Source organism: Sarcophilus harrisii, chromosome 5 (assembly GCF_902635505.1).
Source record: "Sarcophilus harrisii chromosome 5, mSarHar1.11, whole genome shotgun sequence".
Lineage (NCBI taxonomy): Eukaryota > Metazoa > Chordata > Mammalia > Dasyuromorphia > Dasyuridae > Sarcophilus > Sarcophilus harrisii.
The window spans coordinates 205,504,286-205,576,374 of NC_045430.1; the positions used below are offsets into that span (position 1 = coordinate 205,504,286).

Here is a 72,089-nt window from a genome sequence, read left to right on the forward strand (position 1 = left end):
CACCACCTCTCCCCACTGGCTCCAAGATGCCCAGTGGCTGCGCCCCGTGGGAGTCTCACCAGACTGGCTAAACAAGGTCGAGGGTAACGCGGAAGCCTCAGACCTGCTGCTGGTGGGGGTGGGGGGTGTCTGCCCCAAACACCTGACCGCACCTGGCGGGACGGGCCCCTGAAAGCGCTTGGCTCCCGGAGAGCAGGCTGCGGCGCTTGGCGACGCCAAGGTCTCGCGCTGTTGTCCCGCCGCTGGCCTGCGACGGCTCCGGAAGGGGGAGAGACCCTACCTGACTTAGTCCCAGTCCACAAGCAGATCAAGACGTGGGTCCTCTCCCAGAAGGAAGGACCCCGCCCCCGTCCGGTCCTTCGAGCAGCGGGAACGCACAACTTCAAGGGAAGGGACCTCAGGGAACAGGCAATGCCGCGGGTGTTCTCTCCCAAACATTTTTTGATCCGATTAGCCCAGGTTTAAATAATGATCGTGGCGATGATACAGGTGAAAGGGGCCGCCTCTCCCCGGTTAGACACTGCCAGGAGCACCGCCGCGGAGGAGGGCGCAGCTAGAGCGCGCAGCAGGTAGAGCAAGGGCCTGGAGTCAGGAAAACCCGAGTTCAGATCCAGCCGCAGACACTGTGTGACTATGGGCAAGTCCTTTAACTCCTACTGGCCTCAGTTCCTCGTCTATAAAATGGGAGCACGCTGGACAAGGAGATGAACTCCACAGAGGGGCTGTACGGCAAGACGGCCCTGAGGCTGCAGGGGCCGCACCCCGTTCAAGTTTTCCCAGGTTTTACCTTTCAGGCCCAGGGGAGCTACTTCAACCTTTAGCCTTCTTTCTGACTTCTGGAGGAGTTCTATTCTTTCCTATGTAAGCCACAGAACTATCCCTCGGGCTTCTGGTAGAAATCCCACTTTCACTTCTGGCTGCCAACTCCCCCATTCACCGAGAAAGAGAGGATTTCCTAGGATCAGAGCCAGATAAAAAACAGCTCTCTCTTCTCTGACTGGCGTCAAAGGCCATTTTCTCTCCGTTTAAAGCATCCTAATATTGACTATTCTCAACTCTCTGAGACTGACCCCTGGGCCTTCTTCTCCCCATGTCCCATCCTAGCTTTAGCAAGGCCAATTTCTTTTTCCCTCCATTTTTATTCCATCTTTTATTCCACCCATTCTTTCTCCAGCCTTCTTATCACCCTCCCTACACTTCTGCCAAGCTGGAGGTTCACAGCTCTCTATTTTTTCTGTTGCTCATCACTATCATCATCCTAAATATTTATATAGCACTCTGTGCCAAGCATTGTACAGTATTATCTCATCTATTCTCACAACCATCCTGGAGAGTAAATATTATTCCCATTTCACAGATGAGGAAATTGAGGCTGGCGGATCTTGGATGATTTTCCCAGGGTCACGCAGCTAGTAAATATCTGAGGCAGGATTTCAACTTAAATCTTACTCACTTAGCCCAGCGCACTCTTTTCCCCGTTCCACCCAGTTACTATTGGCTACTATTCATATGCTGCCCTCCCTACCAAAGACTTCTCCTAGAAGCCGGATAGCAGAGAATCTTCCCAACATATCAGTCCTGGGACTTCCCCCAACCAGATCCATCCTCACCAAGGGCAGTCATCAGCTCCCCTCCTAAGCACACAAGTAACACTGATTTACAAAATGAGGGAAACAGAGCCCACTTCCGAGCCTCATGACTCAAACTTCACACGGCAACATCCGTTAAAGGGGACAACCGGCACCTCCCTGTGCCACACAGGCAGATCTCTCTCCAGCTTCATCTGGTTCGTGATGAATCATTACCATCTGTGTCCTCTCAGCTGTCCTACCTAGTCCAGGCTAGTCAACTTTAAGTCCACTTCGCAGAATATAAAAAGGAGGAAGGTCAGCACCAAACTATCCCAGGATTGAGGAAAAGAGAGGTTTCTATTTTCTGTTGTGACCCCATTCCTTTATAATCTTAAGGCTTTGGAACGTTTCTGGCTGGCAAACTTGGATGAATAAAGGAGAGGACCTTCGGTACCCAAGGTAGGGACAAAAGTTTCCAGCTGCGGTTACAAGCAGTAACCGTTTATCTCGTCTCTTCAACTATAGCATCACTGGATGCTGGATCATGGACAGCCTCTGGATTCAGCAGACTGAGACTGGCCTGCAAACAGTCAGCCGGAGGGGCCTGTCGGAAAGTGTGTCAGGAAACAGAATCAAGGCCAAGGAGTCAGTGGGCAAGGAGGGGAGTGTATGAGGAGCGTGAGGGCAGCATTCAGGGCCACATCCAGAGCCCGAGAGCTCCATGGCAACATGAAAGCAAATGGGAGGGAATAAAGGGAGCAAGGAGGCCCAAGTTGGCTTCAGGAGAGCCCCGCTCAGCCAGGAAAAGCAACAAGAAAAAACAAAATCCAAAAGAGCAAAAATCCAAAGGCTCAATCCAAGGGAGAAGAAGAGCTCGGCACCCAAGCCACGCTGGGGCTCTGTCTGGGGCTGCTGGCCCAGCCTGGGCCCTCGTCAGATAGTCACAGGTGGGAGCAGACAGGAGCAGCCGTTTGGCAGGAGAAGCCGCTCTGGCTACAGCAGGGGCAGCGAGAGAAGCCCTGGCCCTCTCCTCTTGTTGGCAGAAGGAGGCACGCTGAATCCAAGGCTGGGACAAACTGTCCAGGAAGTCAGTTCTACTGCACTCTCTTGGAATGGCCAGAAGGGCTGGGAGTCAAGAGATCTGGGATCCAATCTCAGCTTGATCTCTACTAGCTTTGAATCATTCCCTTTCCTGGCCTACAAAATGACAAGTCTGGAGAAGAGTCTGGACCGAGATTTTATCTAGCCCTAAATTTCAAACTGAGCTGCTGAAGTCTTTTGAGACTATTTATAATTATCTCCACATTTCCCATAATCATGCTCTGGAGGAAGACCCTGTAAACCAGGAGTTCTTAACCTTTTGGGCAGTCATCCTGGATCCCTTGACACTCTGGTTAAAGCCTATGGACTCTTCAGAATAATGTTTTTGTGTGTATAAAAATAAAATCTATGGGATTACAAAGGAAAATAAAGGTTAGGAAGAGTAAAGATATATATTTTTCCCATTCAAAATATGGGAAACATTCATTTTAATTAATTTTTTTTAAGTATATACAAAAAATTCAAGACTAATTCAAGTATATATAAAGAAAATTCAAGATAAAGCAAATTTTTAAAAAAACCAATTGTTCATAATGGGGAGGGGGGAAGCAAGAAGGAGCTCCTTGGAATAGAATTTAAACTTATAAACAGTTATTTAAATCAGCCCTAGTAAATGTAACTGGGATGACTTGGATGTGACTTCATTAGGTCAAGTTATCCCAGCTGGGAAACAAAACCAAACCTCCTGAAATCTAACCATGGACCCTATATCAAATTTTTTTGATTTAAACCAAAGCCAAAGTAGAATCATTTCATGCATGGGTCTATTGAGCATTTGGGGTGGATCTGTTTTGTGGATCACTTCACCAAAATCCCTGAGCTCAGCCAGGTTTAACACGGACCAAAGGTCAGGGATTTCATGTGTGGGGTGGGGGAAAGCCAAATAAACAGGCCATGACACACTCAAAGATGAGTCAGTCTTGGATTGGGAAAATAATAACCAGTCTTCCCAGACTAAATAGTCTCTCTCTCTCTCCTCTCTGTTTCTCTGTCTCTCTGTCTCTATCTCTCTGTCTCTGTCTCTCTCTCTTTCCCTCTGTCTCTATCTCTGTCTCTCTCTCTTACACACACACACACACACACACACACACACCACACACATCCTTTGCCTTTAGTTCCTGTTTCCATTGGTTTCGTTGTATCTTGGGCCAAAAGGAGACAAGTCCCAGACAAGTTGTGAGGCAGAAGAGACTACTTTGTTTAGAATCTGGATAAACTGGATTTGGCTCAAAGGGCCACACTCAGAAACTACACACTGGCCCTACTCAGTTCAGGGAAGTCAAAATAAAGTGTTTTGTTTAACAAAATCAACATTTCATTTTTCAGGAAGATAAACATAGAGGACTTTCATGATTTCATCCCAAGAAAGGCCAAAGTCAGCAAACAGATGGGCATAGAGGGGAAGGAAAAAATCCTCTTCCGCATTTTGGTTTCAGTGATTGACTCTCAGGTTACAATGACCTTATTCCATCCTTACCCTGATGAAATCAGTTGTTCCCACCTCAGGGCCTGCCATCCATCAGTGCTAGGAGAAAAGTACACAAATCTGGCAATCTCTCTTAAGCAAGTTATCTTCTATATAAGCTCCCAACGTCCAGCATTCTTTTCAAGACACCTCTAAGAAAGGGTGGCCTTGTGCCTAGCTAGCAACTTGCTCCAGAGAATAGGTTTTCCTGCTCTTTTTTACCCTCTAGAAACCTACTGCTTAAGTTATCAGCCAACGGTATAAGATACCTTCAAAGCTGATGGAACAGCTAACTTTATTAATCCCTGCTGGCTGATCCATAAACCAGGAAAATGTCCTTTTATTATTATTTCTATTTTTCAGTCTTGCATTTCTCTCTGTCTCTCTGTCTCACTCTTTCTGTCTCTGTCTCTTTGTCTCTCCTTCTCTCTGTCTCTCTCCTTTTCTCTCTGTCTCTGTCTCTGATACTCTCTCTTTCCCTCTCCCTCTCCCTTTCCTTCTCTCTGTCTCTGTCTCTGTCTCTGTCTCTCTCTCTGTTTCTCTCTCTGCCTCTTTGTCTCTCTCTCTCTCAAAGCAACATTAGCTTCAGGGTTGAAGGAAGACTCTGCATTTGGTCTCCTCTGTAAATGCCATACCTACATGTCATTAGCAATATTCCTGCCTAACTCCCAAGTGAACAACTCCCAGTCATATGAGAATTTGTTTTGTTTTGTTTCCCAGCTAGGATGATAACTTAACCTAATGAAGTCACATCCAAGTCATCCCAGTTACATTTACTAGGGCTAATTTAAATAACTCTACTTCTAAGCTTAAATTCTATTGCAAGGAGCTCCTTCTCACCTCCCTCCCCCCCCCCCATTATGTACAATTGTTTTTTTTAAATCGCTTAATCTTGAATTTTCTTTATATGCTTGAATTAGTTTTCTCATTTAAAAAAAATTAATTAATAAGCACCTTTTCTCCCCTCCCATCTCCTGACTATTTTTTCTTTAAGTCACAGAATTGCAAAATTAGTAGAGATCCCAGATACAAAGCATAAAATATCCTTTCAACTAAAAAGAAAAATGCAATGGTAAAAAAAAGAGAAGGGGGAAGAAATATTTTCCAAGAGATCTCCAAGGCAAACAAGGCAAGAAGCATATCTATCTCTAAAAGTCATTCTTCTAATCTCCTTTTGAAAGAAGGGGTCATGGGAGGGAGGGGACAATGTCGACAGCAGTTAGAGATAAAAGAGTATATACATAATTTCCTTCTTTGATTCTCATAATCAAGGAGGGTGCCTTAAATTGGGAGCTAAAGATATGAATAGAAGGAGAGGGAGAACAGGTTCCCTAGGAGCTTTCTCTGTATAGTGCTGCTTGGTACTTGGCAAGGAAAAGTGGAGGAGTATTTTACCATGATGCCATAGGGCTAATGGTTAGAATTGAGGAATGCAGATATCCTATCTTTATATTGTTTATACTGATCACACAATATTTGGCTACATGTGACAACTCAACTACTGTCTCCTCTTCTCAGTGTTTCTCCAGGAGATTTACTTGATCATAGGATTCTGGATTTAGATTTGGAAAAGATAATAGAAGTCATTCAATCCAGGGGTTCTTAAACTTTTTTGCCAGAGAAATTTTTATGCAACCCTGGGTATAAATAAATAAACAAATCAAGTATTTACTGATAATAAATCATAGTTTTGTGATTTCTCCACCCCCCCCCCATTCAGTTATAAGACTCACAGTTTAAGAAGTTTTGATAATTCAGTGGTATCAAATAGAAATGGGGTTACTAAACTACATAAGAAGCTCTGCAGATGCCATAACTTTTAAAAATGATATATTAGCATTATATATGTTCTAATCTATTTGTTTTATCAGCTATTTCCCAATTACATTTTCCTCTCATTTGGTCCACTCAGGATACCTCTGATCTAATCTAATTTCATCATTTTAGAGCTCAGGAAACCAAGGGCCTAGAGATATGTGATGGCACAGTGAGTGGAATGCTGGACTTGAAGTCAGGAAGCCCTGAGTTCAAGTCCTACCTCAGATACTTACTAGCTATATGAATCTGAGCAAATCATTTCATACTGTTTTCTTCATCTGTAAAATGAGCTAGAGATAGACTTCAGTAACTTTGCAAAAGAAAACCCCAAATAGGGTCATGAAAAATCAGAATTGTACACAACTGAAACGACTGAACAAATTATTATTGTTGTTACTATTGTTGTTATTGTTGTTGATATTACTGTCTGAGAAAAAGGGAAGAAACTGTTGCTAGATAAAGACATAAAGAAAAGATCTTTGCTTCCTTTTTCATTACTTTTCGAGACTTTTTGTTTGTTTGTTTTTTGCAGAGATGGACAGAGAATATAGATATGGTCTAAATAGATAAAAGATAAACCTCAGAGTCAGAAAGTCCTAGAAACAAGTCCTATCAATGATATATGCTAGCCCTCTGACCATAAGTAAGGCATTTTATGTGGTCACATAATCTCCCAACTCCTACCCATTTTCACTTGCTGTCCTGCAAGCTTAGAATGCACTCCACAGTCATCTCCAGCTCCTGGTTTCCTTGACTTCCTTCAAGTCTCAATGAAGATCCCACTTTCTACAAGGCAATTTCCCATTCCCACTTAATAGGATTATCTCCAATTTATCTTACTTGTATCTTATTTGTAAATAGGTATTTGCATAATACTTGTTATGTTGTTGTTGTTGTTTATTTTTCTTTGTATCCCCTGGATGACTGATAAATATTGACTGACTTGATTTGATCTTTCAGTGATCCAGATAAATGTCTTAGGATCTAGCTGCAGCTCTGCATCATAGAAGGATGCATTTCTCATGCTGATGAAATCAACTGATTTCACAAATCATAAAAAGCTAATCATCTAATAACTGGAACCTCAATTACTTGTATTTTCCCTCCCCATTTACCCAATAAGAGAGAGACTAATGAAAATAACAAAATGCCAAACCCAAATTAATTTCAAGCTTTTATTTCTAGAAGTAGCTTCACGAGAATGTTCTAGACTTGATACACTTCAGAACCAAATTCTCACACTTTTCTACATCTCCATTCACAGTTCTGGGACAGACAGAGAAAGAGAGAGACAGAGAGACAGAGAGACACACACAGAGACAGATGGAGACAGAGACAGAGACACAGAGAAACACAAACATACACACACACACACACACACACACACAGAGAGAGACACACACAAAGACAAAGAGACAGAGAAAAGAGAAACAGATCATCATGTGATCCCAGATCCCACAAGACTCCTCATAGAAAAATTCACTTGAACTCCCTAGATCCTCCTCACTAGAGCAGGAAAGTTGATTTAGATATTTTGGAAACATTTTCAATATGAAGAGTTAAAACAAACTAAAAAAAAAAAAGATTTTTAATTCCAACACTATCATAACCAGAACTTACTTTCTCTTAGAATTCCAACTAATTAAGAATTTTCTGTGCTATTGTTCTAGTTGTCCATTTCATGATGTTTTAGAAGAATATTGAGCTGTTTTCTTTGATTTATTAATGTATGTTTTATCTTTTAAAAAATACTGAGAAAAGGAGAAGAAATACAAAGGATTTGTGTGAAAAATAGATGAGTAAATGATGAATTTCATAATCTAGATATTCCTTTAGAATGGGAACTATTATAATCTCCTATCTTGTACTCAAATTAAAGAGGCAAACTGTTTACAGATGTTAAAGACCATACTAGTCCTTACTCAGCCCCCTTCCCCCAACCCCAGCACACACAGTTCTTTTGTATTAATGGTACACAGCCCCCCATCTTGGTCCACTCATTCCCTCCCTACTTCAGCTGGTTAGGGACAAATATCATTTGAGTAGTTTCTACCCTTGCTCTGACAGAACCATTAAGGACCCATTCTGCTTGTCATTTGCAGTCAGGGTGATCAGTCATGGTCCTGCCTCAAAATGGCCAGATATCACTTCAGCCAAAGACTAAGCAAATGAAGTCAAAGAGCATTTATCAAGTGACTCACATGTGGTACTAGCATTGACAGACAAAGAAGGAGTGGGGAGGGGGGGGAGACAGACAGACAGAGACACAAAGACAAACGGGGGTGGGGGGGAGGAGAGAGAGAGAGACTCACAGAGACAGATTGAGACAGAGAAACAGAGGGGAGGGAGGGGAGAGACAGAGACAAGAGACAGAGAGAGAAACAGAGACAAAGAGAGACAGAGAGAGGGAGTGGAAGGGAGAGACACAGAGACAGACAGAGAGAGAGAGAGACAAAGATAGAGCAGAGATAAACAGACAGAGAGAGAAGGAGAGGAGAGACAGACAGACACAGAGAAAAACAGACAAGGGGGCGGGGAGACAGAGAGAGAGAGAGAGAGAGAGCCAGCGCCAGTCATTGAGGAGTATAATGCATTTTTTCCTCTGTTTTTCCCCTTGGGGGCTTCCCTTGGAAGCTAACAATGCACCAAACCTCAGTGGGCTATCAAGACCAGAGGATCTTTCCCTAAGTCCCTCTGCCAATGGCTGCGGAGGCCTGAATGGGCTCAGGGAGTGGAGAGTAATGGGATTCTCTCCACATAGACACGTTCTGTCAAATAATAAGCCGGCCGACAGCTTTATCTGCTTTCTGCAGCTGGCCTGGGAAGGGCTGTGTGTACTGCAATATTACCCCCTATAGTTCAGCTGGAGCTTGCCACTTTCTCCCTTTGCTTCCTCCCCCAACCCCTAGCAAAGACACCAGGCCTCCACCAGATTTGCATATTCAAAGCATGCCCTAATGAGCAATTACTCTAAGAAGCCCCCAAGTCAACTCGGCAGCGAGCAAACAATGATCGTTGTCAGTGGAGGAGGGCGCACCGGAAATCTGAAATGTTATCCCCGCGTTCCTGCCTAATTAGCTTTCCGGTAGCGTTGCCAGCCTCTCCCATAGCCCGTTTTTCCTTTTTCTCCCTCTTTCAGTGTCAGGAGTGACAGCCGAGGGCATCTTTTCCATGCCCTTGCTTTGACTCCCAGCCCCTTCCCTCTCTCACTGGGGCTTTCTTTCTGGTCTTCTCCCCCAGCCTTTCGCTATCAACGGTAATAATGACTGCTGGACACACACACTGGGGGGATGGGGGGGGAAGGAAGGGGGGCTGGGGAGTGAGGACGGTTGAGTTCCCTTATCGCCGAGAGCTGATGACTGCCCAATCCCTGGACACACACCGAGGGGTGCACCCCGGGGCGGGCAGCCGCATCCCGCTCTTACACAAGCCACCCAGGGCAACACCGGGGGGTTGGTAAAGCACCGACGGGCAGTGGGGTGCAGCGGGGAGCATCCTGGGACTGAAATGAACGGGGCTCGGCCCCTTCCGACCCTGGGGACACGGTCACACTGGGAAAGCAGGGCTCGGGATCTCTGAGCGTCCTTCCAGCACCGGAGTCTGCAGAGGACGAGAAACATTCAGTCTTTTAATTCCTTCTTGAAGCCTGTTCACATTTTTCGTCTCATCTGATCTGGTGCGGTGAGATAGGAAGAAAAAAATAAGCATTTCTGCGTAGATGCTATTATCATTCCCATTTTACAGTAGTGGAAACTGAGGCTAACAGAGCCTTGATCAGGCTCCCCCAGCTAGGAAGCGTCTGAGGCTGGTTTTTAGTTCGAGTTTGGCGCTCTGTGCACATGGCACTTAGCGCCTGCCAGGGCACCCGGGCCGTTCCATTGTGCCTCTGATGCCTTACTTCCACGTGCCATCAGGAGAGCGGGGCTTCTACCTAAGAGACACTAAGAGCCGGCGCTCGGAAGGCCGGCCTGGCTTTCTCCAAGGTCACAGACTCGCTTTCAGAGTTCTCGACTAGTGGTGAGAGCGCTCCCGACTCAGCTCTGCTTCTGGGCTCTGCTCCCTCCCCTGCTGATACAGACAAAGATGGGAGGCAGCGCTCACTTGGATCCTCCTCCCGCCATATTGCTTCCCTCTTGGACTCAGGAAATGGGGTTTTTGTAATCATTTTGTAGAAGCACGAGTAAAACTGCACGTTTAAACCATCCCACGGAAAAATGTCAGATTTTAACTTAGTGGTCAATTCAGGCTTGGTGAGTCCTAGAGGGATAGATGGAACTGGAGCTACCGAAGTCTGGCTTGGATCCCAGCTCGGATACTTGCTACCTGGATGACCTTGAGCAAAGCACCTCCCCTTTCTGGGCCTCAGTTTTAGCATCTGTAAAATGGGAATAGCAAGCCTGACAATTGTTGATGGGGGGAGGAGGGGAAAGCAATCAATTTACAGGAAATTCTCCCTTTCTTAGCCCTCCAGGCTTATCTTCACTGTAGGGCAGCAAACGGAAAGCTGAACAAAATGATTCTCAGCCAGAACAAGCCGGATATAGGGGTCCTCAAACTATGGCCGGCGGGACAGATACAGCAGCTGAGGACGTTTATCCCCCTCACCCAGGGCTGTGAAGTTTCTTTATTTAAAGGCCCACAAAACAAAGTTTTTGTTTTTACTATAGTCCGGCCCTCCAAAGTCTGAGGGACAGTGAACTGGCCCCTATTTAAAAGGTTTGAGGACCCCTGGCTGCAAGACAATCAACTAACCTCTAGAGCTCCAGTTGCCTCTGGAGGGGAATCTTTTTTTTTTTTTTTTTTTTTTTAAACTAGTGATTACATAACATAACTGCTGGTGGGAAGTGAGTGTTGGAACCCCCACTTTTACAGATAATAAAACAGAAGCATATTTACTTGACTCAGCTAAGAGCACGTGGTCATTTAATGGCCAAGCTGGGATTAGAACTCTGGCTGAACTGCCATCCATTTGCCTGACTCAAGCTGCAGGACCACAGGGAAGAGCTTGGAGATGAGCGCCAGATGATTCAGTTCCTCTCTTTAACACTCTTCCCCTTTCCCCCCAACTTCTGAGGAAACATCAGATCCTATACCACCAGGCTAGTTCTGAGAGAGGCCCTGGAATCCAAGTTCTTCCCCTCAGCCATGAGGTCATGAAGACCCAGAGAAGGTAAGTGGCCCTGGTCACATAGATAGTGAGAAGTGGGGCCCAGGACAGATTCAGGTCTGCCTGATAAAGTGCTAAAGTCAAAGCCAAAAATCAAACAAACAAACAAAAACCAGGGGCCAGCTATTCAGAATTAACCTTTGTTTAGCCAGTTCTTCAAAATTCAATTCAATTGAACAACCTTTTTTGGTGACTACATGAGATGCAAAGAAAAAGTAATAATCTCTACTCTACAGATTACTTTCTCCTGGAGCTGGGAGGGTGGAGGTAGAGGAGATAGGATTTATTTATAGGTAAAGATAATAAAAGATAATGAAGCAAATGAGAAATCCAGATGGAGTGCTTTAGGAATATTTGAAGCCCGGGGGTGGGGTGGGGGGGTGGGGTAGAATCCTCTCCAATGGAAGGATCAGAGTCACTGTCACCCAAGCAAAGCATTGATGAGTATATTCTGAAAGGCAGAGCTGAGGGGGACATGTACTCTAACCTGAGGAGTTGGGGGAGGAGGAGGACAGCTCCTGAGAACAAACAGAAGTAAAAGCTAGGACACATAGTTTACTAGCCCAGCAGGAGAGGAATGTGAATGAAAGTTTAAAGTTTAAAAGCAGGTAGAAACCAGCCACCAACTACCCTCTAAGGTTTATTTTACTTAAATGACAATAGGGAGCTACTAAAGGTTTCTCAGCAGGAGAGTGACATAGTATTTATTGTGTCTTAGTGAAATTATTTTGGCATCTCTGTGAAAAGTGGCTTGGAGCAGGAGAGAACTGGAAGCAGGGAGATCAATGGGGAGGTTATTATCATAGTCTACAAAGGGGTGATAATGGTTAGAAAAAGATGGTTGAAATGTTAGAGAACATAAAAGATATCTTTAAAGTAGAGGAGCCAGAACCAGTCAGTTAGTTGACTAGATATGGTTTGGGGAGCAGGGGGAGTCAGAGACCTGGGCGGTTGGGAATGTAGTGGTGCTCTCAAAAAAAACATCAGTACTTGCCAGGTAGGGGAGAGGGTGAGGGGAAGGCAGGGGAAAAATTTTGGAACACAAGATTTTGCAAGGATCTTGCTGCACAGGAAAAATCAGATCAAAAGGGGGAAAAATGAGATAGAAAATAAAAATGCAAGCAAATGACAACAAAAAGAGTGAAAATACTATGCTTTGATCCACACTCAACTCCCACAGGCCTCTCTCTGGATGTAGATGACTCTCATCATCACAAGGTCATTGGAACAGGCCTGGATCATCTCATTGTTGGAAAGAGCCACATCCCTCAGAATTGATCATAGTGTAATATTGCTGTTGCTGTGTACAATGATCTCCTGGTTCTGCTCATTTCACTTACATGCAAATGTTTTGAAAATAAAACGGCTTTAATATTAAAAATTTAAAAGAAACATCAAAATTTGAAGGAGGGCCAGGTTTTTGTTTTTTTTGGGGGGAAGAGGGAAGTAAAGAAATGACAAACTCAATTTTAGATATGTTGAAATTGAATTAGCAAAGGGCAGCTAGGTGGCGCAGTAGATAGAGCACCAACCCTGAAGTCAAGAGGACCTGAGTTCAAATATGATTTCAGACCCTTCCTAGCTGTGTGACCCTAGGCAAGTCACAGAAGGAGAAGAAGAAGGAGAAGGAGGAGAAGGAGAAGGAGAAGGAGAAGAAGGAGAAGGAGGAGAAGGAGGAAAAGGAGAAGGAGAAGGAGAAGAAGGAGGAAGAGGAGAAGAAGAAGGAAGAGGAGGAGAAGGAGAAAAACGAGAATAAGGAGAAGAAGAAGGAGAAGAAGGTGAAGGAGAAGAAGGAGAAGAAGGAGAAGGAGGAGAAGGAGAAGAAGAAATTTAATTAGCAAGCAGAAGGTGAAAAAGAGGGAGAAAGAGAAAGCAAGCTACATGAGCCATGGCAAGTCTCAGTTTCCTCATTTATAAATGGATGAGGTGGGACTCACTCAGCTTCCCAGGTCCCTATCAGCTCTAAACTTATGATCCTATGTTCCTATAAGTAAGAGATGGAGCAAGTTTCTAATGGAAAAGAGAGAGATGGGATCAAAGGCAAAAGTATAAAAGTGGACAATCCAATACATGGTCCATTACTGGAGCCCATGCTCAAATTCTTTCCAGCTTGGATCTATCAGAATTGGCATTCTGCATTCAGACTTCCAGAACGTGGTTATCCCACCATAATGATGCATCAGAACATTACTAGAGTGGGTGGCAAACCTCAACTAATATAGTGTGGAAGGGCTTATCCACTGTTCTGCATCAGTGTCTATAAAACCATGTATGCTTCAAATAAGAGAACAAAGGGACTCATCTTCTTTAGCTCAGCACCTCCTGAGGACTAGAGGGCCAGCGTTGTAGTCAGAAGGATCTACCCCTGTGTCACTAGTTGGGTGACCCTTGGCAAGTCACCTAACCTCAGGGGAGAGTTCCATATTGGAAAATCCCTACATTGATATGGGAGGTGGGGAAAGGGAACAAGAATTAATTAATCACCTACTCTGTGCTGGACACTGTGTTAAGCATTTTACAAATATTAGCCCTATTTTAGGCATTAAACAGATACTCCTTTCTAATACTTAATTCACTAATCCCTGAAAGAGAGATCCATGTTTGATGAAGATTGTCAACAAGGGCGGGTCTCCATAAGGTTTCTAGATGGCCCCAAGTTAATCCAGAAGATTCAGTTAACCAGAATTTCCTATTCCCCTTCATTATAATTAGCCAACCAAGATGTGACTATACAAAGGAAGTGGGTCATCCCTGGAAAGACTGGTGAAACTGTGACATCACTTGGAAGACTGCAGATTAATCCCAGTGCTGAGATTTGAGCGTCCACCACCCTCTATGTGATGCTTCTTCCTCATTTCTTTCAGGCACTTTGACTGTAATTTTTCTATGATTTAGTTCCTAGAGCAAAGGCATGGAAAAACAATGTCTGACATTGCTTTATTTATTTTTCCCCACTGGCCCAAGCAATCAGTCAGCCAAATCAAATCAACAAACATTTATTAAGTGCCTCTAGTGAGTCAGGCAGCACTGTTTGAGAGGCTAGGGAATGCAGGAGCATGTTAGAGATCTTGGGGAATGGGAGGGTTGGGCTAGAGCTTAAACTCTTCTTCCCCACTTGTATCCCTGGAGACACAATCTTGAGCATTCCGGCTGCATTCCCTCCCCGGCACCTTTCCTCTTTTCCCTTCCTTCTACTTCCATGTCAACCAGCCCCATGTTTTCCATAGTCAAAAATATCAGACTCAAGAAAAGGAAGAAATGAATCAACAAGCATTTATTAAGTACCTACCAAGGAGCATACACTGCACTTTGCCGAGGAATATAAATAAAAAATGACACAGTCCTTGCCCTCAAGGAGCTTACAGTTTACTGGAAGAATATATGTGTGTGAACGGGTATATACATGCAAGTAATTACAAGATATATACCAAGTAAATTTTTATATTGTGTTGGACGATGAGATCCTAATAATGAGAAATTCAAGAAAGGACTCTCCAAGGTAAAGGCCCTAGAGCTGAGCTTTGAAGGAGCCTGGGAGCTCTGAGAGGTGTAAGTAAAGAGTGAGAGCACTTCAGAGATGAGGGACAGATATTCTCATGCAAAGGGGATGGTAGCTGTAATGTCCAATTCGAGGAAGAGCTGGCCAATTAGGCCAGAATATGGAGGAGTCTGTGAGATGGAATAACACGTAATTCACCAGGAAAGACAAGCAAGAGTCAGGTTGTGCTTTAAATGCTGAACATGGGAGGCTGTCTTTTAATTTAATGATGCTGGGGATCTTGGGAAATTTCTTGAGTAGGAGAGCGAACTAGTCAGACCTACACTAGGAATATCAATTTGGAAGCTGAATGAAGGAGGTTTGCAGAGGGGAAAGGCTGGATCCAGAGAGGCCAATTAGGAAGCTATTGCAATAATCCAGGTGAAAAATATCAAAGGCCCTGGACTAGGAGAATTACGATGTGGGGACATAGAAGAGACTGAATGTGAGAGGAGACATTGAGGAGTCAGAATCCAGGAGACTTTGCAACTGACTGGATGTGGAAGCTGAGTCAAGAAGGATTTCCAGGTTTCTAATTTAGACATCTGGAAGAAAGGTGGTGTCCTTGATAGAAATAGGGAAGGAAGGACAGAGGTGGGTTCAGGGGAAAGAAAACAAGTTCTGGATAATGTGAGTCTGAGACTCATAAGGGACTTTCAGGTGAGATATCAAGCCAGCAATTGAAGACGTGGAACTGGGGAAGAGAGATGAGGGCTAGATATGCAGATTTGGGAGCTGGCTATATATTTGAAAGGGTAGTTGGATTCTTGGGAGCCGATGAAATCACAGATGAGCAAGAGAGAAGAGAAGAGTGCTCAAGATATACACACTCATAGTGGGTAAAACAAGATCCTACCAAGGACTCTGAAAAAGCAGAGTGCAATAGATCAAAAGATAATAACTATGACCAAGCACTATAATAAAAAACCCAGGCATCTACAGGGACTGAAGTAGCTCAGAAATAGGAAAGGAACATGATTAAAAACAGCCAACTGAGAACTATTGGACGCAATGGACTACAACAGAGAGGACCTTGGATTTAGATTTAGAGGACCTATGTTTAGCCTTTCACCTGGGTCCACTGGCCAGATGTAGATCAGGACAACTGGAGATGGTCCTCAAGAGGGACCAAGAGGGAGATTAGACCAGCAGAGGTCATTATCCTCTCCTTGGTCTTCTCTAGTAGTATATCACCCCTGCCTTATGTAAAATGACTCAGCCACTACCCAAGAGATTTCAAGTTACTCCCTTTTATTGGCCCAGATTTAAAGAATAAAACCTTCTTCCAAGTGCCTTCTCTTGTCACTCCCCTTCCACTATGTAATTAGGAGCCTTTATCAGTCTCCTTTCTTCTGAACCCAGGCCTACATTTTTTTTTTTTGTTGTTGAATGTAATAATGAATCTTTATTCTCTCTCTTTTTTTAATAGCTTTTTATTTGCAGGATATATACATGGGTAACTTTACAGCATTAACAATTGCCAAACCTCTTGTTCCAATTTTTCACCTCTTACCACCCCCCCAGATAGCAGGATGACCAGTAGATGTTAAGTACATTAAAATATAAATTAGATACACAATAAGTATACATGACCAAAACGTTATTTTGCTGTACAAAAAGAATCAGACTCTGAAATATTGTACAATTAGCTTGTGAAGGAAATCAAAAATGCAGGTGGGCATAAATATAGGGATTGGGAATTCAATGTAATGGTTTTTAGTCATCTCCCAGAGTTCTTTTTCTGGGTATAGCTAGTTCAGTTCATTACTGCTCCATTAGAAATGATTTGGTTGATCTCGTTGTTGAGGATGGCCAGGTCCATCAGAACTGGTCATCGTATAGTATTGTTGTTGAAGTATATAATGATCTCCTGGTCCTGCTCATTTCACTCAGCATCAGTTCGTGTAAGTCTCTTCAGGCCTTGCTGAAATCATCCTGTTGGTCATTTCTTACAGAACAATAATATTCCATAATATTCATATACCACAATTTATTCAGCCATTCTCCAACTGATGGACATCCATTCAGTTTCCAGTTTCTAGCCACTACAAAAAGGGCTGCCACAAACATTCGTGCAAATACAGGTCCCTTTCCCTTCTTTATAATCTCTTTGGGATATAATCCCAATAGTAACACTGCTGGATCAAAGGGTATGCACAGTTTGATAACTTTTTGAGCATAGTTCCAAACTACTCTCCAGAATGGTTGGATTCGTTCACAACTCCACCAACAATGCATCAATGTCCCAGTTTTCCCACATCCCCTCCAACAATCATCATTATTTTTTCCTGTCATCTTAGCCAATCTGACAGGTGTGTAGTGAAGTGACTTGGACAAGTTCACATAGAACTTAACCCATTTTCTCCCTGGTCCCTAACTCGCCCTTTTTGGCCTGAGCCCTACCAGCCACCACATCCTTGATGTCCAAACACAGAACAGCACCAGTTTGATTTCACATTGCTATGGCAATCAGCCTAATTCAATTTCTTTGAGCCCTCCCCATATCGCAGAACCTCTTTCTGTCCAGTTATTTTTCTTATGTCTCATTTCTCTATGTCTCTATGTCTCAATTCCAACACTTAGGACCAGCTCAACCACCTTCATCTCCCTCAGTGAGCTGGGTGACTCACTTAACCCTGTTTACCTCAGTTTTCTCACCCATAAAATGAACTGGAGAAGGAAATCCCAATGGAAAGGAAACAACTGAAATTAACACCCTCAGTGAACCCAGTATTTCACCAAAACAAACTACTTGTTGGGAGGGAGAAGTTAAATCACACCAGCTTACCTTATCCGCCTAGGTGAAATGGGGTGCTTTCATCACATGAAGGAATGAGGAAGTAATTTTTCTTTTTCTTTTAGGTTAAATATATGTAATTTAAACATAATTTCATTTTCCATGTTGTGAAGAAAAATCAGACCAAAAGGGAAAAAAAAAACAAGCAAACAAACAACAAAAAATGTGAAAATACTAAACTTGATCCATATTCAGTCTCCATGGTTCTCACTGGATGGGGATGGTATTTGAGGAAGTAATTTTTAAAAGGAGTGACAGAGAAACCTACAGAGCAAATGGAAAATAATCTCCTCAGTGGAACAGATCTAGTTTGGAAAGACCTCCTACAGAAGGTAGTCAGGTATGCAACAGGTAATGATGAAAAGGGAGAGCATTTCAGGCTTAGAAAGCAACCATGATGACAAATGAAGTTAGGAGCTAGAATGTCAGCTCTGAGGAACAACAAAGATCTTCATGATTAAAATATTTGGTGGAGAATGAAGAATTAAAATACTAGAAAGGTCGAAAGAGGCCAAGTTATGAAGGGCTTCAGATGTCAAGCAAAGAAGTTTATCTTGGATCTTGGAGGTAATAGGGAGGTACTCTTGGAGTTGGGAGACGGGAAGGTTGGGGAAGAGGGAAGGAGTAGGGACAGATGGGTAGCCAGATCAGCCCTTTAGGAAAAGCACTTTGTTTGGAGACACCGAAGTTAGGGAGAGGGGCCTTTGGAAAGAGAGGGACTGTGTGACTGGTGAGATCTTAAATGACCAAACTTGGCAACAATTGGATGTACTATTTCTTTTCTTTTTTGTTTCTACTTCCTCTCCTCTTGTCTAAAGAATCTTTGTAAAAAATGGCTTAGGTGGTTTTATAGATACCCTTAAAATATGTTTTATTCTTTCTTTTTTTTTTTGTTTTATGAATCATGGTGGGAGAGAAAATCAGAGCAAAATGGAAAAACCATGGGAGAGGTAAAAAAAAAAACATAAAAAAGAAGTGAATATAGCATGTGTTAATTTATATTCAGTCTCCTTAGTGCTTTTTCTGGATGCAGATGGCATTTTCTGTTCAAAGTCTATTGGGATTGCCTTGGATCACTGAACCCCTGAGAAGAACTCAGCCTTTCATAGTTGATCGTTGCACATTCTTGCTGTTATTGTGTACAATGTATTCCTGGTTTTGCTTGTTTCCCTCAGCATCAGTTCGTGTAAATCTTTCCAGATCTTTGTAAAATCAGCTTGTTCATCATTTTTATAGAACAGTAATATAGTAATAATAATATTCCATTACTTTCATATGCCACAACTTGTTCAGCCATTCCCTAGTTGATGGACATTTATTTATTTTCTAATTCTTTGTTACATGAAAAAGAGCTACTACAAATATTTCTGCATGTGGGTCCTTTTCCATTCTTTACGATTTCCTTGGGATACAGACGCAGTAATGGCACTGCGGGGTCAAAGGGTAGACACAATTTTAGAGCCCTTTGGGCAGATACCCTTAAAATATTAAAAAAAAAAAAAAGTCACTGGATTTCATGAATTTGGTTTGTACTTTACACTCTTCAAATTTCGTTTGGCCCCATCCCATGTCCCACTGCCCTGCTCCTTTTATCTCTCCATTTTGATCTTGTTTCTTAGGAAGAAAACATAAGTTTCTGTCTAGAGCATCCCCCCCAAGTTGTCTCAGCATCCTCATTACTATGGCTATAGCTCTGGTTGGTGCAGAAATCTGTCACACTCTTTCTGAAGCAGGTTTTGCCTATATCCTAGGTATAATAGATGCTATTTCTTTTAAGGATATGGTGTAGGTCTGGGCCGTTTCTGGTATCACATGTGCTGTTCCTGGAGCATTGCCCCTTCTGTTCACTTTTCAGTTATGACTGACTCTTTGTGACCCTAATTGGGGTTTTATTGGCTAAGATAATAGAGTGGCTTTCCATTTCCTTCTCTAGCTCATTTTACAGATGTGGAAACTGAGGCAAATAGGGTGAAGTGATTTGCCCAGGATCACACAGCTGGTAGGTGTCTGAGGTCAGATTTGAACTCCTGTCTTCAGACCCAGGATAAAATGCTGGGATAAAAGCACAGACAGAAGTTTATGGTTGGTCTCAATATGTTGTTTGCCTCTTAACCTTGTGATGGGACAACTGTGTCAAAGGGTACTTCCCATGGGGCAGTGAGCTGACCACTCAGACTTTAAAAGGAGAGTCAATTTCTGGTTTTATTCTCTTCTGAATGTGTGGCTTGGGACTCTCTTAGATATTCCATGACAGGGGGAGAAGGACTCCTCCACAGACCTGGCAGCTAGCAAGGCTTTTTGTACCAGTTAGTTAAAGGATGCTGGCATCTAGGGGAGCCTGAGAGCGGATCTCAGGGCCTTGGCTGTCTCCTCTTCTGTTTTGTGCTCCCCTCACCCCTACGCCAAACCCACATGACTGAACAGCAATCCTGAGATGCGTAGTTCCAGCTTGAGTGTTTGTTTTATGGACTGAGAGGTCTACAGTCTCTGACCAGGTCAGGACATGCGTCCCAAAGGTAATACAATAATTCTCAAGAGATGTTCATTTGCAAGAAGGCAACTCAAAGCCAGGTAAAATTATATGAAGAAGTTGCTTGGACAAAGCAGAGCCAAGATAGGTGAAACAGTTGCTTAGAAAAACCATAAACTGTTTCAAGTTTTGATGTATAAAATATCATCAAGTGCCTAATAGGAGTTACGGTTACTGTTTCATGTTTTAAGTCTTTGTCAGGATACTTTGCTTTTCTCTTTTGTGGGAGAGGAAATAAACAGCCGCCCTATTTCTCTACCTTGTACAATGACTGCCTTTCTAGAAGAGATCCTGATAATCTTCTGGGGAAGACCAGACACAAGCCAAGCTCAAGCCTGGTTTAAGGGATCATCCTTATCTTCTACTCCTACTCTGGGGAGGAGGATGAGGGAGCCAGACACAAAAGAGAAAGAGCCAGTCTCCTTGTGGACCCAGAGCTGGGGAAAGGAACACCTAATAACCTGTGGCCAGCATGTCCCTATTATATAGGGATGGCTGAACTGAAGGTGTAGGAAGAGTTTGTGGAAACCGAAAACTGCAAGACACAGAGGCCATAACAGACAAATTTCCAAGCACAACCCTGGGAAAGGAAATACCTTCAAGTTCGCGGTCTCATTCCTCTTAGGCTTCCCTCGTGTCCTTTAGGCCCCTCTGCCTATTTTCAGAGCTGGCTAAGTGCCATTTGGGGCAGGCCCAGGTGTTCTGGGCCCCTTCCCATTTCCTGCTTCTGTTGTTCTCACTTTGTCAGCTCTCACACCCTTCTCCTCCCCCAGTGGCCTCTTGCTGTCCACTGCTTTACTCAGATTCCCCGTGCTCAGTCTTGCCTTTGACCCAAGGGCAAAGGCTCTGGGCCAGATTCTTTCTATCATGTCTAAATCCTCTGGCAACCTAAGGGGAGGGGCTCGAACCAAAGCATTTAAAGTTTAAACCTTGGAGTGGCTAGAGCCCAAGGAGCCAGAAGAACATGACTGCTACTGTGAAGCCGCCCATCCACATTCCCAGTTGTCTATGGCGGAAGTTCCTGGCTCCTACTGACAGACCCAGGTTTAGCCACCTATCAGTTCCCCTGTTCCCTGACTTTGACTCTGTGTTCCTAGTCTTTACGCTGTCCAGATCTTGATTGTAACACCCTCTGCTGTTTACTCTCAGAGTAAAACCTGAGCTATTAGTCATGTTGATTCTCAAATCCAGGTTCTTACTTTTCCTATCAGAAACTGCAATCCTTTCTCTAGAGGTGAATCTCAAGCAATTGGGTGTTGGTAAATGTTTAGTGACCTACTGGAGGGGAATTTACTTAGATATGTTTTAATTTAATCTGAATAATTAATATCATTTCCATCGATTAAAAAAAAAACAATAAATAAACAATAAACAAGTCAAGCCCAGATTTGTGACATTTGCTGATTTCCATGCTGTAAATGCACACATTGAAAATTTAACAGTTGACTCTTGGGAATGTTTGAAAAGGCTCCAGGTGCAAGAGGTGCTCAGAAGTGAGAAAATGCACCTTTCCTGATACTTTGTGGAGATGAGGAACAATGAGTGTAGAACACTGCCTACATTTTTCAGCCTCGTTGATCCATTAGTTTTGAGCTGAATTATTTGTTTGTTTGTTTATTCATTGTTACAATGGATGGTTCTTGGGCTCAGGAACTGGAGAGAGAGATATTGGAAATGAAAATGGTGTGTAAAAGACAAAAAAAATTAATTAAAAATTTAAGGAATATTTTTGTGTTATCTATTAAAATCTACATCGCCAGTTCCTATAGATATATTTTAATGCCAAAATAAAAGCATTTCTTCTGATATTTAATGAGAGTTATCAAGGTAAATAATCAGGGATCTCCACACTCATACACCAAGAACGACTGCCATCACCTTCCCCCTTAAATCCATCCTTCCTCCAAAATTTCCTGCAGGTAAGTCTCTCTCCACTCCCATCCACACTCCACTCAGCTGTCAAAGTAATCTTCCTAAAATTGGTTGGTTGGTGATTGTCCTTCATTCTTTTTTTTTTTAATTTAATTTTATTCATTATGAACTTAAATACAAAATGACAAAAAAGCAATAGTCCTTCATTCTTGAAGAGGACCAAAATGCATCATTATGTTGGGGTCAAGTCATAGTTTCTTCTGAGCCTATTCAATTCTGCTTTGCTCATAGAACACAGCCCTTTCTGTGAGGGTACGCCTGCCATGCTGGAAGTCCTGTGCCAGTATCTCCCATGTCATACAATCAGTTCTAAAGTTCTTAAGGCAGACCTTGAGAGTGATCACCTTGTGAGTGCTCACCCTGTGTAAGTTTTCTATAAAATAATCTTTTTTGGCAAGCATACATTCTAACAATGTGACCAGCCAATGGTGTTGCTCTCTCTGCAGTGAGTTGGAACACTTGGCAATTTAGTTCTAGAAAGGACCTCAGGGTCTGCTCTCTTATCCTGCCAGGTGATCTTCAGAATCTTCCTAAGACAATTCAAAAGGAAGTGATTCAGGTTCCTGGCATGGGGCTATATCCTGTCCAGTTTTCACATATCAGCACAAGGACTCTGTAGACCTTCAGCTTGATAATCAGTCTAATACCTTTCCTCTCCTACACTTTCTTTCACAGCCTCCCAAACACTGAGCTATCTCTGATAATGCTTGGGTCGGTCTCATTATGGTCACCCTGGAAAGTATCCTGCTGAGGTAAGTGAATTTATCCACAGCTTTGAAAAAGGAACTATTTGCTGTAACTGATAGTTCCACAAATGGATGGTGTGGGACTGGCTGATGGAGGACCTGTGTTTTCTTATTGTTAATTGTTAGGTCAAAATTAGCACAAGCAGCAGAGAATTGATCCATATTTTGTTTTACCTCAGCTTCAGGAGTCTCTATTGAGTGCACAATCATCTGCAAATAAAAAATCATGCATCAATACTTCTTAAAGTACAAGTTTGATCCAATCACCTCCCTTTCCAACAAACTCCAATGACTTTATATCACCTTCAGGGCAAAATACAAAAATCTGTTTGGTATTCAAGCTTGTCCCTACCCTCATCTTTCTGGTCTTTTTAACACAAAAAAATCTCTCCCCACCTTTACCACCTCCCTCATAAGACGCTTTGTCTCCTCTCATTCCAGACATTTTTCCTCTGTGCCTCTTCTTAACTCAACCCCTGGCTTCCTTCAAAACACTGCTAAAATTCTACCTCCAGTAGGAAGCCTTTCCCAATGCCCCTTAATTCTAATGTTTTCTCTTTGTTAACCTATATCTAGCTTGTTTGTAAATACCTGCTCACATGTTGTCTCCCCTATTACAGTGTGAGTTCCTTGAGAACAGGATCTATTTTTTGCCTTTCTCTGTATCCCCAGTATTTAGCATAGTAGGAACGTAATAAATATTTGGTAAAAGACTGAATAATTAAAGTTAAATACAAAAATACTTACAGCAATGCTTTTTGTAGTAGCAGAAAAGTGGAAATGAAATACATACCTATTAATTAGAGAATAGATCAACAAAATAATGATATACACATATATGTATATAATGAAATACTTTTGTGCCCTAAGAATACAAGAACATAAGGAATTTAGAAAAAACATGGGAAGGACTTTATGTAAAAAGTAGAGCAGGGAAGTAAGCAGAAAAGTAAGCAGAAGCAGTGGGGGGAAATATATTTAAAACTCTCCTCTGAGTGTATGTATATATCTTTATCTGTCTCTCTCTCTCTGTTTTATTTATATACGTATGTATCATATATACAATAATTTGCCTTTAAGTATAAGCTTTTAAATGTATATTTAAAATAGATATTAAATTATAATTAAATTTATTGGGATAATTATTAAAATAATGTGTAAATCTATTTAAACATATATTTAAAAGCTTATACTTAAAGACAAATGAATTAATTGGTTGTATAATTTTAGGCCTGAAAAACAGATGTTGCAACATACTTCTTTTTTCTTGGTAGAGAAGGAAGAAACAAGGGATGAGGGATCTGCTCTAACCTGTTACATGAATTTACAGTTTTGGATATTTTTGCCTGTTTTTCTTCCATATAAAGGAGAGTTGACCTAAGGAGAAATGAAGGTTTAACAAGGCACTAAAAAAATCTATTTTTTTTAAATGTTAAGGCTTCTTCAATGAGATTGTAATCTCCTTGAGGGCAGAGATAACATCTTCTGTTACTCTCCTCCTCCCTCCAACAATGCTCAGCATAGAGCTCAACACATAGATCATATATCTCAATAACAATAAAAGAAATATGTGATGAATTGAATTGACTAGATCTTATCATTATTATTCTGTACACCCACAAAGTGCTTTTTAATGTGGTTTTCCAATTTGTAGGAGCTGTAACATTCAGCTACGTGCCCAAGCCTCTGGGCCTGTGTAGAGTGAGAATACTATTAGCCTGTTAGGAACATAAGGGATCCCCTGGTCTATAAGAGCCTCCCAAGCCAATCAATCAGGTCAGAGCCTGTTTGAACAGATGGGCCTATCTCTGTGGCCTGAAGGGCAACAGACTCTAACTCGAAGAATGAAGGAGAGGGAATTGGAGAGAAGAGAACTTAGTCCTTCAGAATGCCCTACAGGGCTGGAGAGTCTGTTTCTTCTTGCTCTTCGATATACTGTATTATTCCTGAAATAGCATAGCAAAAGAGTTTGTCTCCTTTTGGGTTTTATTTTCTTCATAAAACTTTCATCAGCTTCTTTTAATTGCAGATAAAAGACCAGTGTATTCCAAAAGAAAATTGTTATTATTGTTATTATTAGGGGTAGAGATAAGGATTGAAACAGTGATTTCACTGCTACAGGGAACTTCCAAATATGGGAATTTTCCCTACCAATGTTGATTGACACCTCCTCTGTAATTCATAATCTTTGAAAATTGCCTACAGCACTGAGACGTTGAGAAATTTGCTGAGATTCAGATAACTCGAATGCAAGAGGCAAGATTTGAGCTCAGTTCTTGCTGTCTTTGAGACTGACTCTCTTTCCACAATATTATTATTTTCATACTGCCACATAATAAAATAAGCAATGTAAGCTGTTTGCCCTTAATAAGAAGAAGGGAGGAGTATGGTCCAGTAGATCAAATGGTGGACAGAGAGCTTGGAAGAACAAGGGAATTCTACCTCTCAACACTCACTGGTTGAATGAACATGGTCAAGGCACCAAACCTTTTTGAGCCTCAAGTCTCTCTCTAGAGTTCTTAAGTATGGATGATTTTTATTTAACTTAGTGAAAGAGTTTGTCTCTACTTCTGCAGATGAAATTACACATCCTTAATGTTGATTTAGGATTTAATGATAACTTATATAAGTGTAATGTTTTATATACATCCAAAGCATTTCAAAAAAATATTTTATTTGATCATAGGAACTATTCTGGCAAATATGTCAGAGGATAGAAAATAAAGCATCCCTCATTTTAGCAGAGTGCTGGGGGATTATGCATACAATGAATGCTGTTTATACTGTCAAGCAAAGTCCTCTGGTAGGTTCAGTTTAAATTCTTTTTCTCTGTGACAAGGATGGATTCTAATTAGTGAGAAAGGGAAGAAAAGAATATGCAGGAGTATCTATACCGTAAAAAATAAGCAATTTTTAAAAAGGCAGATTTTATTATCCCCATTTGACAGATGTGAATATAAAGGTACATAAGATTGAAGAGACTTTGCTAATAATACACAATTTATTGTGGGTGTAGAGGGCCTGAACTCTGGAGAAACATACTTGAACCGAGGTGATAACTCAGTGGAATTGATGAGATTGGTTCTCTAATTCACATATATATTTAGTACTTATTATGGTTATGTAATGGTTCTCTAGTTCACACATATTCAGTATGCTGTAATGATATAATTGTACTAAAGTATATAAGGGCTGAGAAGGACTGGAAATGAGTCATTCCATCTTTGACCAGCCTTCATCATTTCTCCATTAAGACCAAGGACTAGGGCTGATCCTGAGGTCCTCCAGAAAGCTGGCCCAAACATTACACATGGGTAGGCTGGAACCCAGGCTTCCAGTTTCCAGATTAACACAAATTTTCTTAACTGCAATCAGGAATAACCCATGTGGACATATCCTAAAAAAAGTTTTAGAATTAGGGATAAAGTATTATTAGCAAATTATTATTATTAGTGTTCCCAATAAATAGCATTGTTTGAACTTACAATAAACATCATTCAATTATGGCATTAGGAGTTAAAAGAAACCTAAGAAGTCAGCTAGTCCAGAGCTTCTTAAACTTTTTCCACTCATGATCCCTTTTCACCTGACAAATTTTTACAAGACCTCGGGAGTATATATACATATATATATAAAACATATGCATAACATTCAATTACAAGACCCCATATAAAGTCTTAAACCACAGTTTAAGAAGCTGGGATCTAGTCCAACCTTTCACCCAATGCAAAAATCTTTGCTACAACATTTCTGCCACATGGTCATCTAATCTCTGAATAAATACCCCTACTGACAGAAAGTGCACCTATAAGGCAGTAAGCATATTACTGGATATCTCCAGGCATTAGAAAGTTCATTATTATGTTGAGCTGAAATTTGCCTTCCTGTAACTTCTATCCTTTGGTCTTGTCACTCTCATACTCAATAAAAGTAGCTCCTTTTTGTCTATGGCAGCAAATATGAAATGGTCTGCTTGCATTCAAAGCCTTTCATAACCTAGTACCCTCTAACCTTTCTGGTCTTTATTTAGATCTTACTCCCAAACATACACCCCTGGCTGTTCCACAAACAAGACACCAGACCTCTCAGCCCTAAGCATTTTCTCTGGCTGGGCACCATCCTCGCAACACTCTCCCTACTCCTCAGACTACTGACCTCCCTGATTTCTTTTACATTCCAATTAAAATTCTTGTTGCTGTTTGTCCTTCATTTTCAAAGAGTATCAGAGACATCATGAGCTGATGTCTTGGCTTATGCATGAATTGGACTTAAGTGAGACAAAACTGCCTCAATGAAATCCAGTGGCAAGAAAATAGTCAAGACTTTTTCTTTATGATAGTCACATAGAATTGTGTGAATCTTTCTTTTCTCCTTTAAGTCTCCTCTTTTCCAGGAGAGACGTGCTCATGGCTAGGTCTTCTCAAGATAGGGCATTTCAGGCCTGGATTCAGAAAACATTGAGTTTAGCTTCCTGAGTCAGCTCCAGGGGACACCAGGCAGCAGCAGTTAATGGATTTACAGAAGAACCTCTAATTCTAAAGTAGGGTGGAATTTTCCCAGGTTGATTCAGCCTCTCTGCAATCGTCTAGCTTGTTAACCCATCAAAGAGAGATGCCTTCCCTAGCTGGTGCTAGGAAAGCTTTTTCCCATGGAAACAATGTTACACTGTAGTGCTGAGGGTTGTTGTTCTGTTACACTGAGTCTATTTAATCCTTGTTCCTCACTGAGTTTCACTACTCTGGGACTTCTTGGACTTCTCCCTCCTTAGATGTGTAAGACCCTTGAAGGGAGGAACTGCTTTCCTTTTTTGTATTTGTATCCACAGGTGCTTAATAAATGTGTAACTATTGACTATTTCTGAGTTAAATATGCTTTTGAGAGCTGCCTCAATATCTTCACCATCATTTCTATTTCTCCTATAATAAGGTAACATTTATATAAGGGTACAGTTGATGTGTATGTTTAGACATAATAAAACAGTGAAAAGCATTACAAACAGGGCCTGATTAAGTTCTCAAAAAATTTATAAATGTTTCAACCAGTAGCTTTTTTTTTCCTATAAAGATCTTTTCCATTTTCAGCGAGCACTGAACTAGAGATAGGGACACTCTGATCCTTCCAGTGAAAACCATTCATAAATCTAAATGCTTCAGACATACAAATATTTGATTTCCCCCAAACTTCACAGCTAGTGACAGAAGCAGGAGTTGAAGCCAGGTTTGCTGACTCCAGCTCCACTGATTTGTCCACTAGGTCTACACACATAGCTTCATTTACCAGAAGGTTGGATCCCAGGTATAGAAAGAAAGGAAAAATCCTTTATTAAGCACCTATTTTACAAATATGATCTCATTTGAAGTTCACAACAACTTTGGGATGTAGGTGCTATTATTATCTCCATTTTATAATTAAGAAAAGCAAGGCAGTGGGTTAAGTGATTTAATCAGAAATTAAAGATCACATAGCTAACTTCTATCTACTGAGCTATTTAACTGATGAATTATACCGGATAGCAACCTTTAAGGAGGACAGCCTGATGTAAAGAGAAGTGAGCTAGTTGGAGTGAGAAGACTTGGTTCTTAATTTTAGCTATGACATATAAGCTGTATGACCATGTTGACAAGCTACTTTGCTTTTCTGAGCCTTAGCTTTGTCATCTGTAAAATGGGCATAATAATATGTATACTTGCCTACCTCACTTGGTTGCTTTAAGGAAAATGTTTCATAAACTTTAAAGCTTTATATAAATGTGAGTTTTTATTTTAAGAGATTAAAGAGGGATAAGGGGATGCTATGAATCATTCATCATTCAGTTTTGCAGAAATAAGCAGGTAAGAAAATCATATCTGGTCATGAGTAAACAACTATTTTTTTTAAAAAAGGTACAATTGTGTTTTTTAATCCTTGAGATCCAGAAAGTTCAATTACTACAGAATTGTTAAAATGCCATCTCATAGATAGATGGGTGGGGAGGATGTAATAGACTAGAGAGATCCACAGTAATTTGCTATTCATGCTCTTTCATCATTTAAAAAAGAAAAGTATTCCCTTCTACAAAAAAAAAAAAATAAATCCTATGACCTAATTATAAATCCTCACCCTTGATTAACCTGTACTTAAAGGAGTTTAGAATTCAAAGTCCTCTCTAATGATGTAGCAAATTATACAGGTGAAAAGGCCAATGATTAATCATGGCATCTTGAGGTGGTAAAGTACTTTAGAAATCACATAGTTCAAATTCCTCATTTTCCAGATGGAGAGTTTGAGGCCCAGATTTGTGAAATGACTTGCCCAGGGTCAACTAACTAGCTAGTGACAGACCTGTGTTTGGATTCTCAGTTTCACTCTTTTTTCTCTGTTCTACTTTGTTTCCTCTATTCACTTCTCTCACTACAGCAGAAGCTTGGGAGACTGCTTACAAAGAAACCTAGCGACCTAAGATGCTGAATAGGGATGTGAAGGATGAAAAAGACAGAGAGAATCAAAGATTAGACATACATATTTTTCACTCTGTCTCCTTTTATTTTCCCTCCCTCCCCCACTCCATATACACTCTCACAGATATGAGTGTGAACTTACTGAATCTTACTCTGTCCTTTGGTATCTATAAAATATTATAAAAGAAAGGTGGAGTTGCATTATATCAGAGTGGCCTATCAGCTCATTAGCCTAAGACTTTGAACTCCATGATCTTATAAATCCGAGCTTATAAATTACATATTAGTGCCTTCCTATTAATTAAAGTGAATTATCTCAACATCACATTTGTTTGGTTTGTCTTTCTTTAAGTCAAATTCTTTAGTATTATCTGTAACATGAAGAGTTTTCAAATAATAAGTGTACCTTCACTATAGTACTGTTCCAGAAAAAATTATCTGTAAATCATATCATAGCTTCATAATTAAATGAACCCTAGAAGGAAGACTCCTTCACTGTAGAAAATTACCTACTGAGCTATCTTTTTTTTAACAGAATCATAGAGATCTCCTAGTTCAACCCCTTCATTTTTAGGGATGAGAAACACGTTGTTTCCTTCCAGTTTTCAAAGAGAGGCTATGACTCATGTGGTATAATGGAGAGAGCCTGGAACTTGGAGTCACAAGTTCTAGGCTTTAGTCAAGGGCTGTCTGTTTGACTGTAAGTCATTAACCTTGGTTTCCTCATCTATAAAAGAGGATAATAATAATGTGCCTATAATGCTTTGGTTTACAAATGTGAGTAGCTACTTCCCAAGGTCACACAACTAGTTAGTAAGGTTTGTGTTAATTTAGATGTTTATATAGTACTTAGCATGAAGCTTTCTATATAAGTAGGCACTTAAACAACTTAAATGAATTTCAGGATTCCATAAAGCGAGTTACAACTGCGTTTTTCTGAATTTGCTTTCAAAGAATTGTACTGAACAGTATCTCCCAAGCAGTCTGGCAAATGTCTAGGATATAAGGGTGCCGGAGAGTTTACAGGGTTGGCAGGATACTATGGCTCTCTTCCACTGTCCTAAATAAGTACAAAATGAGCAGATTATCCAACTGGCTTCTGATCAGGTAGTCAATTAGCAATCAACAAGCATTTACTAAGTACCTTATATGTGCCAGTCAAGCCAAATGAATGGTGGAGATATAGACAACTGGCCCTCAATCAAAAGGAGCTGACATTCCACTGTGAAAGGGTAGTAGCTCTGTGAGTAGAGAATAAGACATCTATAAGACTTAGATAGGTTTGTATGAGATACATACAGAGTAGGTGACATAACTTTATAGAAGAAGGCCCTAGTGTGCTGTGTTTGTCCTTTGTTCTCAAAGAGAATCCTGACACCAGAAAGATGAGCCAGGATTGAAATGCTAAGTCACCTGAATCACTTTCTCCTTCAGAGCTATCTGGATCTAGCGGGATGATTGGAGATGGCCCTGGATGCAATGAGAGACCTTGGCTTTTTTAAGCTAAGGTCTTTAATAGGTTGAGAGAACACCCAATCCGTGATTAAGATTAGGTAATAAATGAGGCAGAAAATGGCCTCTTTTATCTAGTTTAAAAAATTATGCACATACATCTATCTATCTGTTTGTCTATTTGTCTATCTATCTATCTGTCTTTCAATTTGGGATGGGAAAGACTCTCAGGATTTCTGGTCCAAATACAAACAATTGCTATTTATTTTCATCCTGAACTAATTAGGGCCCAAACAGTGACCAGGAGGGGACCTATTGTTAATCAGTCAGTGACAGCCAGACTGATTTGGGTTTAAGGCATGGTCCTTAAGAAAAAAAGAAAAAAGCTTAGCCCAAAAATGCCAAGATACTTTGGGAGATTTCAGGGATCAAAATTTAAGTTCCTTTGGACAGAGCACCCTCAGGTAAGAGTATGATACCCTTTGTGGACTGAAGAAAGAGAAGGGAAAGAAGAAAAAAAGAGAGGAGAGATAAGAGGAACAGGAAGAAGAAGGGAGAGGAGGGAAGCAGAGAAAACTAGTGTCTACGGGGACTAGAAAAGGCCTCTTGTAGGAGAAAAACTAAGCTGAGTTTTAAAGGATGCCAGCAATGTGAAAAGATAGAGGTGAGAAGGGAGAGTATTTCAGTCAGTATGAAAGCAGAGATAGGGGATGGAGTGCCATTTGTGACTGGCAAATAACTCAGAATGACTGACTATAGAGTCCAAGAAAGAAGAGGAAAATGGAAGATTGGAAAAGAAGGAAAGGATCAGCTGGTAGATAAAATGTAATGAACTCTGGCACATAAGGCTCTTTACAACCTGGTTCCTACCTCCTTTTCTCATCTTCTTAGATGTCATTCTATGATTCAGTAACAAAGACCAACTCTCTGTCCCTCTAACACCATACTCAATTTCTCAAGAGCCTCCCTCATGCCTGGAATTTGCAGCTTCCTCACCTTTACCTCTTAGCTTCCATGTTTTCCTTCAAAACTGTTTAAAATCTATCTTCCCCAAGAGTCTTTCCCAATCTTACCAACTGTTAGTGCCTTCCCCTCTGAAATCACCTTCTATTAACTTTCTTTAGATGGTATGTACCTAGTTATTTACCTCTTTTTTTCTCCATTAGGATTTTAAATCCTTAAAGACAAAGATATTCTTGTTTTTCTTTGTAATCTCAATTCTCTAGTATCTAGCACATAGTAGGTGCTTCACAACTAACTAAAACAGCTTTCCATGCCAAAGGAACCTAGAAATAATAGTGATAGTAGGTGGTTCAGTGGATAGGACACTGGGCTTGGAATCAGAAAGACTCATCTTCAAATCTGGTTTCAGATACTTAGTAGCTGTGTGACCCTGGACATTATCTGTAAAATGAGCCAGAGAAGGAAATAACAAACTGCTCTAGTATCTTTGCCAGGAAAACCTCAAAAGGGATTACCAAGAGTCAGAAATAAGTTTAAAATGACTGAAACAATTAAAATGACTGGATTTTTTTTAAGTGGGAAGGGTGACATTGTCAGACCTGCGTTTGGGGGAAATCCCTGTGGTAGTGGGTTGAGGATAGATAGGAGAGAGAGAGACTTGAAGTAAGAAGACAAATAATCTAAGTAAAAGGTGAAAGTGAGAAGGGTTGAGGGCCTGAAATCGGGTAGTAGTTCTGTGAGTAGAGAATAAAACATCTATAAGAAATATTTTGGAGATAGACTGGTACAGTGGGAGATCTTGGGCAGCATTAGGTAACTGAGGGAATTTATTGATAACCTAGGAGGAAAAGGGAATTTGAAAATGTCAGTAGCTCATCAATTTTGCTAGAACTGACTATGTATTATGATATGTGTGAACTATAAAATCTGGATGATTCAAACTGATTTTGGTGGAGGTGGGGAGAATCAGAATTAGCTGGAAGTTTAAGTTCAAAAACTATCTTTTTTTTCTTTTCCTCTATAGTATTTTATTTTTCCAAATATATATAAAGTTTTCAACATTCTTTGTTTTAATATTCTAAAGTGAGTTCTAAATTTTTCCCCTTCCTCAGTATAGCAAGCAATCTTATATAGATATTTGTTGGAATCTTTACAAAGTGTTAACTCATTAGAGTTGATAGAGACAATAATTATCGAATTTAGCTTGGTTCAGTATGATTGATCTGATCTTACAAGGAGATGTTACGGGCCAGAACTTGAAACAAGGTACTAAGTGGAACTGATAGAAACAATGCTTGTGTTCACACCTTTAGAGAGTCATATAAGCAAGAAGCTCTTAGGGCCAAAGAGCACTTTGGGACAGACATAGAAGCACTCTGGGACAGACACAGGAGGACTCTAGGAGGAAACCCACAAGCCCACTCTCGGAGGTGGAGTCAGATTCATTCACTTCATCTCACCCCACCGTGGTGGCTGGCCTCCTGCACTTCCCCCACTGAGACCAAGGCTGGTCTAAAAGGCTCTGCAGAAAGCTATCCAGCCCCAAGTAAGAAGACAGGAGATTCATTCCATCTTCCACCTTTGTGTTGGCTGGAGGCTGAAGAAGCAGAGGCAGAAGCAAAGGACAAAGCTTCAAAGAGCAAGAAACCAAGTAGAAAGAGAGGCCTCTAAGAAAGCTAACCAGGCTTGGAAAGAGATAAGAAATAAACATTTGGATTTTATTAGCTGGTTGTATTTGAGGTGATTACTACTTTTAACTGAAACTAAGGCTGCCTCCAGAAAATCTCCCCAAGAAACCTGCTCTCCCAGAGAGAACCATTATATTTTAAAGAAGAGAACACCACAGGTATATATACAATCATTTTAAACATATTTCCATATTAGTCATATTGTGATAGGAAAAGCAAAAAAAAGGGGAAAAACATGAAGAATAAACAAATAAAAACAAAAGATGAAAACAATATGCTTTCATCCATAGTCAGTCTCCATAGTTTTCCCTCTATATGAAGATGGTATTTTTTATCCTAACTCTACTGAAATTGTCTTGGATCACTACTCTCTAAGGATTAGTTGGGGAAACTAGACAGAAGTTTTCTTATCAGAGCAAGATCCTACTGTTAAGTCTTTGAAAGACTTTTACTTGGAAGAAGAATGAGAATTAAAACAGAACTAGTAGCAGTGGGTAAAAGTTGTAGAGAGATGGAGTTTGGCTCCAGGGAAGAATAAACTTCCCACCAATTAGGATTGCCTAAGAGAAGAATGAATTAATTTCTATGAATAATGGATTCTCTGGCAGCCTTCAAGTAAATAAATTGATCAGTGATATTGTACAAAAAGGGTTCTTAACTTTTTTTGTATCATGGCCTACTTTGTTCATCTGGCAAAAGCCATGCATCTTTTCTCAGAATAATGTTTTGAGATGCATAAAATAAAAGTTTCCAAAACATTTTTTTAAAAAATCAATGGATCCCAGGTTAAGAACTCCTGCTATAGAAGGTTCAAAAGATTATAGTTTTAAAACTGGAAGTGACCTTAAAGATCATCTAGCCCAGGGCTTCTTAAACTTTTTCTACTGATGACCCCTTTTCGCCTGAGAAATTTTTGTGACTGAGTATATAGGTATCTAAAATAGATATACAAATCAAATATTTACTGATAACCCACACATTCAGTTTTGGGGTCATGCCTCACAGTTTAAAAGCTTTGATCTAACCTAACTTCCTCATTTTATAAATGAAAAAAGTGAAGCTCAGAATGACTTGGGTCATTACAGCTGAAAAGCTATGCCAGTGGAGGGCAAATGTCATCAGGTCTTACCAAGCTAGACTTATGGACCCAGTGATAGACTACAGTCCTTCCAGGAGACACTCATCTCTGGGTTGTCCACAGAGCAATGAATTTTTCAGCAATAGTAACTCATAAAGAAAAAAGTTGTCATTTAGTTGTGTCTGACTCTTTGTGACCCCATTTGGGATGTTCTTGACAAAAGATACTGGAGTGATTTGCCATTTCCTGTCATTTTACAGATGAAGAAACTGAGACAAACAAGGTGAAGTGACTTGCCCAGGGTCACACAATTAGGAAGTGTCTGAGGCCAGGTTTGAACTTGGGTCTTCCTGACTCCAGCCCCTGGAGCTCCACACATCTAACTGACTACATATTTAAGCATCTGCTATGTTGGAGAAAACTGGACTAGGTACTGATGACAAAAATAAAAGTCCTTCCCTTTCAAGAAGCTTGTATTCTATTGGTGGATATTCTAAGGGTGCAAGTTTTCTTTGTGCTACAATCATATCAGTCGGTCAAGAAACATTTATTTAGCACCTAGTATGTATAAGGCACTGTGCTAAGCACTGGGAGAGATAGAAAGAAAAGCAAAAATATTTAAGGCTTTTCAGTGTCATTTCACAGGATCACTGATTTAGAAAGAAAGACTTAGGTCATCTGGTCTTTAATTTTACAGATAAAGAAACAGGGAAAGATTTTCCTTGATACTCTTTTCTCTCTAGGTTTCTGGGACACTTGTCCATCCCAGTCCTCCGTTTCCTTTGCCAGATCTTCATGCAGATTATGTCCCTTAGCTGGGAGTGTCCCCCACAGCTCTATCTCAGGACCTCTTCTCTTTCCCCCCATACTAATTCACTCTCTCATCAGCTCCTGTGGATTCAGTTATCATCTCTAGGCTAATATTTGTCACATCCACTTTCCAGTCCTAACCCCTCTCTCCGCCCACCTGTATCTCCAACTACCCATTGAACATCTTAAACTCAACATATCCAAATATGAACTCATTATATTTCCCCCCAAACCATCTCTCCTTCCTAACTTTCCTATTTCTATGGAGGACACCCCCAAGTCACCCAGGCTCACAGACCAGGACTTCTCACTCTCTTACACACACCATCACCCCCCTCCCCAATCTGTGGCCAACAGCCATTGATTTTACCTTTTCTTGGGCTATTGCTAGGGGCTTTGTTTAGTCTTTCTACCTCGGATCTTTCACTCCTCCAGTGCATCCTCCACTCAAGCTATCAAAGAGATCTTCCCAGTGCCCAGATCTGACCAAGCCACTAGCCTATTTAAATAACCTCACTGGTTATCTATCATCTCCAGAGTCACAGATAAAACCCTGTTTGACATTCAAGGCCCTTCACAACCTGAAGTTGTATCTGACTCTTCATGAGATTATTTTGAGTTTCTTGGCCAACATCCAGGAGGGATCTGACATTTTCTTCTCCAGTGGATTAAGGGCAAACAGAGACAAAGTGACTTGGCCAGGGTCACACATCTAGTGTTTGAAGCTTAGGTCTTCTAGACTACAGGCCCAGGGCTCTCTTTACTGAGACCCTTAGCTGCTTTACCCATTCCTAAAAATTGTGTAATCCAACAACACTGGCCTCCTTGGTGTTCCTCAAACAGGATAATGTACCTTCCAAACCCACTAACTCTCCCCCAGTGCTCACCCTCCTAACTTCGCTGGCTTCCTTCAGATTCCAGCCCCAATCCTACCTGCTACAGGAAATCTTTCCCAGTTTACCCCAAAGCCAGTGTCTTCCCTCGGATGATTTCCTATTTCTCTGTATATAACTTGTTTATAAGTAGTCTTTTATATTCACAGCATTAGAGAAAGACTCCTTAAGAAGTTCCCAGCTACTACAGGCTATTAGAATCAATTGTCTGCAGATGAATACATCCAGAGTCCAATGCACAATGTCATTCAGTCTGGAGAACTGACAAGATGAGTCAGCTTAAGAAACTTCAGCACAAAGAACTGTCTGCCTGACTCACTTCAACACAAAGTCCCTCGTACAAAGCCCTGACTATGACTCAGAGGAGCACACAGCACTTACCTGCCACATCAGAGGTCAGGCCAGCCCCGAGCCCAGACAGAAGCAGGGCTGCAGTTCCATGCCCTGTGGTTCTCTCCATGGAGGCCGGGACCCAGGTCACTAACCCCCAAATCCCCATCTTAGGAACTAAAAGTTGGCTGGCCCCTAATTCCCTCATTTCACAGAAGAGCAAACAGAGAGGTCACAGAGGATTTGAAGCCTGGGCCTTGGACTCTAAAACAGACTTTGCTTCTGATCCCTAGGGGCCCCTCTTAGGGGAAAGTTCTGGGAGGAGAAAGGTCCCAGCCTTGAGGAATCCTTGGAAAGTGTGAATCCCAGGATTGGAATGATCCTTCAGGATGAAGAGGTTTCTGGGGTCATAGCAAAGGAATCTGGACTATACCTTGGTGAAGGTGATATTCAAGGAACAAGGAACTGGGAGCCAAAAGACCAGTTAGGAGGCAACTGGAGCACAAAATGTGAAGAATTACATTTGGATTATAGTGGCAGCCACGGAAATAAAAAATATAAGAGCTATTTCAAGAGAACAAATGGAAGAAAGATTGGGTGAGCCATAGTTACAAATCAATAATTTATGAGAAAAGAAGAATGACATTAATTACATTTTTTAGAATAAGAACTCCTAAATAGAATAGAAATACTAAAGTACACAAAATTTCAAGTCAGGACAGATTCAGGCCAGAGACTTTATAGAAACATGTAAGGAAAAAACAATAGAAATTTGAGTTTTCCTTTTAACTTTCCTATTTCCTACCACCAATCCTCCAAACACATAAACAAATATTTCTCCCATGATTATTACAAAAGGTGATAATATTACATGTAAGATAACAAAAAATTCATGAAAGTGTAGATAGATGGAAAGTGTAATTTAGTATTTGATTCTAATAACAACAACATGAGGGTAGGAAGTGGCTTCATATTGATATTTATACACAAAGCTGGCCTTTCCAAAATTGTGACTCAGGACAACTTTGTCTTCTGTACCTTCCTATCCCTCTTCCAGGGTCCTCTTCACTTCCAAAAAGCAAACCATCATCACCTTGAACTTGGACAACCGTAATAGCTGCTCAAGTGTCGGCTCACTCCAATCCATCCTCCATTCAGCCACCAAAGTGATATTCCTACAGCACAGGTCAGATCATGGTGCCCCCTACTCAATAACCTCCAGTGCTTCCTATTGCTTCCAGGAGCAAATACAAAATGCTCTGTTCAGCATTCAAAGCCCTTCATGGCCCAGTCCCCTCCTACTTTTCTAGTCTTATTATACTTTCCCTCCCTACCCCATCCTCTTCAGTCCAATAACATGACCCCTTTTTGATTTTCACAAACAAGACAATGCTCCATCTCAGCATTTTCTTTTGCTATCTTCCATATCTTCAATGCTTTCCCCCTTTATTCTTATTACTGATCTTTAAGTCCCAACCAAAATCTCATCTTTAACAAAAACCTTTCCTAACCCTTTTAATATTAACCAATCAATTAATCAATATTTTGTAAGTACCTAGAAAGTACCTGTCACATAAAAGGCCCTAAAAGTGGCTTCTTTATCTTAATTATTATTTCTTCTGCATATAGCTTACTCTGCTTACTAATTTGCATGTTATCTCCTTCATTAAACTGTGAGCTCCTAGAGGGCAGGGAATGTGTTTCACCTCCTTTTGTATTCCTAGCACTTGGCATGACATCTGGCAAATAGAAGGCACTTAATAAATGCTAATTAAGGATTTGTAATTATATTATTCATCTACAGAACAGCTAGGCCAACTGAATATAGAGTGCTAGGCCTGAAGTCAAGAAAACCTGAGTTCAAAGCAGACTTCAGACACTTCCCAGGTGTGTCACTCTGGGCAGTCACTTTAATCATTATTTGACTCAGTTTTTTCAACTGCATATTGCATTTACCTCCTAAGGTTGTTGTGAAGATCAAATGAGAAAATATTTATGAAACACTTAGCACAGTGTCTAGCACATAGTAGATGCTTAATTAATGCTTATTTCTTTCCTTCCTTCTAGGCTTCTGGGAAGTGGGACTTTCTGGACAAATTGCTTGGCTCTCTTGTAAATATTTGTGCTTTCACCTTCTAGGAAAGAAGGGGCAATTCTCAAACTTCAAGGGAGGTACTATAAGTATAGCACAACTGTATAGGTCCCTGAGGAAATAGGGCTCATTAGAGAAGAAAGGAGAGTTGTCCCAATAATTTATGAGATTACTGATAGGGGAGGGCAAAAGGAAAAGGGACACTACCTTTGTGTTTCTTCTTAGGTTATATAAAGCCAGTTTTAAACCTGATGCTTTTGTTAGCTCTAGCATTTACATGGGAACCAGAGGCCCCTTATCTTTATTGTAGAAACTCAGCTATAAGCTAACTTCCTTGAGTAAATCCTGAGTGGGGGATGGGAGTGGGGAAAATCTCTCTCTCTCTCTCTCTCTCTCTCTCTCTCTTTTCCCCTCCCTTCCTCCTTTCCTCTCTCCCTCTACTCCCTCTCTCTTTCTCTGTAAATTACTTTCCTCACATTTTATTGAGAAGATAGAAACCATTCACTTGTGAGTTTCCTCTTCTCCCCTATTTTATGTCTCATCTTTACATTCATTTCAGTTCTGCAGTCCCTTGAAATCATCTTCAATTTTCTCCTTGACAGTTGTCTCTGATGAAAAAGTATCACCTTGCCTTGCAAAGACCAAATCTTTATGTGTAGACTTGATTTCATTTTCTCTTCTAGCAGATGTCTGGCAATAATCTCACATTGCTCCCCACCCACTCACCCCCCAACCACCAATCTTCCTCATCCTGTGAACCTTTTACTCTTGACCTGCATGAATACCCAGTTCAAGCCCTCAATGCCTTTCACTTGTCCACTTTAGCAGCTTCCAAGTTGGTCTCCGGTCGCTTTCCTTTCACTCCATCCTCCACAAAACTGTCCAAGTGATATTCCTAAAGCACAGCTCTAACCATGTCACTCCCCTGCTCAGAAAGCACAAGTGATCCCTTATTACCTTTAGGATAAAATACAAAAAACTTTTTTTTTAATAACTCTTTGCTATTTGCTCACAACTTTCCCCTCCTTCCTAACTCCTGCCCTTATCAGAGGGGATATCAGCATACGTATTAATTCTTCCTTAAATAACCTAACCATTCAATTTCTCGATCTTCTCATTTCCCATAAGCTATTTTTCCACCCCACTCCAGCCACACATACCCATGATTTTGCCATCACACATCAATGTACCACTTTTGTGTTTGGGAATCTTGAGGTCCCATGATCCAATCATAATTTATTAGTTTTCCAACTCTCCCTCTGCCTTCCCTTACAAAATCCTACTGCTCTTCATCTATTCTATAACTTCAATTCTCAACCAGGTCATCTCCCCCACACCAACCATTCTTTTTTTATTCTCCCCATTTTGACCACTTAGAACCAATTCAACTCTACACTGTTCTCCTCTCTTGAATTCCTATCCCTCTTATCATTTCACTAATTCAACCAGCCAGCCTCAGCCTCAGCCTTAGATTGCTCCCACCATTCTTTCTTATACATGTACTGCTGAACAGAGGTAGAGAAAATCACACAATAGTTCTGACTGGGTCCAGCTCAAATTTATGACTACAACCTCAACTGAGCCTTCACTGCTGCTAGACAATCCTACCATGCTTCTCTTATCAATTCACCACCCCACTCTCTACAAAGGCTCTTCCAAACCTTTTCATCCCTTCTCAAACCTCTTACAGGTCCATCTCCCCCCACCACTTTCTCAGCTAAGATCTTTGCCTCCTATTTTACAGAAAAAATTAAGACCATTTGCCATAAACTCCCTCTTGTCTCCTTTTTCTCATTGCCTATCATTAACATTCTTCTACTGCTTCTTCCTTCACCCTTGTCTCACATGATAAAGTATCCTTATGCCTTTCAAGGTTAACTCCTCTACTTGTAAAAGAGATCCCATTCCAAGCCATTTCCTCCAAAAGATTGCTGCCGTCTCCCTCCCTCCTTGTGATCTCCACTTTTCTTTCTCTTGTTTTCAATCTCTCTCTCTCTAAGGACTCATTCTTGGGTGGTGCAGTGGATAGAGCACTAGATCTATAGTCAGAAAACTAAGTCAAATACGTTCTCAGCCATTAGCTGTGTGAATGTGGACAAGTCATTTAGCCCTCATCTATAATATAAACTGGAGAAATGGCAAAATCCTCCAAGCCCCCTTCCCTACTGCCTACAAACATGCTCATGGTATGTTCATTCTGGGGAAAAAAAAAAAAAAAAAAAACTTTACTTGATCTTTTAATCCCTGCTAATTATCAACCTTTGTTTCTTCTGCCTCTGTCACTAAACTCAAAAAAAAGTCTATCGCTTCTTCTTCTTCTTCTTTTTTAATGTTGAGGCAATTGGGATTAAGTGACTTGCCCAGGGTACAGCTAGGAAAGGTTAAATGTTCAGATTTGAACTCGGATCCTTCTGACTTCAGGGCTTGTGCTCAACCTATTTGTACCACCTAGCTGCCTCTCCCCTCATTCTTCTGAAGCCCTCACAATCCAGCTCCCAACCTTATCAAATTGCTTTCTAAAAAACATTACTAAGGATCTTTCAGTTGCCAGACTCAATGGCTTTTTCTTCTGATCTTTATTCTCCCTGATTTCTCTGTACCCTGACACTATTGAACACTCTCTCCTCCTTGATACTGTCTTTTGGGATGTTACTGCTGGTTGTCCTATATGTATCTGGCCACTCTTTGTCTCCTTTGCTGGGTCCCACTCCAGATCACACCCTCTAAACATAGGGGTCCCTCAGACTTCCTTCCTGGGTCCTCTTCTCTTCTTTTATACCCTAGCTTCTTAAACTATAGTTCCCCAAACCCTTTTAAGTCCAATGTCTTTCCTCTTATTAATTATCTCCTATTTATTCTCTATTTTTAAATTTTTATTTATTTTTAATACACATTTCTTTATGAATCATGTTGGGAGAAGGAAATCAGAGCAAAAGGCAAAAGCCATGGGAGAGATTAAAAAAAAAAACAAACAGAAAAAAGGAAGTTAACGTAGCCTGTATTGATTTACATTCAGTCTCCTTAGTTCCTCTTCTGGATGCAAATAGCATTTTCTATCCAAAGTCCATTGAGATTGTTTTGGATCATTGAACCACTAAAAACCAAGCTTTTCATAGCTGATCATCACACACTCTTGCTATTATTGTGTACAATGTATTACTGGTTCTGCTTGTTTCGCTCAGCATCAGTTCACGTAAATCTTTCCAGGCCCTTCTTAAATCACCTTGTTAGTCATTTTTTGTAGAACAATAATATTCCCCAGTTGATGGGCATCCACTCCTTTTCCAATTCTTTTTTACCACAAAAAGAGTTGCTACAAACATTTTTGCACATGTGGGTCCTTTTCCCACCTTATGATTTCCTAGGGATACCAATAATAGCACTGCTGGATCAAAGGGTATGTACAGTTTTATAGCCCTTTGAGCATAGTTTCAGATTGCCCTCCAGAATGAGTTGGATCCTTCCACAATTCCACCAACAATGCATCAGTGTCCCAGTTTTCTCACATTCACTTTGTCATTTATCATTATCTTTTCAGCTTTAGACATTATTTCTAGGCTGTCCCCCATGATTGCAATACTCTACTTCCTCCACTTCAATTACTGACCTCCCTGGTTTCCTTTAAGACTCAACTAAAATCAAACCTTCTACAAAAGCTTTCCCCAAACCCTTTTAAGTCCAATGTCTTTCTCTTATTAATTATCTCCTATTTATTCTCTAGATAAGGTTTTGTATATATTTGTTGGCATGTTTTCTTCCCCATTTAGATTGTAAACTCCTTTAGGGCAGGGGATGGTTTTTGTCTCTTTATATCCCCAGTGCTTAACACAGTACCTGGCACATAGTAGGCACTTAATAAATGTTTATTTATTGATTGATCTGGTTGTAGTCTACGTACCCAGACTTTTCCCCCCAATGTTCATGGATTCTTGAGTCCAGCCTAACTAGCCTACTTCCAGATACAATGCCCTCCTCACCCTATGCCTTTTCATAAACTGACCTCCATGCCTGGAATACACTTTTCCCTCACCTCGATCTTTTAGAATTCCTAGTTTCTTTCAATGATTAGCTCATTTGTTACTTCCTACATGAAACCTTTGCTAATCCTCACACTTAAGGCTGCACCTTATCCCCTAAAAAATTCTTTGTAATTTCTCTGTATATACATTTTGAATTTACTTGTATATTTATGTATTATTTGGATGCACCAATTAGCATCCTTCCTTACCGCATACAAGCCAGCTAGCTGAGGTCCTTTAAGACTGAACAGGATGATACATATGGTAGAAGATGACTTCTTTCCTCCAAATGAATAAAAATCTCACTGATTTGGGTCAATTTGGAAGGTCAGTTTATATTTGAGAAAAGTAGAACTAATAAAATATTTTCAGAGAGATGGAGTTCTTTTATTTTTAAATTTTATTGATTACCATGAAATGTGGCACTTTGAATATATTCTCTGAGCAAGAGAGATGGAAGCACATAAATAGCAATCATATAAGATGAATGGACAATGATGGTCTGTGACATGTACCTTTGGAGGAAGGAACTACTTCCAGGAGGTTATTAACTTGTTATTCTTTAGAGCACTGCTAAATAGAGATAGCTCTGAACCTACTTAAGTAATAGATGAGAAAGATTTATAAATTGTGGTTTTATGAATGAGAGGTATCAGTAAAATTCTTTATCTCTGGGATTACTGCCCACACTACATCATTCATGGCCCATTGTTGGCTTTTGCCAATCCAAGTGGTGTTACTTGCCAACACCAGTTAAAAGGGTTTGATAGAAGGCTTTTTTGTGCTAGAGCACAAAAATGACTTTGGGCATGAAAATAGGCTGCCTGTAGAGTTTTTAAAATATGCAAACAGAACCCAAATTTGGTGAGACAATAATTTATTAGTATATGATAAGCACTAAATTGGATGCTACCAACCAATAAAAGAGAAAAAGCAATACCAACCATCTATTCCTGGGATGCAGTTGCTTGGTACCATAAGTTCTTCACATCAAATTCTCAGAGGTTGATAGAAGAAAATTACAGTGACTTGTGACCCAGAGAGGGCAGGACCCTAACAAAAGAAACTCAATCAAGCATTTAGGACTTACTCCATAGAGTGTATCATTACTCAAGATGAATTTTGTAGCTTTGAACCAATTCATCTGATAACTGAAGTCCCAAATAAAGTAAAGTAAAGCTGTTATTCTGTGAATTCTTCCACAAATCTTTAAAGGAGGTGGCACAATAAAGGTTGATTTTCTTTATGCTAAATATAGTTAGAGGATCTATCCCTTCCTCTACCTGGGCCAAAAGAGTTCAAAAATCTGCTAACTTGAATTCAACTTAGTCCCCTCTTGAGCAGGACCTGAAACACCTCATGCAATCTAGGTAAATAATGGACTTCCATTTTTATCCCCTGCCTAATCAGTCCATTGTAGGAAATTAGGTTCTTAGGGATAGATCAGGGTCTCTGGAAATAGTTACATTTCAAAATAACCTAATAATTTTTAATGTTATAATTACTTTACCAAGTACTTGTCAAGTCATCTCATTTTATCTTCACAATCCTGCCTTAGCAACAATTGTGTACTCTCATGGGAACTGACTGTTCCAGAATACCACAAAACCTTCTCAAATATATCCATGATCACCTTTAACAATTCACATAGGAAAAAATCAAATAGATGACGAAATCTTGTATTATCCATAGGAAATCACTGAAAATGGGAAATCAGCTAGATTCAGAATTAGATAAGATGGGAGTATCGAGTGCTTTAAATGATCCAAAGCTACTCCAAGGTATGACTCATCTTTTAAAAACCAATGTTCTTCTAATTTAATTTGGCTTGTAGCCTTCTCAAGTTAAAAAATTTACCATCAGTATGGTAGCTGACTTTGATTTCATATTTCTCCTCATTGAAGATGTTTGACAACATGGCTAAAAAGCATGGAAGTAAGCCCACAGCCTTGTTTCCCTCCACTGGTGACTGGGAAAGCTCCAGAGCACTGTGCATCATCCAAGAACCCGGAAGGCCTGTCGGCATGAAGTGAACCTGTCCCGGTCAGACCTATAGATGTTGTGCGCAGACCTCTCTTCTGCTCCTGGCAATAACCCTGAAGGCTGCTTATGGACCAGGACCTGTGGTGCATCAGCTACCGAGTGCTGACGGCGCCACACTGATCAGTGATAAGGATGTGATCCTAGAGAGATGGGCTGAACACTTTCAGTCTTCTCAACAGATGGTCATCAGCTAATGCTGAAGCTATAGGCCATTTACCTCAAGTTGAAATCAATCCCTCCCTTGCTAAGGTTCCAGCTGAAGAAGGTTTTGAACGCCATTTGGCTATTTTCATGTGGTAAAACCATGCATGCCGATTCTGTTCCAGCTGATATTTACAAGGTGGAGGAGCCAATTGTTTTTATAAAAGCTGACTGAAATAATTCAGATTGTTCTGTAAGAAATGACCAGCAGGATGATTTCAGATTATATGGCAAGAGGAGATTATACCCCAGAAGTTCAAAGCTGCCTCCATTGCCCATCTTTATAAAGATAAACGGAATAGATTGTCCTATGACAATCACAAAGGGGCAGTGTCTCTCTCTCAGTCATTGCTTGCAAGATTTTTGCCAGTCCTATTTAATAGACTAACCATACACCTGGAAAAAAGGTCATCTACTTGAGAGCCAGTATGGCTTCAGAAGAGGCTGAGGAACAGTCTAATTGTGTTTGCTGCCCATCAACGTAAGGACAGATCAGTGGAGGAAGTGTGGTGTGTGATTCTTTGTTTGCAGATGATTGTGTATTCAACAGACCCTCCAAAGCTGAGATGCAACAAAGGATGGGTCAGTTCTCTGCTGCTTGTGCTAATTTTAACCTGATAATTGGCACCAAGAAAACACAGGTCCTCCATCAGCCAGAAACACATCATCCATTTGTAGAACCATCCAGTTACAGCAAATGGTGAAGTTTTCAATGCTGTGGATAAGTTCACTTACTTTGGCAAGATACTTTCTTTAAAAAAACTTTTTAAAAAACATATACACAGATAATTTTTCAACATTGACCTTGTGTTCCAAATTTTCTCCTCCTTTCCCCCATCCTCTCCCCTAGATGGCAAGCAATCCAATATATGATATACATATTAAAATATGTTAAATGCAATATATGTAAATCTATTTATACAATTATCTTGCTGCACAAGAAAAATCAGATCAAAAAGGAGAGAAAATGAGTAAGAAAACAAAATGCAAGTGAACAATAAAAAGAGTGAGAATGTTATGTTGTGATCTACATTCAGTTCCCTCAGTCTTCTCTCTGGGTGCAGATGGCTCTCATCATCACAAGATTATTGGAACTGGCCTGAATCATCTCATTGTTGAAAAGAGCCATGTCCATCAGAATTGATCATCATATAGTCTTGTTGCCATATACAATGATCTCCTGATTCTGCTCATTTCACTCAGCATCAGTTCATGTAAGTCTCTCCAAGCCTCTCTGAAATCATCCTGTTGGTCATTTCTTACAGAACAATAGTATTTCATAACATTCATATACCACAACTTATTCAGCCATTCTCCAACTGATGGGCATCCACTTGGTTTCCAGTTTCTGGCCATTATGAAAAGGTGCCACAAACATTTTTTGGCAGGATACTTTCCAGGGACGTCCACATTGACAATGAGACTGACACACACATTATCAGAGATAGCCCAGTGTCTGAGAAGCTCCAAACGAAAGTTGGGAGAGGAGGGGAATTAGACTGATTATCAAGCTAAAGGTCTAGAGAGCCCTTGTGCTGATTTCACTGCTGTGAAACACGGACAGGATATCAGCCCCATGCCAGGAACCTGAACCATTTATATCAGAATTCTCTTAGGGAGAATCTGAAGATCACCTGGAAGGATAAGAGACCAGACCCTGAGGTCCTCTCTAGAACTAAACTGCCAAGCGTTCCAGCTTACTGCAGAGAGAGCAACACTAAAGGGCTGGCCACATTGTTTTCCTTTTGTTGAAGAGGATCATAATGATATCACTACATTAGAGTCAAGTTATAGTGTGTCGGACCGTGGCTGATCGGACCATCATGAGCTTGGAATGCTCTGCCTCAGGTTAGATACAGATAGTTTCCAGGAATATTTGGGGTGGACTCTCTAACTCTGTATGTCAGGCTTCTTCTGAGCTAATTCAACTCTGCTTGGTTCATACACTACAATGCCTTCTCTGAGGAGGGCACTACCTGCTGGATGGGAACAATGGGGGACATTTTGCCCATGTTATCAGACTGTTATCAGACATCCCTCTAAGCAGTTGTAAGTGTGTAGATTAACGGGTTATTGTCTGCCCATACTTGTAATTAAGATCTTGATATTATATGGATGGTTTTATTTAACTCATTTTTTTTTCATTATCACAATGGAAAGTTCTATGAGATGATAGTTTATCAAGAAAAGATTGCAGTAATCAAGTTGAATCAAATATTTATTAGAGCTCATTACATGGCAGACAGTTCTAAGAGTTGGGAAGACAAAGCAGAAAGGACAGTCCTTATCCTTAAGGGGCTTATATTTTGACAGAGGGAGACAACACATATAAAGAAGCTGAAAAAGAATAGGGGAGTTGGAAAGGAAAGGAAAGATAATACCTATATGGAGACAACATGGCAGAGAAAGTGCTGAAAGTCAAGAAATGAATACATGACTTGGCACTTTCCTTAAAATGAAGGTTCTTAGAGGAACCAGCCAGACAAAGAAAAGGGCACAGGGATAGAGTGTTAACAAATATTAGAGTTAACTTCCAGGACAAAGTGGTTTATGTGACCTAGGGTCAGAAGCAGAGCTTGGAAAGTGATGAACAAGAGGTTGGTCCAGGCACTTTGATGATCTAGAAAACTAATGTTTCAAAAAAATTTTAGACAAAGCAAAACATTCTAAAGTTATCATTAAGAAAAAAGATATTCAGAAAAGAAAGGGAGGCAAAATGTATAAAGTACAAAAGATAACAGGTTACCCATGATACCCATGAAAAGTTAAAACTTAAAAAAAAACCTGCCAGTTCTGGGATAAGAACTCAATATTTGACAAAAATTGCTGGGAAAATTGGAAAATAGTATAGCAGAAAATAGGCATGCACCAACACCTTATACCCTATTCCAAGAGAAGATCAAAATGGGTTCATGATTTACACATAAAGGGTGATACTATATGTAAATTAGGAGAACAAGGAATAGTCTTCCTTTCAGATCTGTGGAGAAGGAAAGAATGTATAGCCAAAGAAGGTTAGAGAACACTATGAAATGCAAAATGGTAATTTTGATTATTATGTTAAAAAATTTTGTACAAACAAAACCAATGCAGCCAAGATTAGAAGAGAAGCAGAAAACTGGGGAAGTTTTTACATCCAAGGATTCTGATGAAGCCTTCATTTTTAAAATATGTAGAGAACTGACTCGAATTTAGTATTCAAGGTGTTCTCCAATTGATAAATGATCAAAGGATATGAACAATTTTCAGATGAAATTAAAACCATATGTCATATGAAAAAGTGCTCTAAATCACTATTGATTAGAGAAATGCAAATTAAGACAACTCTGAGCTACCCCTCTCAGATTGGATAAATGTTGGAGGAAATGTGGGAAAATTAGGACACTAACATATTATTGGTGCAGTTGTGAAATGTTCTAGCTATTCTGGAAAGCAATTAGAAAATATGCCCAAAGGATTATCTAACTGTACAGTGTCTCTACTGGGCCTGTATCCCAAAGAGATCATAAAAAAGGGAAAAGGACACACACGTGTGGATGTCCATCCACTCAAGAGTGGCTGAATAAGTTATGGTATATGAATGTTATGGAATATTATTGTTCTGTAAGAAATGACCAGCAGGATGATTTCAGAAAGGCCTGGAGAGACTTACATGAACTGATGCTGAGTGAAATGAATAGAACCAGGAGAACATTGTTCCCAGCAACAACAAAATTAGGTGATGATCAGTTCCTATGGACTTGATACTTATCAACAATGAGGTGATTAAGGCCAATTCCAATAAACTTGTGATGGAAAGAGCCATCTGCATCCAGAAAGAGAACTTTAGGAACTGAAAGTGGATCACAACATAGTATGTTCACTTTTTTTGTTGTTATTTGCTTGCTTTTTTTCCTTTTAGATCTGATTTTCTTGTGTAGCATGATAAATGTGGAACTATGTGTAGAAGAATTACACGTTTAACCTATGTTGGATTGCTTGCTGTCTTGGGAATAGGGGTCAGGGAAAGAGAGGGAGAAAAACTTGGAACAGAGGGTTTTGGAAGGGTGACTGTTGAAAACTATCTTTGCATGCATTTTCATAATTAAAAGCTATTATTAAATAAAAGACTGACCAGATATTATATAAAACCTTTATATATATTTCTAGGAGACATGAACAAGCATCAAAAGAGATAAGAAAACTTGGACTGGTTTTGATCTGGTCTCTTAAAGAGAGGATCACATTGATGCTATAATAATTGACATCAATATAGCACTTGAAATTTTGCAAAGTACTGCAGCATTTGCAAAGAGCTTTACATATATTATTATCTCATTTGAGAGAGTCCATATCTGCTGAAACATTGAAATAACTATCCATTAATAGCTACCAAACAAGGGAAAGCCAGGTAATGCTTTCAAAAGATATCACAGAATAGACAGACAAAAGAAAAGAAAACAGGATTCCTTTCCTCAAGCAGCTTAAGGTACCCTTAAGGAGACAAAACTAACATGAGAAGATTAGGGAACAGATGAGAACTGCTTAGAGGAGGAGTTAAAACAGATCTCACTCCCTTGGGTCAATTAGCATTCCAGCTTATATGTAAATGAGCATTTCTAAGAGGCTTGAAAGCAGGTTGCCTAGAAAATGCCCAATCTGTATAAGACCACCAATCTTGTTTCCTTCAATTGCTTAGCAAATCCCTTTTTCAAAAGTAAAGTCTAATAAAAAAACATAAATTAATGAGGCATTAGCCTATTAAGAATGATCATAAGTGATGAAAAGTATTCTGGGGACATGTATATAATATTCTAGCAGGGATTTCCTGCCCGCTTAGAATCTCCATTAAAAATTTTCTGGCCTGTCAGCCAACCTTTTCCTTTTTTGTTTTGTTTTGTTTTGTTTTGGGATACTTCACCACGTAAGTAAGAAAAACATTTTCCTCAAATAGCTTTGTATTAGAGAGACCGGAATTCCTTGACTTCCTCTGTTCAAGCTGTCTCAGAAATGTTACTATTAGATTCAAAGACTAAATCACTGTCTAATAATATTTATGTTCTTCCCAGAACTAAAAAAAAAAAGAGACAGAGATTACTGGCAATCTTTTAGTCTGCCAAGGAGACCAGCTCAGCCCCAAACTGAAGTAAAGCTCTTATTCTATAAATCCTTCCACAGCATTTTTTGGTAAAGGTTGATTCTCTTTACATTAAATATAGATAGAGGACCTATCCCTTACTCTGTTTCCCAACAGAGATCAGGAGTCTACTAGCCTGAGTTCAACTTAGTCTTTTCTTGATTGAATAATGGGCTTCTTATTTTTAACCCTGCCTAGTCACTCCATTGTAGAAAGTTAGTTCTTAGGGATAGATCAGCATTTTTGGAAATACAGCTACATTTGAAAATAACCTAATAAGTTTTTAAAATATTGTAATATCTTTACAAAATACCTGCCAAATCATCTCACTTGATCTTCACATCTATGAAGAAAGGGGGAGGCGGGCTGGAGAGAGGAGTTAACACTTTTATTCCCCTTTGACAGGAATTGATTTTTTAAAATCTACATTCTTTGAATCTAACTTTAATACAGAAGTCTATGGCTCCCGGGTTTTATACACTTTTAAAATTCTTTTACAAGATATGAACAGAAGGACAAGGTTAGATAATCTTTGACTATGAAGACTTACACTTTGCTTCACAAAAATCAACTTCTTTTTTAAAATAAATTTTCTTCTGCTGAATGAATTGTTGTTAAAGATTAATGAAAGGAAAGATATATTGTTCCCACCCAAGTTCAGGTTGCAAATCTTTGATCTAAGAATCTGCTCCTAGGGAAAGGGACTCACTCATATGTGCAAAAAATGTTTGTGGCACAAAAAGGCCAGCCCTTTTTGTAGTGGCAAGGAACTGGAGACTGAGTGGATGCCCATCAGTTGGGGAATGGCTGAATAAGTTATGGTGTATGAATGTTATGGAGTATTATTGTTCTATAAGAAATGATCATCCGGATGATTTCAGAGAGGCCTGGAGAGACTTACATGAACTGATGTTAAATAAAGTGAGTAGAACCAGGAAATCATTGTACACGGCAACAACAAGATTATATGATGATCAATATGGATCATCATATGGAGGTGGCTCTCTTCAACAATGAGATGATTCAGGCTAGTTCCAATGGTCTTGTGATGAACAGAGTATCTATAGCTAGAGAGAGGACTGTGAGAAGTGATCGTAGACAACAACATAGCATTTTTACTTTTTTGTTAAAAATATTTTCTTTTTCCCCAATTACATGTTAAAACAAAATTTAAAAGTTTTAGCTTCCAAATTCAATCCCCCATCCTCCTTCCCCCTCCCCACTTTCCTGAGATGGTAAGCAATACAAGTTATACATGTGTGATCATGTAAAACATTTCCATGTTATTCATCTTGTACAAATAGATTCAAACAAATGAACAAAAAAAATCCCAAGAAAGTGAAAAAGAATATGTTTCTTTTCTTTTTTTGCTGAGGCAATTGGGGTTAAGTGATTTGCCCAGGATCACACAGCCAGTCCCCCTCAAAAGTAGGCCGGAAAGCCAGCTCTTACTGAACTCAAGAGAGATTAGCTTTCTATCCACTATGCCATATTGTCCCTCATTTGTACGTACGTGCATATACAAAAATATTGGATAAGTTGCTTATTGAATTAAATATAGACAGTTTCAAAATAAAATTGGTTTTAACATTAGTTAGTCCTATTATTCTTATAGATTTGAGTCATTAGCTGCCATTAGCACTTGATCTACATTCCAACAGTGTCTGTGGACAAGTTCTTCTGTGATAGCAGTCTGTATAAATGGATGTTGGGGCTTGCTTCCTCCCATAATGAAGGTAAAGGTTCTTTACCAGATAATCAGACTTCCTTTCTCTCCAACAATTCAATACAGCAAGTGTTGTTTTAACTACTTATCAGGTGCACAGCACTATGTTAATACATTTTACAGTATTTAAAAGATAAGGCATGGACTCTGGCCTCTAGGAGCTTACAATCTTCTGGCAGAGATAAAAGGTATTTGAGTACCGCATTTGGAGAAGGAGGATCTGAGTTCAAATTCCATCCCACCCACCTGTGTGACTTTGGGGCCCCTCATTTAATCTTAGTGGGACCCCATTTCTTTTTTTGAAGAATGAGAGAGTCACACTAGATAGCTTCAGAAGGGCTGTCCAATTCTGGATCTATGAGCCTGAAATCTTAGCCCTCTGTGAGTTCCCCAACAACAAGGCTAAATTTTGGATTTCTTCAACAGTGTATTCCTTTCAGAATTATTTCTTTAGTGATAAAGATGATATTCTGACAATGCCCAAACAATCTATTTAAAAATGAAAATTTTAGTCAGTCAATTGACAGTTTACTCAGATCTCACTTAGCACTTTGTACCTCCCATTCACAAATAATTGTAATAAAAGGCAATACTCACACAAATGTCATGCTTCCCTAACAGACTTTAAATTCTTTGAGGCCAGGGATTCTGTCTTGTTTAAATTTTCTGCCTTCTGATATATATCCAACATTATGCTATCCCTACAGTAAGTTCTTAATAAGTGAATTAAACTGAACTTTAGGCTTGACCCTCTTAGAATATTACTGAGATCTTTTTCTTCTCATTTCCTTTCTAAATTTAAGAAATTTTTAATTGATATATTACATTTTTATAGACCCTTCATTTTGCAAATAAAATGTTCCTTTGTTACTGAGCCTTGTAACAAAGAATAGGACTGAGTCTGACAGTCTACATCTACTGATATTACCACCTCTGCATGATGGCAGGAAGGTGTTTTTTCTCATTTATTCCCCAGGTCCAACACCCCCAAGACCTTATACTATCAACATAATATTACACAATGCACACAGGTTATAAGGACAAAGAAAAGCACCTGGCACAACACACACACCTGGGAACCCCGTAAATATTTGGTGATGGCAAAGTGTTATGAGTCATCAGCAGCATCCACCTGTGCTGAGCGCTGTGCAGTTGATGAGCCAACATCATAGATACCTATCATTCACCTAGGAGCAGGGAGCAGGTGCCGACCAGTCTCTCCAGTCCCCCAAAGTCTGCAAGTTGAGCCTTTGATGTTCTGATAGCTGCCACAGTTATAATTACTGCTGTTTAAGCTTGACTATTCACCCACAGAATTCCATATACATGCCCATCATCAATCACACAAAATATGGTACTAAGAAGTAGGAAGTAAAGGAGCAGAACGAGAAACTTCCTCAAAAATTTTACACTTTTTATACTTTTTGCAGTGGATATCACTCTCTTACATGGCCTGGTATAGCTGGCACTTTTTGTAAATTACCCAAGGGCCTTTAGTTGCAGGAAGTGCATGAAGGATCTCAGTTTAATTTAATCTCATCTAAAACACAGCCATGGAATGACCTCTATAAGGAGGTATCCTATATAGAAGGGCTCCAGGATAGTTATACTTGGTTATCACAGTGTTTTGCATATAGTAGGTGTCCCATAAATGTTTGCTGAATCAGAATACCTTTTAAATGCCTGAGATAGTTTTCCTGGAAAAAGCAACTGACAAAACAGTTTAGGGAAGATGCTACTGTAGAACTTGTTTGTAGTTGTTGTTTTACAGTGTTAGGTATTATATAATAATATCTCAAACTTCCTCTAGGAAAATGTGGCTAGAATTTTTGAAATTTGGCTGCAGCCATCCAGCTCCTTCCTTATGCTTTACCCATGTCCAGGCAATGACAAATTTTGAAACCATGAAAGCAAATATGTTTAAAGAAAGAAAAATGGCTGCTAAGACCCTAAGTGTCCCACCTCTTCAAAAGCTTATTCTGTGCTACCTGTTGGCTAGTTCACCTGAAGAAAGAACACTGAATTAGAAGACTTGGTTCTGCTCCTAAGTATTTAGGTAATCCCAAAGCTCCTTCCTCTGTGCTAATCCTCATTTCCCTAATTTTGTCAAATGAGATGATTGGATTACATAATCTCTGGGTCTCTTTAGCTTCTATAAATCAGTATCTTGAGATATTTCACATTTTTCCTATTTTTTGGTTTTATTTTATCGTATTTCTCATAGTCATTTGCTCAATTCTCGTTTCTAAGAAATTATCTTCCTCAGTGAGCTTTTGTATCATTTTTTCCAATTGGCCAATTTTGCTTTTTAAGGCATTCTTCTCCTCATTAACTGTCTGTATTTCCTTTTGCCCCAATCAGTTCTTTTCCTAACTTTGCCTCTATCCCTCTTACTTGCTTTTCAAAATCCCCTTTGGGCTCTTCGGTAGTCTGAGTCCAATTCTTTTCTTGGAAGCTGACTTTGCTATCTTCTTCTGAATGTGTTTTGATCTTCCTTGTCACCATGGTAACTTTCTATAGTCAGGAACTCTGGTGCTGTGGGCTCATTTCCCTAGCTTACTACTCAGCTTTTAACTCTGGGAAGGGCTCTGTTTCCAGGGAGGAGGTGCAGAGTCCCCAGCTGTTTTCAGAGCTCCCTCAAGTGGCTGACTACAAGCCCCCCCTTTCCACCTGGGAGCGGGTGGGAGTGCTCTGGCCCACTGGAGCTGTCAGGTCCAGGGGACTAAAGCAGCAGAGTCCTGCTGGGCTGAGGCTGGGGCCGGGGACGACCTGCTCTGGGAACCTTCCAGGTCCTCCTTGGTGTCTCTGGGCTGAGAGGTCTGGCCCACCAGGACTGCCGCTGATTCACAGGTCAGGGTTGGGCCCGTCTGGGCCTGCGCCAGGACTGAATGAGGGACTCACACCCTGGCGTCACAGACCTGCAAATGTTCTCCTCTGTCTTTCTGGGCATTCTGGTGCTCTAAAATTTTTGAAGTCGTTATTTAAGGAATTTGGGTCATTTGGGGGAGAGGTTGGGCAATTTTTGCCTTTACGCCATCTTGGCTCTGCCCTCCTGTCTTTATCCCGTCAGTCTTTATCTCTGAGAAGCGTTCCAGATCTATCAATTCTGCCTGAGTCTCATTCCTGAGCTACAGGCTTGCTTCATCATGCCTTTTAGACATTCCAATGATTATCCATCAGCATCTTAGACTTAAGGTGTTCAAAACTAAACTCATCTTTCCCCTTGAAGCATTTTCCAGACTTTCCTGTTACTAGGCCCCCTACCGCCAACATCAGTGTCACCCTCCACGTCTTGCTTTTATTCTAAATAGCTAATTTTGGCTAAATTATGCTCTTTTTCAACCTTCCTCATATGGCCCTTTGTCTCCACTCATGAGCAGCCATCCTAGTTCAGACCCTCATCACTTCTTATGTGGATTATTGCTATAAATGTTCCAATTGGCTTCCTCATTCAAACATCTCCCCACTTCAATTCATCCTTTCCTGTCAAGCTGTCAAGGTGACTTTTCCAAAGCCTAGGTCTGACCATGTGACCCCTCCCTGCACAAAGAATTCTTGCGAGTCACCTCCAAGATCAAATATAAACTCCGCTGGGTAGCATTTACAGGTTCTCCATAAACTGGCCCCTTCCTGACTTTCTAGTCTTCCTATGTTCTCTGCGCTCCATCTCGCCATTCATTCCACAATACAGCTAAACCGGCATCCTCAGTGCTTCTCCCCCTCCTTGGCCTTGAAGAGCCTGCATCCCATACCTGGAAGGATGCTCAGTTCTCCTCTTAAATTTTCTGGCTTCCTTAAGACTCAGCTCCAACCCCACCTCTACAGGAGGTCTTTTCCCACTTTGCCCATCTGAATGCCATCCCCTTTGGCTATGAACCTAGCTATTGATGAGTTGTCTCCCCTATTAGACTATAAACTTTTGAAGGCAGGGATTTTTTTTTTTTTTTGCCATTCTTTGTATTCGAATCTTCCCCCCATAGTATTTTGTTTTTCTGCTCACATATATAGTTTTCAGCATTCGTTTTTGTAAGATTCTCTGTCCTGATTTTTTTTCTCCTTTCCTCCTTACCACCTCCCTCAAAACAGCAAGCAATCTAATATAGGTTATACATGTTTGTATCCCACTTAACGCAGAGCCTGAAACACAGGAAGCACTTAATAAATGTTTGTTGACTGTTTCATGTTCCATATTTCTATGATCAACTAATCTGTGTCTATGTGTTAGGTTCATGGCAATCATAGAATCTAGAGCACCACAGGATTGTGGAGATAATAATAGCTTTGGGAGGCACTTGTAAACCTTTAAAAAAGGATGTTCCTCACAAAAATCCTGAGAAGTAACTTAACGATCATTAAGTCCATTTTACAGAGGAAGAAAATGAGGTCCACAAAGGTGAAGTGACTTCTCCAAGGACTCCTGGGGCCTCAGAAACCCTCTAGTGCAACCCCTGTGTCTTGCAGTGGAGGAAAGGGACTGAGAGAGAGTGTGAAATGCGTTAATTCACCAAGCCATCAAGAGGGATCTTGAGGAAGTGAAGAGCCCTTCACTGTGGGGAGGCTGAGGGCCATGGGAAGTGGAGGGGGCTGGGGACAGGGAAGGTCATCCTGCCACCCCCAAGGGATGGGCCGCACTTACTTGTGAAGCCAAACTCTTGTGGGAGGGTGTAGACAAAGCCTGGGTGGATCCAAATGAACTTGCATTGCCTCCCGTGAAGGAGATCCACCCCATTTACACAAGATTTCCAGTCAATTAATTAATTAATCAATAAACATTTAGTAAGCATCTAATGTGTGCTAGGCAGTACTAAGCACAGGAGACAAAAGGGGGAAAAAAAGTCCCTATCCCCAAGGAGTTTAAAATCTGATGGAGGAGACAATACACAAACATGTACAGAATAAGCTATAGATAAGATAAATAGGAAATCCTTGAGAGAGGGGTGGTCCTAGAATTAAGAGGGCATGGGGAAGGCTTCCTGTAGAAAGTGGAGTTTTAGTTGGGGCAGGAAGGTAGGGAGGTCATTAATCCAAGTGGAAGAGGGAAAGCATTCTATTCATGGAGGAGAGCCAGAGAAAATGAGCCTCCCTGTGTGATAGAGTAGAATGAGAACTTAATCTGGAGTTAGAGGACTCTGGTTGAAATTCCAGTTTTGCTACTCACTACCTGTGGGTTTGTGAATATGATATTTTGCCTCAGGCTTTGTATTATAAAATAAAGGTATTATACCAGAATTCAGGGATGCTAGACCTTTTCTGTGTATGGACCATTTTGGCAGTCTGGTGAAGCCTAGGGATTCCATTTAAGCTTGATGTTTTAAATGCATAAAATAAAGTAGATAAGATCACAAAGAAACCAATCATATTGAAATATTGTGAATGTTTAAGATGTTTAAATATTAAAAATGTTAAAATATTTTTTAAAAAGTTCACGGAATGCAGGTGAGAAATCTCCACAAATAATACCTGCTATGGTCTTCGTACCTATGGATTCAAACTAATAAATATGGAGTTCTCAGGGAGTATTGAGGACAGTAGTAATAAGAACGCTCTTGGGGGTAATGGCAAGACCCCTCTGACTCTCAGAGAGCTGGCTACTTCTCTTTTTGTGAAATGCAACACTGGTCTTTGTGGGTAACTAAGACTTCTCTTTGGTCTTACATTCTCTTTGCCATATGTGCTTCTTCACTGATTCACTTCCAAAACAGGTGACCCCTGAGAACAACAGTAATGCACCAGCATAGCCGCCCCCCCTCAGCCCTTATAATCATCTTCACAACAGGTACTCCAGATGGAAGAACTGAGCGAGCTCTGCTGCCAGCCAAGTTCACTTGGAACTAGTGCTCTGTCCTCCCTGAAGGCTTCTCTTAGAGGGTCAGTGCCAGTGCATTAGGATGAGACTCGGGGCCTTTTTGTTGGTTTCTCTCTCTGGAAGATCAAAGCCTCCAGCTGCTACCTTGAGTGCTGCAGTTTCCCCCCAGTCTGAACTGAATCTGCTCAGCTGCAGTACCCCCGAGTTCCCTAAGTACGGCTCAAGACTGTGTCCTGTGATTGCAACAAGACTGTTATGAATCTACCATCCATAATGACATGGGAAACGAGCGGGGCTTGGTGCTGGGTCCCTGGGTGTATCTATAAGGTTCATGGGACACTATCCGAGGTGAGGCGGGGTCTCACAGCAGAGGGCTCTTTCAGAAGTTAGCTGCCCAGTAGTAGTTCAAGGGCAGCTCTTAGGAGTGCTCTCTCATCCCCTTTATTCTCCTATAACATAGGCAGCAGACCCACCCAAAGTCTGTTTCCATCTAGGCAGGCCAAAAAGAGTAGCAGAATGAGCTCAGAAACTGTGGGCCCCGAAATCAAAATTCCATGGGCTCCTAAATAAAAATGTAGGCTCCTCTCCTATAGTTAGCTGAAAGAATACTATATGACTTTTATATAAGTGCACATGCATAATCTATGTCTGATTGCTTACCATTTCAGGGAGGGAAAGTGGGGGGAAAGGAAAGAAGAGAGAGAATTTGGAACTTCAAAACTTTAAATAAAAATGTTTTAAATTAAAAAAAAAAAACATATCCCAAGGAGGTTGAAGACAGAAAGGTACCACATTCCAAAATATTTTTAGCATCACTTTTTGTGTTCCAAAAAAACAGAGACAGAGTGCCCATTAATTGAGGAATATTGTAAATATTGTATAATCTGAATAAAAAAAATATCATTTTAAGAAATGTTTTTAAAAGGAAACTGAAGGATTCTAAGGAACATGGAATAACTTGTATTAACTAACAGGATAAAATGAACAAAACAGAGAATAACATACATGATAATAATGAACCAAAGGAACACTGAAAAGAAATCAAACTTTGATTAATTATAGTAGAGAATCTTAGCTTTGGAAACCTGATTCTAAAATACACCTTCCTTTCAGCAGAGAGGTAGTAGACTATGAATGTAGAATATAGTATATATTATCAGTCATAGTCATTGTGGATCTTGCATAAATGTTTCTCTTTGTTGTAAGGGAGAGTTGAGGATATTTATAAAGGTATCAATAAAACTTTTTTAAAAAGAATGACTGGGTCTGCTCTATCTTCCCCTTGTATTATGGGGCTATCTGAATGTCATTTACACTCAGAGAAAAGAGGTAATCTCTTACTCAGTTTGCTCAAGATAAATTTATCATAACAACAATCTGGAGAAAGGACCCGTAATCAAAGGTCACTGAGGGAATATCCTTTAAGTATAGAGAGAGCTTAGCTAGAGTGAATTGAATATAGCCAAAGTAGACAACATGGTAGGTAGATTCTTCCAGCTCCAAAATACTGTGATCCACAATCAGATCCCAGAGTCATAGAGATACCACAGATCTACAGCTCCCATAGATCAGACCAGGGCAGATTAAGTCTATTGCTTCAGCAATTTCTGTGCTGTGTCCTGAAAGGATAGGAGAGAACAGAGAGAGAAATGGGAGATAGAGAGTATTCAAATAGAGCAGCTAGGTGGCCAGTGGATAGAGATCCAGCCCTAGAGTTGGGAGAACCTGAGTTCAAATGTGACCTCAGACATTAACACTTCCCAGCTGTGTGATCCTGGGCAAGTCACTTAATCCCAATTTCCTCAGGGGAAAAAAAGAGTATTTAAGAGAATCCAGTTAAGGACATGAGTTTAGTTTATGAAGATACATTAGTTCCCTCCAACCTAGAAGAATCCAGAATGATCTCGCTTGCTATCAATTACCTGGCAGTAGTGAGAACCATCCCTTAATCTAAGTAATGTTGGGATCAATAACCATGATATCACTCTGTGCAAACGAGCATAGGAAACAATGAGGGAATAAGATGTAACATAGTTCGAAGAGGACCATGGGAGAAGAAGTAAGAAATATGGGACACTACTCCACCCGAGGCAGAGCACACAGTGGGTTACACGGAGTATCCCTGAGAAGGGCTCCATGAATGCAGGGAGGGGGACACCACAGGGGAAGCCGTCCCAGGAGAAGGCCCTCATCCCGGAGGCCTCGTCCCTTGCACGCTCCTTCAGCCCATGGCAGGTGGGGGCATGAGAATGCCCTGTGCTTGCTTACAAACAGTGGTGGTCCGTGCCTGGATTTAAGATACGCGGTGAATAAAATACAAGGTGAAGCTGGAGATGAGCTTTTTTGTTCTCTGGCCCACGACTTACGGGGCATGTGATAGGACCACGTGGACCAGAGAAGACCACTTGCTCTTAGAGGCTCAGCCAAGTCTTTTGACAAGACGGCGTGTGACTCAGACTTTCCAGGATGACACAACATCCTGGGCCAGTCTGTTTGCTGTGGTTAGGGTAATGCCCAACAGCATCTAAAATATATTCTGGTTTATTTACTAAGCTACAAGAACTGTTACACAACTGAAAGCAGATAGGAATAAGCAGATTAGTAATCAGCCCAGGTACTAACAAGTAAAATTCAGGGTGAATTGAAAGGCAACTAGGGAAAGCAGGTGACAAATGCCATTTCTGAATTTTCTATAAATCAGTTCTCTGATAGCATCTGGAGAAATACCCACAGCTTGGAAAGAGGCTTACACTGTTGCCCCAACTCAAATTTCATGGGTGAAGTCATGCAAGGGAATGAGCAGGGTAGACACTGGAGGAGAGAGAATAATTCACTGTGTCACTCCTGCAATCAGTGTTCTAAAATAAAAAAAGTCTGAGTTGTCTTTACCCTCAAGATAAAGAAAAATTATTCTTAGGGGCCTTGATTCAGTGTTCGATCTGCCTTGCCCAAAGAACCCAAAACGAGTGGCACATGTTTAGCCTTATTGTAAATTGTTAAAAAGAAAGAGGCAATTATGGAGGAATGGGAAGCACAGTTTTGAAATAGTGCCCTAAAAATGCACACTCTGAAATAAATAACCTATTGCAACATCAACACAGAAGAGGAGAATAGATCATGTGTTTCATTCTCTAACCTTTACCCTGCATGTTAATGTTCCAATTTGCAGCAGTTATGGAGAAGTTGCTGACCGTATTAGAGATGTGAGAGCATTAACAAAGCTGTCACTGTGAACCCACAAGCAGTTGCAAAATTCATTTTTCCTTCATTAAGAATATCCTAATTTGCATGATTAAAATGTCATACTAGATAAACACATATGGCTATAAATTGAATCACTGAACAAAAATGCCACCTGCTGAGCAGAAAGAATAAGACAAATAAATGACTTGCCACAGTTAAATGAGCATGAGATAATGTATTCCTTCAAAACAATATTCTAAATACTTGAAATTTGACTTTACTGGACTAAATATTTGAGGAGAACCAGAGAGACAAGCATTAAAGAGCGGTTATATTGAAAGATTAGCTCTTGGAAATACATAAATATCTAGTGTTAACAAATTTCACTTTTGAAAATTGCTTTTCTTTTTTTTTTTTTTACATTTTCTTTTTTTATTTTTATTTATTTATTTTTTTTACATTTTTTTTTTTTTATTTAATAGCCTTTTATTTACAGGATATATGCATGGGTAACTTTACAGCATTAACGATTGCCAAACCTCTTGTTCCAATTTTTCACCTCTTACCCCCACCCTCCCCAGATGGCAGGATGACCAGTAGATGTTAAATATATTAAAATATAAATTAGATACACAATAAGTATACATGACCAAAACGTTATTTTGCTGTACAAAAAGAATCTGACTCTGAAATATTGTACAATTAGCTTGTGAAGGAAATCAAAAATGCAGGTGAGCATAAATATAGGGATTAGGAATTCAGTGTAATGGTTTTTAGTCATCTCCCAGAGTTCTTTTTCTGGGCATAGCTGGTTCAGTTCATTACTGCTCCATTGGAAATGATTTGGTTGATCTCGTTGCTGAGGATGGCCTGGTCCATCAGAACTGGTCATCATATAGTATTGTTGTTGAAGTATATAATGATCTCCTGGTCCTGCTCATTTCCCTCAGCATCAGTTCATGTAAGTCTCTCCAGGCCTTTCTGAAATCATCCTGTTGGTCATTTCTTACAGAACAGTAATATTCCATAATATTCATATACCACAATTTATTCAGCCATTCTCCAACTGATGGACATCCATTCAGTTTCCAGTTTTTAGCCACTACAAAAGGGCTGCCACAAACATTCGTGCACATACAGGTCCCTTTCCTTCTTTATAATCTCTTTGGGATATAATCCCAGTAGTAACACTGCTGGATCAAAGGGTATCACAGTTTGATAACTTTTGAGCAGAGTTCCAAACTACTCTCCAAAATGGTTGGATTCGTTCACAACTCCACCAACAATGCATCAGTGTCCCAATTTTCCCGCATCCCCTCCAACAATCATCATTATTTTTTCCTGTCATCTTAGCCAATCTGACAGGTGTGTAGTGGTATCTTAGAGTTGTCTTAATTTGCATTTCTCTGATTAATAATGACTTGGAGCATCTTTTCATATGACTAGAAATAGTTTCAATTTCTTCATCTGAGAATTGTCTATTCATATCCTTTGACCATTTTTCAATTGGAGAATGGCTTGATTTTTTATAAATTAGAGTTAATTCTCTATATATTTTGGAAATGAGGCCTTTATCAGAACCTTTGACTGTAAAAATATTTTCCCAGTTTATTGCTTCCTTCTAATCTTGTCTGCATTAGTTTTGTTTGTACAAAAACTTTTCAGTTTGGTATAATCGAAATTTTCTATTTTGTGATCAGTAATGATCTCTAGTTCTTCTTTGGTCATAAAGACCTTCCCCTTCCACAGGTCTGAGAGGTAAACTATCCTGTGTTCCTCTAATTTATTAATAATTTCATTCTTTATGCCTAGGTCATGAACCCATTTTGACCTTATCTTGGTGTACGGTGTTAAGTATGGATCAATGCCTAGTTTCTGCCATATAAGTTTCCAATTTTCCTAGCAATTTTTATCAAACAGTAAGTTCTTATCCCAAAAGCTGGGATCTTTGGGTTTGTCAAAGACTAGGTTGCTATATTTGTTGACTGTTTTATCCATGCTTTTCTATAGTTTCCTTTGCCTGCTCTCCGTTCTACCCTGTTGCTCAGCTCTCCCTGGCCAACAATGAACTAGGACTTTGGACCCAACTTAGACTACACATGTCCTTGTTCAAGTCAAGTGTGTTGTTCAGTTGCTGCGATCCTGTCTGACTATTCTTGCAAAGATCCTAAAGTGGTTTGCTGTTTCCTTCTCCAGCTCATTTTACAGCTGAGGAAACTAAAGCAAACAGGATGAAGTGACTTGCCCAGAGTCACACAGCTAGTGAGTATTTGAGGCCAGATTTGAATTCACAAAGTCCTACTGACCCCAGTCCTGCACTCTATTCACTGTGCTATCTAGCTTCTTCCAGCTGTAAGCACACTAAAATATTTGGAGGCATCACCTGTGCCCATTTAGAGGCACACAGTTTGCCCCAGCCCTCTTCCCACAAATTACTTATTTTTATTTGCCCCATAGCTGCTTTGGGGATCCACACTATAACTTTCCTTCATTGGGGCCATGTACCATGCTCAGACTATCAATACTTTTACCAACTTTTTCTAGGCCAGAAGTCACAGCTTAATTCAAGTTGTTAGTAATGAACAAGGAGTAAATGAGGGGAATTGGGCAAAAAAAAAACCCCCAAAAAACCAGATCATACACAACTGCAAGTCAATCTCAATAATCCTTTCACAGCTAATGGAACAAAACAGTGATATGAGGGGCAATCTTCAGCTTACAGGGCATTCAACAACTAGAAAATAAAAGAGGAACTGTGAGATTTCATATATGTGTTTGTACATATATACACATATGTATATGCATATCTGTATGCTTATATGTATATATACACAGGAAGCTGAAGTTTAAATACTTTGGCTACATAATGAGAAGACAGGACTTGCTGGGAAAAACTGAAGGCAAAAAGAGAAGGAAACAGCAGAGCATGAGATGGATGACAAATGTCATAGAAGCAACCACCATGGGCTTGGACAGACTTGAAGAGACATGGAGGATAGAAGGGTCTGTCTGGCATGTGATGGCCCATGGGGTCACAAAGAGTCAGACATGACTGAACAACAACACATGTATATGTAAATATAAGATGTTATATGTGATTTATTATATTGCAGCTACATAATATGGACAAATACACACATGTATGTGTACACATATAAGAAAAAACCATTATTCTGGGAATAGAGGCTTTTTTAAAAAAATTGATGTTTTTATTATAGTATAATCTGTAAAGGATATATTTATTTTTGCCTTTCAACTTTCATTTATGTTCTAGCACTTAATTAAGTTCTATTCAAGTACTCTTTATTCCGGAGACTATGTATTTTTTGGGTGGGTGACATAATTGGTATTAAGTGACTTGCCCAGGATCACGCAGCTAGGAAGTATTAAGTGTCTGAGGGCACATTTCAACTCAGATCCTCCTGACTCCAAGGCCAGTATTCTAATCATTGTACCATCCAGCCACTCCAGAGACTAAATAATGTTTTTATTATTTCTTTCAAATCTTTTTTGCAATAGTCTTTTCAGTCTTTGTTTTCTCTTGTTTACCTTTCTGTTAGATTATCCTACTCTAAAGAAAAAACATTAAAATATCTTAATGTCATTGTATTGCTGAGTGGGACTTGTTTTTAGTTTCAGCTTTGCCTCCAGCTATGTGACCTTGGATAAATCATTTATAGCATCTAAGCGTCAGTTTTCACATCTCTAAAGTGAAATGGTTTTATTAAATAATCTCTGAAGTTCTTTTAGCTCTAAAATTTCAGACTTGGAGTATTTCTTTTTAAATATCTCCTCTGATACCATCCATGTGTTTAAATCCTTCAACATTAGTTAGTACAACAAAGAAATTAAAGAAAGATGTGATTTTGGGTTGCATCAAGAGAATAGTGCCCAGAGTGAAAGAAGTGATACTCTTGCTGTACTTTGCCTTACTAAGTTTTTGGTAACACATTTTACGACAGGATTCAGAATAGGGCAAATAGAATGGAGAAAAGCATTAAGATCATTTGAACAAAATAGAAATATTTAGCCTGGAGAAAAGAAGCCCAAGAGAGATATGACAGTCAACTTCAAGTATTTAAAGGGCTCTCGGGATTAGGCTTTTCTGCCTTTTTCTAACAGACAAAACCAATATACAATGAATATAAAGAATAAAGAAAATGGGTTTGAACTTGGCACAAACAATTTGGCCTCTAACAATTTGAGCTACCTTATGGTGAAATGGATTGCCTTGTAAGTTAATGAATTCCTCCTCATTTGAAGTATCCAAACAAAGACCAGATGATTCCAGATGACTTCTCATTGGAATTACTAGATTGAAATCTAAGAACAATACTGGTTGAAACAGAAGAACTTTCAGTATTCTTCCAACTCTGATTCTGTGATAAAGTCAAAATTCCTTAACCGGATATTCAAAGTTTTCTATAATCCTATATTCTATAATGGCTGGCCATTATTCTCCCACAGGAACTATCTCTTCCAAACCCAAAGAATTCATTTACAGGTCCTCAAGACACCCTAATGTTCTCTTGCCTTCATCTCTTTTTCCCTAACCTTTCCTGGGACTAAAATGTTCTCCTTTCTATCCAATCAAATCCTTTAAGTTATAGCTCAAGTTCCCTACTCCACCAACTTCATCGTATGTTATCTGCTAGTAGATCTTATATTGTTTTAATTTTGTCATTTGACTCATATATATTTATATATATATGTATGTATATATATATATACACACATACATGCATATGTGTATGTGCATGTATGTATATGTATATACACATGTGTGTGTGTGTGTGTGTGTATATATCCTATCTCTTTAACTATAGAGTATGTTCCTTGTGGGCCCAGGTCCTTAACACAGTAAAAGCATCATCTAAAAAAATCTATTAACATTTGTTGATGAATTTTCATTCCATAGTTTATGACTGTGACTGGAGCTTGAAGCAAAGCATAACTAGTAAATGGATTAGATGATCCCTGACTTCCCTTCCAATCTGAAAACCCTATGATCCTAGAAAATTCTCCTTTCTGGTTGGAGTCCCTTCCCCACCTTTTAGTTTTTTAATTTCCACTCTCTTCTTCTTCTTTCCCATTTTAGAAATAGGGAGAGAAAAAGAAAAGAAGAGGACTTTTTGCTAAAATGGAAGCACACTTTCCAGTTACCAAAGACCAACTCCAATAATACCCTGAAGATCACACCAACTGGAATAATGATCAAAAAATGCAATGAAAAACTTCTACCCCAAAATTAGAACCCTGGGAATACATCAGTGATCAAGATCCAGAATTCTCACATCAAAGAAATAGATTTCCAAGCAAGAATATCTTGACTTGAAAAGTTTGAGTGTTGTACCACAAGGCTAACAATGGAATTTTAATAGAATAAAGCACCATCAAACATTTCTGATAAGACTAGAATTGAGTAAAAATTTTAAAATATAAACAAGTCTGAACAACCCCCAAAAGTAAGTTTATTTAAACAATTGGATGTGTATATTGTAGCTGTATATAAAAAAGTTGTATGATATAATGCTAACATGAGAAAGTAAAGAAACAAGTGTCCCTTTAGAAACTTAATGTCTTCAAAGGATATTGTTTTAAATAAGAAAAACAAATGTCTTAGAGTTCTGAGGGTTTGTAGAGAAAATGAGAAGGGAGAGCAAAAGGAAGAATAGAATAGTGAAGAAAGGAGGAATAAGGGAGTGGAACTTGATATTTCTCATAATTGGAGTATGTGAGAAAATATATATAAACATAGAAAAAGGTGCGGGGGAAATAGGCAGCAGATGAATCTCATTCTTATCTGAAATAGAGGAAAGGGGTTTAACAAATATGAACACAGTAATGTATTTATTTATTGCATAAATTCATCACACTCAGCAGCGAAACAAGTGGAGATAGAGAATACTCATAATGTTGTTAAAAAGAATGATAATGGGGAGGGAATCATCACAATAAAACTTGCTTCCTGAAACTGGAGGGAGGATTAAAAAAGAGAATGGGGAAGAAAAAGAAAAGTAAATAATTAAGATCTAAGGGATTACCTTAGCTTGCCTTTTAGGTAACTGGGGAGGGGCTGAACTAATTGTGATATATAAATGTAATGAAATAATATTGCATTCGAAGAAATTATGAGAGAATTTCAGAAAATCCTGGATTGTATAAATGGATATATAGAGTAAAGTGAGGAGAATAAGAGCAATTTATACAATTTATTAAAAAACAACAACACTATGAAGAAAAGCATCTCTGAAAAACTTAGCTCTGTCAATGCAATAACCAGCTGTATCTTGAAAGGACCTATGATAAAATGTTACTCATCTCCTAACAGAGAGGTGATGGGCACAAGGTATAGAGAGACATATTTGCAGATATGAAAATAATATGTAAAACTGATCATTTACTTTTTTGTTAGAGAGAGTTGCAAGAAAAGAAGATTCACAGTTCCATATAGAATCCTCTTTTTGTGTTCTAAGCTTCCTTTCAGGTTTGGCCCAGCTGCTTTATCAGTGATGGAACTACTCTACTATTGAACACCTGAGGGTTCATCTTCCATCTCTTTATCATTTTAGTCCTGTGGACAGGATTTTCTTGGCAAAGATACTGGAATGGTTTGGCTTTTTGTCAAAACTCTCCACTATGATCTGTCCATCTTGGACAAAATAGTACATTGTTTCATTGAACTATGCAAGCCCCTCTGCCATGACAAGGCAGGGATGCGGTGAGTGAATGGAAGAATGCCAGCCATCAGAGATCCATAAATATCAAGGAAAAATTCATATAAAAATGGCCACGATAAAAGACAAAAACAGCAGGTATTTAACAAGAGCAGAAGAGATTAAGAAGGGGTGGCAAGAATATACAAAAGCTGATTCTGAGCCAGATATCCTGAGAATGAAGGCAAGTGAGCCTTAGAAAGCACTGCTAACAAGAAGGCTGGAATATATGATAGAATTCCAGGTGAACTATTTAAAACCCTAAAAGAAAGTTTTGTTAAAGCAATATGCCAGCAAATTTGGAAATATAACAATGAAAAAGAAAAGATTAGTTTATGTCCCAATCCTAAAGAAGGGCAATGTCAAGGAATGTTCAACTCACCAAACTGTACCCATTTCACATAGCAGCATGGTTATATTTGATTCTGGAAGCTAGGTTTCAGCAACATGTGAACCAGAAATTAGAGAAAACCAGACTGGTTTTTGAAGAAGCAGAGATACTAGAGACCAAATTGCCAACATTTGCAAGATTACAGAAAAAGTAAAGGAGTTTCAGAATAACATTGATTTCTGTTTCATTGATTACACTAAAGCCTTTGACATTGTGGATCACAATAAAATGTGGCAAATCCTCAACGAGATGAGAGTACCAGTATTTGTCTCCTGAGAAACTTGTATGCGGGCTGAGCCCAGAAGCAACAGTTAGAATTGAACATGAAGCAACTGATTGGTTTAAGATTGGAAAAGAAATACAACAAAGCTATTATATATTGTCACCTTATTTATTTAACGTATATGCAGAATACATCATGCAAAATGCCAGGCTAGATGAATCAAAAGATGGAATTAAGGTTGCTGTGAGAAATAGCAATAATCTCAGATAGACAGATAATACCACTCTGAGGGCAGAAAATGAAGAGGAATTCACAAGAAAGAAAAGAATATAAAATCTGGCTTGAAGTCATCATCAAATCTAATCATCATCAAAAACAACATCAAAAATCTAATATCTTGGCAACTGATCTCATCACTTCCTGGCATAGGGCAAAGAAACAGAAGCAATGTCAGATTTTATATTCTTGGGCTCCAAGATCACTGTAGATGGAGACTACAGCAATGCATCTTTTGCTCTTTGGAAGAAAAGCTATGGCAAATCTGGACAGCATGTCACCTTGCCAACAAGGGTCCATATAGCTGAAGCTATGGGTTTTCCAGTAGTAATGCATGACTTGTCACAGTTGGACTGTGGGGAAAGCTAAGAGTCACAGAATTATGGTGCTTTTGAATTGTGGTTCTGGAAAAGACTTTTGAGAGTCCTTTGGACAGCAAGGAGATCAAATCAGTCAATATTTAAAGAAATTAATTCAGACTATTTGCCAGAAAGTCAAATACTAAAGCTGAAGCATAAATACTTTGGCCACATAATGAGAATATAGAACTCACTGGATGTTGGGAAAGATTGAAGTCAAAAGTAAAAGGGGATGGCAGAGGATGCGATGGAGAAATAGTGTCATGGAAGGAACAAGCGTAAGTTTGGACAGACTTTTGAGAGAGAGTGGAGAATAGAAGGACCATGGGGTCCTGAAGAGCTGGACATGACTAAAGAACTGAACAACAGAGCAACTCTCTTACTCTAAGTCTGACTGTAGATAATACATACAACTAAGGCAGGGGTTCTTAACCTTTTGGTGTGACATCAACTTATTTGACTATCTAATGAACCTACTGACTGATTCTCAAAAAAAAAAATGTTCTTAAATGTACAAAACAAAATACAGAAGAGACAAAGAAAATTAAGAGTTAGTGAAGATAAGGATGTATTTTCCTTCCCCTTCAAATTCATGTACCTCCTGAAAATTATTCATGGAACCAGGTTAAGAATCCCTGAACTAAGGAGATCCTGTCCATTTTTTATTGGCATTATACTAGACCTGGTTCTATATATTGGATTTGTTATAAACTTATTTATTACGCTTAATAATGTTCACATATAATTTGCTGCTGATTAGAGCATTCAAGCATTCATTCCAGCCTATGGGAGAATCTCACATATTTTCCTTCCTGCCTGGTAAGAGCTTGGCAATAGGAAGTATTCTAATAAGATTCATTCACAAACGTACCAAGCAAGAATAACAATCAACTGAGTGACCACATTAGGAGTATTTGGTTGTTGCCTCAGCCAATGGATCTTAATGGCAGTCTGGTAAAAAGTCCCTATGAAGCTTTTCTTAGAATTATGTGAACTGATGCAAAGTAAAGTGAGCAGAACAAGGAGAATATTGTACATAGTAACAGAAATATTGTAAAATAATCAATATGAATGACTTAGCTAGTCTTAATAATACAGTGAATGATCTAAGAATTCTGAAGGCCTTAGGAAGAAAATATTATCCACCTTCAGAGAAAGAACTGATAGAATCTGACTGCAGATCAAAGCATAATCTTTAAACTTTTTTTCTTGACTTTTTTGAGGGGAGGGAGCTGTAGGATTTTTTCCTCACAATGTGGTTAATACAGGAATATGTTTTGCATGACTGCAGATGTATAATCTATACAAAATTGCTTACTTTTTCAAGGAAGGAGGAGAGGAGAGAGAATTTGAAATTCAAAATTTGAAAAAAAGAATGTTTAAATTGTTTTTACATGTAATAGGAAAAAATGTAAAAATCTAATAAAAAGGAAAAATACTTTTCAAGAGTTGGGAAAAAAGGTGAATAAAAATAAAGGTATAATTTTTACCTCATCATAGTTTAAAGACTCCCTGAAATACGTCCCAGGTTAAGAACCCATGCATAAGAGAACCTGATCTTTTTTTTTTTTTTTTTCTGATGTTTTATCAGACCTTGTAGAAGGTTGAAACTCTGAAAAGGTGTGCTTGATCAGACAAGATAGTACTTAAGGCTAATTACCTATTTGATGTAAGATAATGGCTCTATATGCATATATTTAGATGATGGCTCTCCTCATGATTGGGGCTTGCTGAATGCTTGGTGATGAGGATTTAATGGTAGGCAAAGATTGGAGGGCTGTGGGGGAGAGGTCAGGGTCACTTGGATGCAGGATGAGGAGGAGAGAGGCTGGAGACTCCGGACTCCAGAATCCAGGATACATCTTTGACAAGCCACATGGCAGCTTGCCTGCCTCCTTAACTTCTTCCCCTAAAGACCAAGGACTTTGATTTATCCTGCCTCTGGCTGATCCTGAGGTCCTCCAGGGAGCTAGCCCACACTTTACAAGACCTCACTCAGCATATTAGATTTGTTGTAACATGTTTATGACAATACTTTTTGCATACATTCTGCCATTGATTATAACCATTCAAATAATCCATTTAGCCCAAGAGAGAATCCCACCTAAGCACTTGCTTCCTGACTAATAAGAACCTGGGTATCAGGAGTTCATTTAGTAGACTGGGGCTTTTTATAATTAATCTTTTCACAAGTATGCCATGAATAAATGGGTAAAATACAATGTATAAAAGGTTTAAAAAGTTAGATCCAAACCAGCCTGATGAAGACACTGAGGAAGGGTTCCATAACAGGGAGAACCTCACCTTGACAACCCAGTCGCTCTAAAGCAGTCTGCTTCCTCAGAGATAGAGTGACAGGTCTTTGGGAAGATGGCATGGGAATGCCTGTTGAGATTGTCTGAAAGACTACTGACCTGGAGATGAAAGCACCTCCTTTTTACCACTATATGAGCAATGGCCTTATTGCATTCTCATGGCTTTTCAAGGGACTAATAAATGCTTTTTGAATTTTAAGATAGCCTGTAGGATCCCTGCTCATACATACAGACTGCCCTCAATAGCTGTTGCCTGGGGGGATATCAATGGGTTCTTTTCGAGAATTTATAGCTGATCCAAGAGTAACCATAGACAACCAACAGCCATTCATCAAATAGCTCATCCAAGTTCTTTTCCAAACTTGGTTGGAACTTTTGCTTGCTTTGATACAATCAAGACTCATCCTCAAATGGTTAATGTATTAGGCCATAGCATCTTATCACTCCTTTCACATTTGGTTGTTTTAATCAAGCTTACTCTTACATATAATAACATTTCTTCCTATTTCAGAAATGCAAATAAAATTTAGTCAACAAGACACATGATGACTCTACATAGGGCTGAAGAAATACAGCTAAAATAGTCACTTTTGTGGCAGAACAATGCAGCCTTGAGAGGTCTGCGTCCCTTAGTGGTTTGTGTGGACTGTTTTTTTTATGTCCCTCTAGGTAAAGTCTCATGCATTGGAATATATTTCAAGTCATTTGAGACCTGAAGCACAAAATTCACCAAGGGACAAGAAATAATGATTCTGGATCACAAAGTCAGCAACAGCTTCATTGGTGACAAAGTTTCTGAATCTGTCCCTATATCCAACATGCCTAAATGCAGCATCATAACCCTGACATTGTGTATGTGTGTGAACATACATACAATAATAATAATAATAATAGTCAATATTTATAGAGAGCTTTAAGATAGACGAAAAACTCTAAATATAGGCTGTCCCAAAAATCTGAGAGTAGTTTTAAGCTTAACAGTTTGATAGGGTTTTTTTTTAACTGGTGTTTTCCTTAAGCTTAACAATTTAAAACTGCCCTTAGACTTTTGAAACAGCCTGTATAAAATAATATAGGCATTATTATCCCCAATTTAGAGATGAAGAAATGATACTTAGAAAAGGATAAGCAGCATCCATGATCAAAGCAGCTAGCTAGTTATTGTCAAAAAGCAGATTTGAACCCTAGTATCTCTGGTTTCCAAATATACTATTCATTCTACTACACTAAGCACATACATATTCAGCAAACATTCAATTCAACAAGCTTCTATTAACCAATTAACAGCTTTTATCAAGAGCCTATTG

At 39.7% G+C, this 72,089-nt stretch overlaps 1 long non-coding RNA gene across 1 annotated transcript; it reads left to right on the forward strand.

Annotated features, from left to right (window-relative positions):
* Window positions 1-10,660: 10,660 nt before the first annotated feature.
* On the forward strand, window positions 10,661-45,238 carry LOC116419428. Its single transcript, XR_004229739.1, has 4 exons — window positions 10,661-11,125; window positions 22,595-22,671; window positions 37,374-37,502; window positions 44,332-45,238. It is a non-coding gene; the product is annotated as an uncharacterized LOC116419428 (long non-coding RNA).
* The last annotated feature ends 26,851 nt before the right edge of the window (window positions 45,239-72,089 follow it).